Raw genomic sequence first — 71,823 nt, 5'->3', positions numbered from 1 at the left:
TAAAATATTTTTATGTTAATTTACTTTTGAGAGAGAATATGAGTGGGGGAGCGGCAGAGAGAGAGGGAGACAGAGGATCTGAAGTGGGCTTCTTGCTGACAGCAGAGAGCCTGATGCAGGGCTCGAACTCACAAACCATGAGATCATGACCTGAGCTGAGGTCAGACACTTCGCTGACTGAGACACTCAGGTGTGCCTTGCAATAAAGTATTTTGAAATTAAGTATGCAAATTTTGGGGGGCATAATTCTATTGCACAATTAATAGCTTACAGAATAATGTAAATATAACTCTTATATGCACTGGTGAAACAAAAAATTAATTTGACTCATTTTATTGCAATATTTGCTTTATTTTAGCTGTCTGAAGCTGAACACGAAATGTCTCCAAGATATGCTTGCATTTCCATACTTACCTTTGATCTGATCTATATGTTAGTGTGAACAGATTATTGAAGCCTCCAACTATTATTGTAGAGCTACTTTCTTCAATTTTGTCAGTTTTTACTTTATATATTTTGATGGGCTGTCATTAAGTACATAAATGTTTGATAACTGTTGAATCTTGTTGCTGTATTGAACCTCGTATTTATATATAACACTCTTCTTTGTCTCCTGTAAACTTTTGATTTACAGTCTATTTTGACTGAAATTAGTTTAGCCACTCGGGGCACCTGGGTGACTCAGTCGGTTAAGCCTCCTACTTCAGCTTAGATCATGATCTCACAGTTGGTGGGTTCGAGCCCCACGTTGGGCTCTGTGCTGACAGCTCAGAGCCTGGAGCCTCCTTCGGATTCTGTGTCTTCCTTCTCTCTCTGCCTCTCCCTTGCTTGTGCTCTGTCTCTCTTTCTCAAAAATGAGTAAACATTTAAAAAATAATAACAAATAAATTCCAGTTAGTTAAAATACAATGTAATATTATTTCAGGTGTACAGTATAATGTAACAATTCTATATATCATCTGTTGCTCATCAAAACAAGTACACTCCTTTATCCCCACCACCTATCTAAACTTTCTGGTAAACATCAGTTTCTTCTCTATAGTTAAGAGTCTCTTTCTTGGTTTGCCTCTCTCTCTGTTTTTTTCCTTTGTTTATTTTGTTTTTTTAAATTCCACAAATGAGCGAAATCATATGGTATTTGTCTTTCTCTGACTGGCTGGCTTATTTCCTCTGCGTAATACTTTCTACCTCCATCCATGTAATTTCAAATGGCAAAATTACATTCCTTTGTATGGCTCTGTAATATTCCATTGAATATATATATATATCACTACCTCTTTATCCATTTGTTAATCAATGGACACTTGTGCTGTTTCCATAATTTGGCTATTGTAAATAATGCTACTAGAAGCACAGGTGTATCCCTTTGAATCAGTATTTTTGTATAGTTTGGATAAATATCTAGTAGTGTGATTGCTGAATCATAGGATAGTTCTATTTTTAAGTTTTTGAGTAACTTCCTCTGTTTTCCAGAGTGGCTGCACCAGTTTGTATTCCCACCAACAGTGCATGAGGGTTCCCCTTTCTCTACATCCTCACTAACACCTGTTTTGATTTTAGCCATTCTGACAGGTGTGAAGTGGCATCTCATTGTGGTTTTGATTTGCATTTCCCTGCTGATGAGTGATGTTCAGCATCTTCTTGTGTGTTCATCTGGAGGTCTTCTTTGGAAAAATGTCTATTCACGTCTTCTGCCCATTTCTTAACTGGATTATTTATTTTTTGGGTGTGGAGTTTGGTAAGTTCTTAATGTATCTTGGATACTAACCATTTATTGAATGTGTCATTTGTAAATACCATCTCTCATTCCATAGGTGGGCTTTTAGTCTTATTGACTATTTCCTTTGATGTGCAGAAGCTTTTAATTTAATGTCGTTTCAATAGTTTATTTTTGCTTTTCTTTCCCTTACCTCAGGAGACATATCTCGAAAGAGATTGCTAAAGCCAATGTCAATGAGGTTACTGCCTGTGCTCTCCTCTAGGATTTTGATAGTTTCAGGTCTCAGATTTGGGTCTTTCATCCATTTTGAATATATTTTTGGGTATGATGTAAGAAAGTGGTCCAGTGCCATTCTCTTGAATGTTGCTATTGAGTTTCCCAACACATGTGTTGAAGAGACTATCTTTTTCCTATTGGATATTCTCTCCCCAGTTTTGTTGAAGATTAGTTGACCAGGTAGTTGTGGGCTCATTTCTGGGTTTTCTATTCTGTTCTATTGATCTATGTGTCCATTTTTCTGTCAGTACCGTACTGTTTTGATTACTACAGCTTCGTAATATAACTTGAAGCCCAGAATTGTGATGTCTCCAGCTTTGCTTTTCTTTTTCAAGATTGCTTTAGTTATTCGGGGTCTTTTGTGATCCCATACAAATTTTAGGATTGTTTGTTCTAGCTCTGTGAAAAATGCTGTTGGTATTTTGACAGGGATTGAATTAAATGTGTACATAGCTCTGGGTAGTATAGACATTTTAACAATGTTTGTTCTTCCCATCCTTGAGCATAGAATGTCTTTTCATAAATGTCTCTCCTTAAATTATTTAAAAAGCATTCGGAGTTACAGTAATACCAGCATTTGCACTAATGTTTATTTTCTTTTAAATGTATTAGTCTTCTAAATAATTTAGAAAACAAAACAGTGGTTTGTATACAATAATACTAGCTTTAAATTTGTCCATGTTTTTACCTTTTTTGAGGTCTTTATTTCTCCATACAGCTTTGAGTTACAGCCCTAGTATCTGCTTCTTTCACAGTAAAAGACTCCCTTGGGTATCTCTTGCAGGGCAGGTCTAGTGATCAAGAATGCTGAACTTTTGTTTATCTGGGATGTTTTTTATTTCTTTCTCACTGTTGAATCAATTTTTTCTCCGATATAGGATTCATACTTGACAGCTTATTGTATTTGCACTTTGACCATATCAGTCCACTATTTTCAGGCCTCCAAAGATCTCATGTATGTGATGATATGATTTCTTCTTCCTACTTTCAAGAGTCTTGTTTTGTGTTTAGCTTTTAAAAGCTTGTTGTGTCTCAGTTAAGGTCTCTTTGAGCTCATTTTACTTGAAGTTCATTGAGCTTCCTGTTTATATTCATGTCTTTCATCAAATTTGAGATGCTTTCAGCCATTATTCCTTCAAGTACTTTGCTGCCCCTTTCTTTCTCTCTTATCGTCTGGGATTCCTACAATCAATGTGTTGTTTTTGATGGTGTCCTATAGATCACTTAGGCTCTGTTTACTATTCTTTGACCTTTTTTCTTTTTCTCAGCTTCCATAATTCCATTCTTCTATCTTCAAGTTCACTGATTCTTTCTTTAGCATGCTCAAATCTGCCTTTGAATCCCTCTAGTAAAATTTTCATTTCTGTGATTGTACTTTTTAGCACTAGAATATGTTTGCTTCCTGTTTAGATAGGCTTTATTGATATTTACATTGTTGTTCACAATCATTTTGTTGACTTTCTCTACATCTTCCTTTAGTTCTTTGATCATCTTTTAAAAAAATTTTTTTAAGTGTTTATTTATTTTTGAGAAGGGGCGGAGTTGCAGAGAGAGACAGAGAGACAGAATCCAAGGTGGGCTCTAGGCTCTGAGCTGTCAGCACAGAGCTCCACATGAGACTCGAACTCATGAACTGTGAGATCATGACCTGACCCAAAGTCAGACTCTTAACTAACGAAGCCACCAAGGTGCATTAGTTCTTTGATCACCTTTAATATGATTGTTTTAAAGCTTTGTCTACTATAGCTGCCATTATGTCAACAGTTAATATTGAATAATTTTTTTTCCCTTTGAATCATCTGTACTTTCCTCTTTCTTTGTGTGCTTTGTGATGTTTGGTAATATGCTGGACATTTCAATCTACGTGATAACTCTGGAAATCAGATTCTCCCCGTTTGTCAGACTTTACTGGATTTTGTTGTTTTTTACTGTTTTTTAAAAATTTTTAATGTTTTTGTTTATTTTTGGGGGGAGATGAGGAGATGGGCAGAGAGAGGGAGGCAGTGGATCTGAAGTGGGCAACAGAGAACTGAAGCAGGGCTTGAACTCACAAACTGTGAGATCACGAACTGAGCTGAAGTTGGACACTTAACCAACTGAGCCACCCAGGTGCCCCTGTGTTTTTATAATTTTTGTAGTCTGTTTGTGTACCAAGAATCAACCTGAGGTCAGTTAAAACACTTAAGATCTTTTCACATTTTTTTCTGAGCCTTCCCTTGGGCATACATGGTCATTCTCTAATTTTTCTCATGTAAGCAATTGCTTTTAAATATCTCAGTCTTTAATGTCCAGCTTCCCAAAGGTTAAATGTGAAAAATGAAAGGGGTGGAGGAGAGTCTGCATGGATATAACATAATTTTAAGATCTGGTTCCCAATTTATTGATATTTGGTTATTTCCTTTTTTTTGGTTTGCTATTAGAAATAAAGCCACAATCTTGTGCATAAGTGTTTTAGTGTTTTGTTAGTATATGTCTGAGATAGAATCTTAGAAGTTAATTTCTGTTTTTAAATGTAAAGTTTATGACACTCTTAAATCAACACCAAACGATTTTTTGAACACCTAGGAAACTGATCTCAGGATTAACCCACCAATCTTCATAACTTGAGACACAGAAATTGGCAGGTACTTGGTATGGAGAGGCAAACTGGTGAAGAGAAAAGCCACAGAGGGTAGGAAGCCATTTTTAAGAAGAGAGGACAGAAAGAGACAGAGAAAGAGAAAGGGGGAGTGTGAGTCACTTCGGGATGGTGCAAGAAAAACATTCCCCCTGAAAGTAGCTGGAGAGAAAGAAAGATAAAGAGTGAAAACATTTTCAAGGGACTGAACAAGAAATCTATTCCCCAAAACCATTGGCGAGGAGAAAGGAGAAAGTTTCAGTACCACCAGGATTCTATAAACAGCGGAGCACAGAGTCTGAAGGTCTGGTGCTCAGTGCCTAGAGGTGTTCTGGTAAGGAAGCAGGGTGAATCCCCAGGAGCAGGCAGCAGGATTTCATGTCACACATGAAAGGTCCATGTGTGACACAGGGAGAAGCTGTTCCCCTGCATGGAATGCATTTGGTAGAAGCCTTATGGCCTCCCCACCGGCAAAAGTCTCAGTGGATGCCAGAGAGCAGCCACGTTTGCTGGTATTGAAACAAAGATGCCAGAGTACGGTTAAACCTAATGCTGGCCAGGGGCGCCTGGGTGGCTTAGTCGGTTAAGCTTCTGACTTTCGCTTAGGTCATGATCTCGCGGTTCGTGGGTTCGAGCCCCGCATCGGGCTCTGTGCTGACTGCCAGCTCAGAGCCTGGAGCCTGTTTCAGAGTCTCTGACTCCCTCTCTCTCTGACCCTCCCCTGCTCACGCTGTCTCTCTCTCTCTCTCCTAGAAATAAATAAAACATTAAAAAAAAAAAACCTAATGCTGGCTGTGTATTGTAATTTGCTATGATTGCTGAACCTCTATCGTGAACTTCATGATCACATGAACATTTTCTGGGACAAGCTGGCATCTGGCCAGTTGGGGTCGCTCCCCACTGAGGGTCTCATTGAGATCCTTCCCCAAGAGTCAATGTGGGTCCAAGTCCCTGGGGTTTCTGAAGTGTGGGGTTTGAAACACAACCCCATCTGAGATAAAACTCCGGAGGGAAGTGGCACCTTATAGGCAGACAACTTGGACATGGACAGGGTAGAGGTGGGGTGTGGACAGAGGCGTGAAACAAAAAAGAGTGTGCTTGATCACAGATCAATGAGAGCATGAAGTTCCTGTGCTAGAAACGAGAGAGCTGGGTGAAGGCATTTCCACTGCTCCCACACAGGCCAGCAGGTGCATGCACACAGGCGCACTAATCCACCTCAGTAAGTTAAGCAGTGCCACCTAGTAGAGAGCAGAGCTGTTGCACTAAGCCCCAATCCAACATCACCGTCCAAAGCACATCCTCTAGGAGACCAGCACACTCACTATACTTGCTTAGTGTTCAGACTATAGAGTCCTTCATAGCTTCAGTTCTAGGGGAAACTGGATGTAACTTCATTGAGGTTTCATTCTGTTTGCTGGTTCATTTATTTTCTTGTTTTTTTTGCTTCTGTTTTTGTGTACATTGTTTTCTTCTTTTCTTTCTTTTCTTCCTCTTTTTTGGATGCAGAAAGAGAAATTTTTATTTGTTTTTAACTTTATTTTTTATTTCATAAAAGTTTTTTATTCTTTCATTTCTTTCTTTTGTTTCATTCTATTTTACTATAAATTTTTTAATTTTTAAATTTTTTCTTACCTTTCCCTTTTTTATCTATTCTATCAAGCTTTTTTCAACAAGCAGACTGAAACACACCTAGGATCTAGTTTCCTTTATTTGATTTTTTTTATTTGTTTTTAATTTTTAATTTTATTACTATTTCTCTTCCTCCAAAATGACAAAATGAAGGAATTCACAGCAAAAGAAATAACAGGAAGAAATGACAGCCAGGGCCTTAATCAACACAGATATAAATAAGATGTCTGAATTAGAATTTAGAACCACGATAATGGAAATACTAGCTGGGGTTGGGAAAAAAGCATAGGAGACACTAGAGAATGCCTTTCTGCAAAGATAAAAGAAATAAAATCCAAAATAAAATAAAATAAAATCCAGTCAGGCTGAAATTTAAAATGCTATAACCGAGATGCAATCTTGAATGGCTGCCATGATGGCAAAGGTGGATGAAGCAGAGCAGCGAATGAGTGATATAGAAGTAAAATTATGGAGAGTAATGAAGCAGAAAAAAAGAGGAAACAAAGCCAAAAGATCACAATACAAGACTTAGAGAACTCAGTGACTTATTAAAAAGGAATAACATCTGGGGCACCTAGATGGATCAGTTGGTTAAGCGTCCAACTTTAGCTCAGGTCATGTTCTCACAGGTAGTGGGTTTGAGCCCCATGTCAGGCTCTGTGCTGATGGCTTAGAGCCTGGAGCTTGCTTCAGACTCTGTATCTCCCTCTCTCTCTATGCCCCTCCCCTATTTGTGTCCTCTCTCTCCCTCGTCTCCCCTCTCTCAAAAATAAATAAATAAGCACTACCAAAAAGAAAAAAAAAAAAAAAAGAATAACATCCGCATCATAGAAGTCCCATGAGATGAAGAGAGACAAAAGGGGACAGAAGGTTTATGTGAGCAAATTATAGCAGAAAACGTTCCTAATCTGGGGAAGAACACAGACATCAAAGCCCAAGAAGCACAGAGAACTCATATTAAATTCAACAAAAATCAACCATCACCAAGGCATATCATCGTCAAATTCACAAAATACACAGACAAGGAAAGAATTATTAAAGAAGCAAAAGAAAAAAGATGTCCTTAACCTATAAGAGAAGACAGATCACGTTTACATTCACAGCAGACCTATCCACAGAAACGTGGCAGGCCAGAAAGTGTTGGTAGGATATATTCAACATGCTGAATTGGAAAAGTATGAAGTCAAGAATTCTTTATCCAGCAAGGCTGTTATTCAAAATAGAAGGAGAGGTAAAGAGTTTCCCAGACAAACAAAAACTAAAGCTGTGACCACTAAATCAGCCCTGCAAGAACTTTTAAGGGGGACTCTTTGAGTGGAGAAAAGACAAAACAAAACCAAAAAGACCAAAGGCAATGAAGAAAGGACCAGAGAACACCACGAGGAACTCCAAATCTACAATCAAAAGACATAGGGTAACAGAATGAATAAGAAGACCTATCTATATGCTGCTTACAAGAAGCTCATTTTAGATCTAAAGACACCTGCTGATTGAAAGTAAGGAGATAGAGAACCATCTATCATGCTAATTGTCACCAAAAGAAAGCTTATATCAGACAAACTAGATTTTAAAATGAAGACTGTAACAAGAGATGAAGAATGGCATTATATCATAATTAAGGGGTCTATCCACCAAGAAGTTCTAACAGTTGCAAATATTTATGTCCTCAACATTGAGCTCACAAATATATAAGTCAATTAATCACAAACATAAGGAAACTCAATGATAATACCATAATAGTAGAAGACTTCAACACCCCACTGACAGGAATGGACAGATTATCTAAACAAAAAATCAACAAGGAAACAGTGGCTTTGAATGACACACTGGACTGGATGGACATAAGAGATGTATTCAAAACACTTCCTCATAAAGCAGCAGAATACACATTCTTCTTCAGTGCACATGGAACATTCTCCAGAATAGATCACAAACTGGGTCACAAATCAGCCCTCAATAAGTACAATAAGATCGACATCATACCTTGCATATTTTCAAATGACAACATTATGAAACTCAAAATCTACCATGAGAAAAACTTTGGAAATACCATGAAAACCTGGAGATTAAAGAACATCCTACTGAGGAATGAATGGCTTAACCAAGAAATCAAAGAGGAAATTAAAAAGTACATGAAAGCCAATGAAAATGAAAACATGAAAGACCAAAACCTCGGCAATGCAGCAAAGGCAGTCATAAGAGGGAAGTATATAGCAATTCAGGCCTTCCTAAAGATACACGAATACACAATTACACAATCTTACATCTAAAAGAGCTGGAAAAAGAACGGCAAATAAAGCCAAAAAAACAGCAGAAGGAGAAACAATAAAGATTAGAGCAGAAATCAATGATATTGAAATTAAAAAAACAACAACAACAGTAGAACCAAACAATGAAACCAGGAGTTAAATCTTTAAAAGAATTAACAAAATTGATAAATGCCTAGCCAGACTGATCAAAAAGAAAAAGGATGGGGCGCCTGGGTGGCTCAGTCTGTTGGGCATCTGACTTCGGCTCAGGTCATGATCTCATGGTTCGTGGGTTGAGCCCCGTGTCGGGCTCTGTGCTAACAGCTAGCTCAGAGCCTGGAGCCTGTCTTCGGATTCTGTGTCTCCCTCTCTCTGACCCTCCCCTGCTTGTGCTGTCTCTCTCTGATTCTCAAAAATAAATAAATTAAAAAAAAAAAGAAAAAGGAAAGGACCCAAATAAATAAAAATTATGAGTAAAAGAGGAGAGATAACAGCCAACACAGCAGAAATACAAATAATAATAAGAGAATAGTATGAGCAATTATATGCCGATAAATTGAGCGATCTGAAAGAAAAATGACAAATTCCTAAAAACATATAAACTACCAAACTTAAAAAGGAAGAAATACAAACTTTGATCAGACCCATAACCAGAGAAGATATTTTTTTAATGTAATTTATTGTGCAGTTGGCTTACATACAATACCCAGTGCTCATCCCAATGAGTGACCTCCTCAATGTTCATCACCCACTTCCTCCTCTCCCCCACCCCTCATCAACCCTCAGATTGTTCTCTGTATTTAAGAATCTTTTATGGTTTGCCTCCCTCCCTCTCTGTCTGCAACTATTTTTCCCCCTTTTCTTCCCCCATGGTCTTCTGTTAGATTTCTCATGAATCACGTATGAGTGAAAACATATGATATCTGATATCTGTCTTTCTCTGACTGACTTGTTTCACTCAGCCACATTGCTGCAAATGGGATGATTTTATTCTTTCTCATTGCCTGTATTAGTTCATTGTGTATATATAATCCACATCTTCTTTATCCATTCATCAGCTGATGGACATTTAGGCTGTTTCCATAATTTGACTATTATTGAAAGTGCTGCTATAAACATAGGGGTACATGTGCCCCTATGCATCAGCACTCCTGTATCCCTTGGGTAAATTCCTAGCAGTGCTATTGCTAGGTCATGGGGTTGCTCTGTTTTTAATTTTTTTGAGGAACCCCCACACTGTTTTCCATTTTGCATTCCCATCAACAGTAAGAGCATTTCTCAACATCCTCTCCAGCATCTATAGTCTCCTGATTCGTTCATTTTACCAGCAAAGATATTGAATCAGTAATCAAAAATCTCCCAAAAAAGAAGTGTCCAGGGTGGATGGCTTTCCAGGGGAATTGTACCAAACATTTAAAGAAGAGTTAAGACCTATTCTTTTGAAGCTGTTTCAAAACATAGGAATGGAAGAACATTTCTAAACCCATTCTATGAGGCCAGCATTACATTTATTCCAAAACCAGACAAGGGTCCCACTAAAAAGGAGAACCACAGACCAACTTCCCTGACAAACATGGATGCAAATATTCCCAACAAGATACTAACAAACCAGATCCAACAATACATTAAAAGAATTACTCACTCACCGTGATAAAGTGAGATTTATACCTGGGATGCAAAGCTAGTTCAATATCTGCAAGTCAATCAATGTGATACATCACATTAATAAAAGAAAGGATAAGAACCACATAATCCTTTCAATAGATGCAGAAAAAGCATTTGACAAAGTTCAGCATCCTTTCTTGGTAAAACCTTCAAGAAAGCAGGAATAGAAGGAGCATACCTCAAGATGATAAAAGCTATACATGAAAGACCCACAGCTAATATCATCCTCAATGGGGAAAAACTGAGAGCTTTCTCCCCTAATTTAGGAACATGACAGGGATGTCCACTCTCACCACTGTTATTCAATATTGTGAATTGAATATATTATATATATATATATATACAGCCTCAGCAATCAGAAAACAACAAAAAATAAAAGGCATCCAGATTGGCAAGGGGGAAGGCAAACTTTCACTCTTTGCAGATGACATGATATTCTATGTGGAAAACCCAAAAAGTTCCACCAAAATACTGCTAGAACTGATGCATGAATTCAGCAAAGTTGCAGGATATAAAATCAACACACAGAAATTGATTGCATTTCTATACACCAATAATGAAGCAGCAGAAAGAAATATCAAGGAAACAATCCCATTTACATTTGCACCAAACCATAAAATACCTAGGAATAAACCAAACCAAAAGTTGAAAAATATAGTTTTCTATACACTGAAAACTATAGAAAGCTTATGAAAGAAATTGAAGAATACATACAAAAAAGGAAAAAATTCCATTCTCAAGGATTAGAACAACAAACCTTATTAAAATGTCAGTACTACCCAAAGCAATCTACATATTCAATGCAATCTCTATCAAAATAATACCCACATTCTTCACAATGTGGTGAACAAACAATCCTAAAATTTGTATAGAACCAGAAAAGACCCAAAATAACCAAAGTTATCCTGAAAAAGAAAACAAAAGATGAAACATCACAATTCCAGACTTCAAGCTGTATTACAAAGTTATAATCATTGAGACAGTATTGTACTTACACAAAAACAGACACTAGATCAATGAAACAGATTAGAAAATCTAGAAATGGACCCACAAACCTATGGCCAACTAATCTTTAACAAAGTAGGAAAGAAAATCCAATGGAAAAAAGACAGTCTCTTTAGCAAATGGTGATGGGAGAACTGTACAGCAACATGAAGAAAAATAAACCTGGACCTTTTTCTTACACCACATACAAAAATAAACTCAAAATGGATGAAAGGCCTAAACTTAAAACAGAAAGCCATAAAAATCCTAGAGGAGAAAACAGGCAATTAATCTTTGACACTGGCCGCAGTAACTACTTACTTGACACATCTCTGGAGGCCAGAGAAACAAAAGCAAAGATGAGCTATTGGGACCTCATCAAGATAACAAGCTTCTGCACAACAAAGGAAACAATCAGTAAAATTAAAAGACAACTGACAGAATGGGAAAAGATATTTGAAAATGTCATATCGGACAAGGGTTAGTATCTAAAATGTATAAAGAACTTATCAAACTCAACACCCAAAAAAAATAATCCAGTGAAGAAATGGGCAAAAGACATGAATAGACATTTTTCCAAAGAAGACCTCCAAATGGCTAACAAATGCATGAAAAGATGCTCAACATCACTCATCATCAGGGAAATATAAATCAAAACCAAATGAGATACCACCTCACACATATCAGAATGACTAAAATTAACCCAGGCAACAGCAGATGTTGGCAAGGATGCAGAGAAAGAGGAACTCTTCTGCATTAGTGGTGGGAATGCAAACTTGTGGACCCACTCTGAAAAACAGTATGGAGGTTCCTCAAACAATTAAGAACAGAACTACCCTATGACCCAGCAATTGTATTACTAGATATTTGCCCAAAGGAGACAAAAATGCTAATTCAAAGGGGCACATGCATGCCAGTGTTTATAACAGCACTGTTGTCAATAGCTGAAGTATGGAAAGAAACCAAATGTTCATCAACTGATGAATGGATAAGAAGATGTGGTATGTGGGGCATATGTGTGTGTGTGATGAAAACGAATGAAATCTTGCTATTTGCAACAATGTGCATAGAACTAGAATGTATTACACTAGGTGAAATAAGTCAGAGAAAGACAAATAGCATATGATTTCACTCATATGTGAAGTTTTAGAAACAAAAGAGGTGAACATAGGGGAAGGGAAGCAAAAGTAAGATAGAAACAAAGAGGGAGACAAACCCTAACAGACCTTGAAATACAGAGTACACACTGAGGGCTGCTGGCAGGTTGTTGGCTGGGGGGGGATGGGCTAAATGATCTAAGGGCTTTAAGGAGGGCACTTGTTGGAATGAGCACTGGGTGTTATATGTAAGTGATGAATCACTAAATTCTATTCCTGAAACCTTTACTACCCCTATATGTTTACCAACTTGGATTTAAATTTAAAAAATAATTAAAAGAAAAAATAAATTAAATATAAATTTTATGTGATTTTGCCTGTATTGCCAATTCTTCTCTGACGTTCTGTTTGCCCTGCCAGTAGAAATATACATAAAATATGTTTTTCCCTATAGTGATTACATTAACATGTTTCTAACTTCTTTCTTATTCCTTACTAATAGTGTCCTGAAAGTCCAAATTAATACTAAGAGTATTCAGCGAAACATTTAAATCAGTAAGTTGAAAAGATCAACAGAGATATTGGAAATAAATAAAAAGGGAGGTATTAATAACAATAGTTTATAAATTACCAAACTGAAAAAAACGATAAACATGAAACAAGATTTTGGCACCTGAAAGGGGGATGATGCTGTTATAAATTCCTAAAAATACGCAAATGGCTTTGGAATTTGAGTGTGTGAAGGCTGGAAGATTTTGAAGAGGAAAAATTTCCTGATAAATCATTTTAAGTTACAATTTACCTTTATTTTTCCTTTGGGTTTTTCTCATGTTTTTTAAGATTTTGTATTCTTACTACCATTTCATTCTTAAGTATTTCTTCATTTTCTTGGTAAATTCCTTTTACCCCAACAAGTATTTAATAATCATTTTTTAGTATTCAAGCATCTAGGGCTTATTAGTTTTGTTATTAATCCTAAATATTATTAGATTATGGTTGGAGAACATGGTATATATGGTATTTTTAGAATTCATTAGGGGGTACTCTAGGGCCAAATCTGATCTACTGTTGTAAATATTTTTAATGTTGAAAAATATCTATTTTCTCTTTGCTAATTCTCCATATATACATTAACTGAGTTATTTGTTCAGATCTTTTTTTATCTCATCTTTTTTTTTTTAAATATTTTTATTCATTTCTAGGAGAGAGAGAGAGAGAGAGACAGCGTGAGCAGGGGAGGGTCAGAGAGAGAGGGAGATACAGACACTGAAATAGGCTCCAGGCTCTGAGCTGGCAGTCAGCACAGAGCCTGACGTGGGGCTCTAACCCACGAACCGCGAGATCATGACCTAAGCGAAAGTCGGATGCTTGACCGACTAAGCCACCCAGGCGCCCCTCTCATCTTATTTTTTAATCTCCTTGATGTATCAGTTTTTGAGAGTGGGTGTGTTAAAACCTTCAAATAAAAACTGTCCATGATTTACCTAATTCTTACTTCATTTCCTTGTTTTGCTTTATAGCTATATTGTAGCTCTATATTAATTTCATTTTTTTAAAATTTTTTAATGTTTTATTTATTTCTGAGAGACAGAGAGAGACAGCATGAGCAGGAGGGTCAGAGAGAGAGGGAGACACATTATCTGAAGCAGGCTCCAGGCTCTGAGTGAGCTGTTAGCACAGAGCCCGATGTGGGGCTCGAACCCACAAACCCGTGAGATCATGACCTGAGCCGCAGAAGTCGGATGCTCAACTGACCAAGCCACCCAGGTGCCCCTAGTTTCTAAGAGTTACCATAACAAACTGCCACAAACTTAGTGGCTTAAAACAACATAATTTTATTCTGTCACAGTTCTAGAAGCTAGAATTCTGAAATCAAGCTGTCAGCAGGGCCACACTCCCTCCAATACTCTAGAGAATTATTTCTTGCCTCTTCCAGCTTCTGGTTTCTCAGGCATTCCTTAGATTGTGGCAGCAAAGCTCCAATCTTTGCTTCTGTCTTCACATACACTTTTCCTTTGTGTGTTCTCTTTTTAAGATCCTTAAGTATATGTACAAAGACCTTTTTTTCCAAATAAGATTACTTTTACAGGTTCTCAATGAACATATCTTCTGGGGGTGCAGCCTTCAAACAACTGTAAGTAGTATATTGTAGGTACCTGTGTGTATATGATAATTGTCCTTCTTACTTGGCTGGTTATAATATGCCCATTATTTTACATATATGTATATGCATTACTATATAAAATATATTCATACATACATATAAACAAATGTATATAATTATATATGTCCTATGTCATGCCATGGGAGGGGTAGGCAGCAGTGGGAATTTTTTGTTACAATTTTTTTTTAAGTTTGTTTATTATTTTGAGAGAAAGAGAGCACAAGAAGGGGAAGGGCAGAGAGAGAGAGAGAGAGAGAGAGAGAGAGAGAGAGAGAGAATCCCAAGCAGTCTCCACAGTCAGCACGGAGCCTGAGTCCTGGCTCAAACTCCTGAACTATGAGATCATGGCCTGAGCCGAAAGAGTCAGACACTCAGCTGACTGAGCCTCCCAGGCACCCAGCAGTGGGAGTTTTTAATTGGGAGTTGCAGCAGCTGTAGGGAATTTAAAGACAACGACAAAACATAAGAATTAGTCTGCATTTTATTCTCACTATGTTCAGGCAATTTTAAATAGTGTCACTGGTAAAATACCTCTTAAAATGATCTCTTTTGTTGGCCTAGGTACAAAATAATTACTGCAGGTACGGTTGAGTGTTAATAATAAACATGTAGGGGCGCCTGGGTGGCTTAGTCGGTTAAGTGTCCGACTTTCGCTTAGGTCATGATCTCACAGTTCGTGGGTTCGAGCCCCGCGTCGGGCTCTGTGCTGACTGCCAGCTCAAAGCCTGGAGCCTGTTTCAGTCTGTGTCTCCCTCTCTCTCTGACCCTCCCCTGCTCACGCTGTCTCTCTCTCTCTCCTAGAAATAAATAAAAATATTAAAAAAAAAAGAGGCATGGACATAAAACCCTTCAATACTGCTTAGTAAGGTATTCATTAAAAAAAATAAATAAAATAAACTTGTAAACTCCAAATTCACATGTTTTATTGCTTATCATTTAACAAACATTGTATTTTACATACAGGCTAATTCAGAAAACTCCCGATATACTATCACCCCACAATACACATCAACTTATTTATACATCATTTATACATCTTTGTTTTAAGAGTAAGTTTATAATAATTCTAAATCATTAAAGCTTGCTTCATGTGCAGTTCAGGATTGCAATCCCGAGGGGACTACATATTGCTTCATTTAAACAACAGTTTATAAATAAATGATGATGATGTTTGTAAAAAAACAAATAGAATTTGCATAATCTTAATTCTATTATCATGTGTGACCACTTGGGTTTTTTTGTCTCTGTTTTAATAACTGTTTAATAAGAACAACAAAGCAATGTTATTAAATATTGATCTTTTGATTTGACATACTGCTCGTGGAGGGCAAACATTGTCACTAAGAATACATTCTCTAGAGCCAGATTGCCTGTTCGGTTTTAACTTTGTCACCAGCTAGCTGTTTGATCCCAGGCAGGTTAAACTCTCTCAGTCTCCGTTTCATCATCTTTTAAATGTGTGTAATATTAAAATATGGATTAATAAAAACACTTTAGAGCTAATAAAAATACTTCAGAGCATTTCTTTATGATTTAATGAATTATCACACATATTGCAGTTCGAATTCTACCTATAACACAGTAAGAACTTGATAAATTTTAGCTTTTATTGTTATTAACTCCCTAGTGGCTCAGTGGTACATCAAGAAAAAAATTCTTTGGGGCGCCTAGGTGGCTCATTTGATTAAGCGACTAACTCTTGATTTCAGCTCAGGTCATAATCTCACGGTTGGTGAGATGGAGCCCCACTTCGGGCTCTGTGCAGGGATTTCCTCTCTCTGCCCCTCCCGCACTTCTGCTCGATCAGTGGCACTCCTCAAAATAAACAAACATTAGAAAAAAGAAAAAATTTCTTCATAACGATACTTTGATGAAACAAAAATATCTTTAATGTAAAATTAACGCATATTACTGTAATACAAAAAGAAAAGATTGTCGGTGCCTGGGTGGCTTAGTTGGTTAAGCTTCTGCCTTTGGCTCAGGTCATGATCTCATTGTTCATGAGTTCAAACCCCTCATTGGGCTGTCTGCTGTCAACATAGAGCCCACTTTGGGCTCTTCTGTTTCCCTCTCTCTTTGTCACTCCCCATCCCTTGTCCCCACTAGCTCTCTCTCTCTAAAATTGATAAACATTTAAAAAGAAGAAGAAAAGAATTATTGCTTGGAATCAGTACATAAAATGAAGCAGCTTGGAGAAAATATACTTGAAAACAAAATTTACTCCTGGAAAGTGGCTTACTATATAGTTCTAAAATCATGATTAAAAAAAATAATCATGATCCAAGTATTTCACAGAATATTGGATTAAAACACTTGCGGGGTGAGAAACAGATGAGAAAAGAGACTGAGAGAATTCATGCTTATCCTGATAAACCACAAACAACAAAACAAAAATGTATTTTAGGCAATAAAATAAGGAAAACTCGGAAAGAAGGAACAGAGATTGAAAAGCTTAAGAATGCCGATTTGGTTTTCAGTCTTTTCCCCCCACTCTCTCAATATTTAAGATGGATGCAGTGATTTTACTCTTAATCCCATTGTCTCTCTGCCTTTCCATGAGCAGCAAGTCTTTAATTATCAAAAGATTCACAAAAAACAGCATTGCATTATATTTATCAGTGTCACAATTTTTTTATTTCGGCCTTACGAAATCCTGCATTATTTCATTACTAAATAGCAAGGGAGGTGGAAGTGAGGATAGTCATGGATTTGTAATTAGTAGCAGATCAAATAAGAATTTGAATGCAAGTCTTCCACCTTTGGAAGCTCAATGTAATTTATCAGTAAGCCTCTTTGGTTTGCTTTTGCAGCCTGTGGGAGAACCACTGTCTGTCTTTAATAAAGTCAACTTACTTAGAAAATACTTTAAATTTATTGAAGTATATATTGACATCAATGAAGACTTCTGTTGTTCTAATTCAACATTCCCTGAAATCATGGCAGCATACGGAGAAAAGAATCTTCATTGGAAAATGGACCTAGGACTCTTATCATTATAGACACATACATTATCATTTTTTTATATTTGAACATTATCAGTGCCAGAGAATTGTGAGCAAGATAATGCTTTCAGAAATACGTGATGTGACTGCTAAATCTAGTATCCAACGTCTCTGACACAGACCTTACTTTAAATTTTCTATACTTTACCCTGTTAATTCAACGTACCTTCTGGCTTGGTTTTAACACGTGCTTAAACAGGAAAGGGATGCTTATCATTTACAACAGCTATTAAAATGTAGGTACTACACTTTGTTGCTTCATTTATTTCCAAACAATAACTGAGGATTTCACATAAAAAATCTTGGTGATATTTGTAATGCCCATGCAGTAGAGCACTACCTATAAAGATTACACAGACTCTCGTCAAACTATGATCATGCTTTTGTCTTACATGAGCTGTGCCTGTCACTCAATAGACCTGTGTCTTTACCATATCCCAGAAGAAGTAATCGGGGTTCAACCTGTTTTTTAAAAATGTGTCTTCTGTAACGGTAGTTTACCAACTTGTAAACCCCGTCCGTTGTAATCCCACTAACAACCGCTAGGGTGAGACGAGAGAGGCCTCGCTTTCATCTTTCCACGGAATCTGGGCTGTTGCACGGCACCCTGACGTGCGCCGAAGACGTAGGTGTAGACGATGAACAAAAGAGAAGCCCCCGCGCGGACGGGGCCCCTCCGGGCACGGCCGCCCCGGGGCTCCCCGCGGCCAGGCCGGCCCCGCGGGGGCGAAGCGGGGAGCGGGCGGTGGCGTGGGGACCCCCTCGAGCGTTGAGGAGCAGGAGGCGGGGGAAGGCCGGGGAAGGCCGGGGAGAGGCCGCGGGAGCGCAGCCGAGAGAGGCCGCGCAGGGGGACGACGGCAGCGCCGAGGGCCGCACCGAGGGGAGGCTCCGGCCCTTCCCACAGGCGGGAGCCCAGCTCCGGGGGAGCCCGCGGCTTCCTCCATCTTGGTTGGTGGAGGCGGGGAGCGGCGTCCGGGCCCCTCCACCGTGGCGCCCGTCCCCCAGGGCCCCTCGGACGCAGACGCCGGAATCGGGGGCTGTCCCCCCGGCCGAATGGCGGAGCCCAGTCGGGGCCTCGCGGGCACACGTCTGCCCGCCCCACGGGGCCTGGCTCTGAATCGGCCCCAAGTTCCCACAGCAGTCCCGACAAAATGGAGGACGTCGTCTCCTCCTGCAGCCATGACGGGAGGTGGGGGGACTATTCCCCACGGGGGTGAGGCGAGGGTGGAAGCGCCCCCACTCCCCGCAGCACGTTGGGGAGCCCGCTTGACCCGCCGCCCCGACCTCCCAGCCCCGGCGCGCTCCAGCCCGCGCGCGGGCTCGCCCCTCTCGGGGGGCTTGAGGAACGGGACAGGGAGGGCGCTGGGGACATCGAGGCCGCGTCTCTCCTCGGGCAGGGTCGCTGGGAGCGGCCGCAGCGGCCGGGGCGCCCAGGCCCGAGCTAGGGCGGGCGGCCACGGCCTGGGGCTGTCGGGCTGTCCCGGGCCCTGGAGCGCCCCCCGGGCCCCCCGGGCCGGCGCCCGGGGCCGGTGCAGCGGGCGGCGAGCCTCGGGCTGCCTGACCCTGACGGACCCCGGGGTGGGGGCGGGGTGGGAGGCGGGGGCAAGGCGGGGAGGGGACGCGGCCGAGGGCCGAGCGCGGGCGGAGGCGGGGAGGGGAACGGCGACGCCGGGGGGTGTGGCCCGCGCCTGACGGACGGCCCTTCGGACCACCCCCTCGAGGGAGGGGGTCCTGACGGAAGGCAGACGGAGCCAATGGACGAGCCCGAGGCGGCCCGGCCCGCCCTCCCCGGCAGCCAACGAGGGCGCGGAGGGCGGGGCCTGCCCGGGCTCGGCCGCAGCGCCGCCGCCTCCGTCGCCTCCGCCTCCTCCTCCTCACCAGCGCTAAAGCCGGGACTGGACCGAGCGGAGTTGCGCGTGTTGCCGAAGGGGGGTGGGCCGGGGGAGGGGAGGTTCGTTCCGCGGAGCCGCAGCCAGAACCGGGTGAGGCTTATCCCCGCTGTCTTCGCAGCCCAGGTCCGCCGGTAGTGGGGGTGGCTGGGAGCTGCGCAGCCTCGGGAGGAGGAGGCGGAGGCGGAGGCGACTGGGGAGGCGGAGATGGGTGAGGGCAGCCTCCGGAGCCTCCCACCGACCCGGGATTAATACCCCGCGGCGCGGCCGCCGTCGCCGCTGCCGCGCCGGGGCCTCGGGGTCCGCTCCGGGCTCCGCTCATGTCACAGGCGTCTGCGCGTGCGGCCCGAGGGGCTGCGAGGGTGAGGGCGAGGCCGGGAGGGCTGGCCGAGGAGGACGCCGGCGGCGGGGGTCGCTCGGGGGGCGGGGGCTGCCCGGGCCGGGGCGGTGGGAGGTCGCGGGGTATTTTTCCCTTTCTTTCTGGCGGGGGGGTGGGGGGTCGGGAGGAGGTGGGGGGGTGGGGGGAGGGGCGCCTCAGTTCGTTCTCCCGCTCTCCGGGCTGCGCTGCCGCTGTCTCCGCGGTAGCCCGAGGTCCCCAAGTTTTTCGGGGCGAGGGTGCTGCCTCTTCCCCCACCGGGTCCCCTCCGTCGCTCTTCTCTTCCCTGGCGTTTCGCGTCTTGTCCAGTTTGGGGCAGTTCTGATGGCGGCAGGGAGCCTCGAAGTCTCCGCGTCGGAGCAACTGTTTGGGGCACATGTGGGAGACTTGAGCCGGGCGTGGACGTGAGCCGCCGTCGCCTCCGAACTGGTGCCCCGAGTGCCGGGGCTGACGCCGGGTGGGCAAATGTAGGAGGGAGGTCAGTTCCCCTGCCGGCGTCGAGGCAACGTGCGGCCGGCCTTCCGCTAACCCCGTCCTCCCTTCCCTCAGAGCAGGCTTGTTCTCCGTCTGCCGTCTGCAGTTTTGAAGAACATTTAGCTACGTCTGGTCGTTTAGATCCCTGTAGTTTTGTTTTGTTTTGTTTAAAGCTCGTTTCTCCACGGTTCTGGGGTGGGGGAGGGTAGAAGAGCACAGAAACTCCTTGACTTCTTACCCTTTGCTTCCTCCCTCTGGTGTTGGGAGTTGGTGCTGCGTCCACATTGGTTGGAACCAAATTTCTCAGCTCTCTTTCTCCTGTCATTTCCAGGATCCGGAATCACCTTCAGGCCAGTCCGGTGGGGCTTTGGCAGAAATTAAGGAAGAAGACATACCACTTGTGAGTCATTGTACCCTGCTTTTTAATTTAAATACACTTAGTGCAATATTTAGTCGATTTTTCTTTCTCTTATCTTGATGGCAGGGATCTAATTGCTTAGATGGCTGTCCCCAGAGCCAAGTCAGGGTAGTCCCTGGGAAAGCACTGGGAATGTATGCTGGTATTTACACCACTGGCTCGGACCTAAAGTTAGTTTCATTTTAAATGCTTTGAGTGTAACTTTTTTTTTTTTTTTTTTTACCTTCTCAATGTATACAAATGCTGTTAGATTAAGAAAAAATGTAGGCGTGGCAGGGTGGCTCAGTCAGGTGAGCCTCCAGTGTTGGTTCACGTCATGGTCTCTCAGTTCCCGAGGTCGAGCCCCCACATCGGGTTTGCTGCTGTCAGCTTGTCAGTGCACAGCCTGTCCTCCTCACTCTTTCTGCCCCTCCCCTACTGGTGACCACCCAAGTCTCTCAAAAATAAACATTAAAAACAAAAAATGTTCTGAATTTTCTGTTATTTTAATGTTGATGAAGAGAGTAGTTTTGGTACGTTTGTCTCACATCTGAGAAAGATTTATATTGAAGTACCCTTAGAGTCCTTCCACTGGCGTCACATCAGGAGGTACAGAATCTAGTTGTCACACGACTTGTGGTTCTGAGATTGACCACAAATTGGTAGTGACAGCTGGATCTCTCCAATTATGATGTTAATGTATATTTTTCTTGTACCAGAAAGTAATCTATATAATGTTTCATTTTGGTACATTAAATGCCCAATTCTCTGTCAGTTAATTGTTTTTTAACACCAGTTCTTGCTTGAATCAATCATTTTATTAGAAGTCTGAAGATGATGGTTTTTTAATGTTTGGTTTTAAGAAAGAGAGAGTGCACAGGCCAGGGAGGGGCAGAAAGAAGGAGACAGGATCCCAAGCAGGTTCTGCTGACAGCAGTGAGCTTGACATGAGGCTCGAACTGGCGAACCCCAAGATCATGACCTGAGCCACCCAATCGCCCCTGAAGATAATGACTGGAAGAAAGGAATCATGATTCTACATCTGTTATCTGGGATTCAGTACAGCCTTAGGTCCTGCCTGTTTTGTTCTTTAGAGCTGTCACAACAACTGACAGTTGGCGATTGAAAAGAAACTTGTGATTAGAGTAACTCACATGGTAGTACATCTGCCTTCCCTTTGGCCTTGTTGCTCCTTACCAACCTTGGCTTTGCACTCACCGCTCTTATTCTTCACGGGGCATCTTTTTAGTTCTTTCTAGGACACGGTGTCAGTGTAGACTGCTGTCTTAACTTTTAGGAGTGGATACTGCTTCAGTTTGGTAATTTTTGTACTATCCCTGAGTGGTGAGATTTCACATTCCACGGAGTTTTGTGAGATGATGGGATATACGCATGGTGCTAGAGCTATGCTGGGCATTTGTAGAAAAAAGGAAACCGGTGGAGACTGAGTTTGTCAGGGTAACAAGTCACTGACTCAGTTATTGAAAAGCCATTTTTCTCAGAGTATTCCTACGTATTTGCAGCATGATGGACCGTAAAGAACTAGGTTTTAGTGCCTGCCAGATTAGAGTTAAAATGCCTGCTATCTTGAAATAAGTCAGGCAGAGAAGGACAAATATCATATGTTTGCACGTATAGGAGGATTAGGAGGAACTTGACGGAGGAACAAGAGGGAGAAGAAGGGCGGAAATGGGGGGGGAAAGGGAGAGAGGCAAACCATGAGAGACTCTTGAATGCTGACAAAAACTGAGGACTGATGGATGTCGGGGGGAGGAGGGATGGGCATGGAGGAGGGCACTTGTGGGGATGAGCACTGGGTGTTATGTGGAAACTAATTTGACAATAAACTATTTGTAAAAAAAACAAAATGTCTGCTATCTTGGGGTGCCTGGCAGGCTTAGTTAGTGGGGAATTTGACTCTTGATCTCACGGTCATGAGTTCAAGCCCCATGTTGGGCATAGAGATTACTTAAAAAGTAAATAAAGAAAAATTTAAAAACATTAACCACAGATTTCTGCTATCTTATGTATTTTAGGAAGTGCAAACTAAATAAAGGTCAATAAATGAACATTTATTATGGGCATTTTATAAATGAGCAAATGATGTGTATCTTCCCAGGATTGCTATGAAGATTTAATTGACTATAAAAATAGGTAAAGTGCCTGGCCCATAAATTATGGGACACACACATACACACATACTGTTAATGGTAACTGTAATTCTTCTGGGTTTTTGTGTTTTTGATTTTTTTAATTTCCTGAGATTACCTCAGGTTTATCTTTCAACTTAAAACTAAGTTTTGCCTTGCTTTTATTTATTTTTTTGTAATATTTATTTATCTTTGAGAGAGAGAGAGAGAGAGCGCGCACATGCTAATGGTGAAGATCTCGATGTGGGGCTTAAACTTACAAACTGCAAGATCATGACCTGATCCGAAGTTGGATGTTTAACTAACTGAGCCACCCAAGCATCCTGTAAGTTCTTCCTTTCTACTAAGCTTTTAACTTCTGGAAGCTCTTTTTTATATTAGAAATGTTAATTTGGGGGGCATTTGTTGGCTTAGTTGGTAGAGTATGCAACTGTTGATCTAGAGGTTGTAAGTTCAAACCCCACATTGGATATAGAACCCACACAAAAAAAGTTAATTTTTTATGATCTTTTACTTATAACCTATTTAGAGTACTGATAACTTTGTAATATTTCATTTTACTTTTGTTTTTCCTGCATTATCTATCTCTTCTTTATTATTAGAAACTTTCCAGGGTGCCCGGGTAGCTCAGCGGTTAAGCCTCTGACTTCGGCTCAGGTCATGATCTCATGGTTCATGGGTTCGAGCCCTGCGTCGGGCTCTGTGCTGACAACTAACTCAGAGCCTGGGGCCTGTTTCAGATTCTGTGTCTCCCTCTCTCTCTGACCCTCCAGTGCTCATGCTGCCCCCCTCTCTCTCAGGAATAAATAAAAACATTTAAAAAAAGAAGAAGAAAGAAAGAAACAAACTTTACTCATATATTTCATAGTTCTTGACTGGCCTACTCGGTATTAAGAATTCAGAAGTAGATGGGGCCGCCTGGGTGGCTTAGTCGGTTAAGCGTCCGGCTTTCGCTTAGGTCATGATCTCGCGGTTCGTGGGTTCGAGCCCCGCGTTGGGCTCTGTGCTGACTGCCAGCTCAGAGCCTGGAGCCTGTTTCGGTCTGTGACTCCCTCTCTCTCTGACCCTCCCCTGCTCACGCTGTCTCTCTCTCTCCTAGAAATAAATAAAAAACATTAAAAAAAAAAAGAATTCAGAAGTAGAAAGCAAATCAGGAAAGTGTGGTTGAGCTTTCAGTTTGGGAGCCTCACTGTAGAATGGTTCTTTTGGCCAATTGGTGGGGAATCTCTAGAGTCATTATACTTACGGTCTTTTCCTTTTTTTGCTGGTTCCGAATTTTATAGAGAAGAGTGTTTCTGGGGTGTCTGGGTGGCTCAGTCGGTTTAGTGTCTGACTTTGGCTCAGGTCATGATCTCATGGCTAATGAGTTCGAGCCCTACATTGGGCTTTGCTGTCAGCACAGAGCCTGCTTCGGGTCTTCTGTCCCTCCTTTCCCTCTTCCCTTCTCCTGCTTGTGCTGTCTCTCTTTTTCTCTCAATAAATAAACTTTAAGGGAAAAAATACACAAAAGAGTGTCTGAGAAAGCAGTCTTCCAGGGAAGAGCCAGATCCTGAAAGATAAAGGTCTGGAAGCCAGCTCTATGGGAATCAAGTGGGAGAAAACCTTTCATAGGCTTGATATTGAACCATCCAGCCATGCTTGGCAAACCCCAGACAAAAATCTTATGCTCTCTCCAAAAACTAAAAGTCTAGAACTTGTGGCAGGATAGGGAAGAACCTGTCATCATCAACATGGAGGGAGAGAATAGTTCTAGGCTCTATTAACCTCATTTTAGCTCCCTGATCCCCTATTCCAGGGATATCTGCAGCTACCGGTTTCTGAGCCTTTTGAAGATTCTGCAGTATAATCAGGATGCTTCTCTGAGCTTTTTCTATCACTGTTTTAGAGTTTGACTGTCTCAGATCTGCTGTGGTAGTTAACAGTCCATTTGCTCTTTAGCTTATAAAATTTTGTTGCTTTGTTTCTCGTTCTTCTATCCTTGTGTGTAGGGACCTTACCATTGTTGTCTTGGAAGGGAGAGAAGTTGTGTGTGAACAGTCTACCAACTGAATCCCTAACAGGCTGTTGAATTTCTACGTAGTAATTTTGTACTTGAGCACTTCACTAATTCTCTTCTTTTTGTTGTTGAGTTGTTCATTTGAGGTTTCTTTATCCTATCTCGTAACATTTGTTATACCTCTGGAATCATGGTACACCTTTATTTTGTTTTTGATTTTTTTTTTAAGTTTATTTTTGAGAGGGAGAGACACACATGTGGAGTGTGAGCAGGGGAGAGGCAGAAAAAGAGGGAGATACAGAATCTGAAGCAGGCCTCAGGCTCTGAGCTGTGAGGACAGAGCCTGACGCCTGGCTCGAACCCACGAGCCGTGAGATCATGACCTGAGCTGAAGTCGGGCGCTTAAACGACTGAGCCACCCAGGTGCCTCTTGTTTCTGACTTGAAATGGGAATGCTTATAGCAGATAATCACTAAACATGAAGTTGGCTTTCGAGTTGAGGTTATTTTTATGTAAATATATAAATATTTTTATAGTAAGACAGACCTGTTTTATGACAATGTAAGTCCACAGAGATGCAATAGGACATGTTCTAGACCAATTAATGATTAACAACGGTTTGGTGGGGCGCCTGGGTGGCTCAAACTTAGGCTCAGGTTATGATCTTGCAGTTTACAAGTTCGAGCCCTGCTTCAGGCTATGTGCTGAGAGCACTGAGCCCAATTCATATCATCTGTCCTCCTCTCTCTCTACCCCTCCCCTGCTAGTGGTCTCTCTCAAAAATAAAATAAATAGGGGTGCTGGGTGTCTCAGTCAATTGAGCATCCAACTTCGGCTCAGGTTGTGATCTCACCGTTTGTGGGTTCAAACCCTACATTGGGCTCTGTGCTGACAGCTCAAAGCCTGGATCCTGCTTCAGATTCTGTGTCTCCTTCTCTCTCTACCAGTCCCCTGCTCATGTTCTCTCTCTCTCTCTCTCTCTCTCTCTCTCTCTCAAAAATAAATAAACATTAAAAGAAAATTCTTTTTATTTTTAATTTTTATTTTTTACGTTTACTTATTTTTGAGACAGAGAGAGACAGCATGAGCTGGGGAGGGGGGGAGAGAGAGGGAGATACAGAATCTGAAACAGGCTCCAGACTCTGAGCTAAGCTCTCAGCACAGAGCGCAAAGTGGGGCTCGAACCCATGGACTGCAAGATCATGACCTGAGCCGAAGTCAGCTGCTTAACTGACTGAGCCACCCAGGCGCCCCAGAAAATTCTCAACAATGGTTTTTATAACCTACATCCTAATTATCTTTTGTAGAGTCTACAGATATAAGTGGCCAAAAAATGAACCTTTGAAACAATAATTTTTTTATGGTGTGATTTTTTTTTTAAGACTTTATTTTTAATTTTTTTTTATTTTTTTTATTTACTTCTAGGAGAGAGAGAGAGAGAGAGACAGCGTGAGCAGGGGAGGGTCAGAGAGAGAGGGAGTCACAGACTGAAACAGCCTCCAGGCTCCGAGCTGGCAGTCAGCACAGAGCCTGACGCGGGGCTCGAACCCACGAACCGCGAGATCATGACCTAAGCGAAAGTCGGACGCTCAACCGACTAAGCCACCCGGGCGCCCCTTAAGACTTTATTTTTAAATAATCGCTATACCTAACATGGGGCTCAGACTCAACTTTGCCATCAAGAGTTGTATGCTCTAGTGGCCGAGCTAGCTAGGCACTCCAATAATTATTTTTAACTACTTTCCTGGTGATTTTAATTTTTAAAGATTCATAGAGCAAGTTAGCTTACTTTTCTCCTATGTGGCAATCTTGTCATATTAACATCTCAACATTTCTATTTTAGCTTTTTTAACTGCTAACAGATTTTTTTAATAATATAAATTCTATGTAATTGTATGTAAACATAATTGAATATTGAATGGCTATTAAATTCAACTGATAAGAATTTAGCAAAAACTTTTGCAAGTTCTAAAAAACATGTTTTAAAAACTCACAATGTACTGATGGGTGTGGAGGGGGAGGAGAAGGGGGGGTGATGGGCATGGAGGAGGGCACTTGTGGGGATGAGCACTGGGTGTTAATATGGAAACCAACTTGACAATAAACTATTAAAAAAATACAGAAAAAAAACAAAGCAAAACAAAAACTGACAATGTATGCTTAATGCTTAAAAGTGGCTAAAATGGCAAGTTTTATGTTATATTTTTTACAACAAATTTTTAATTACCTTCAGGAAATAAAAACAACTGAGATGTCACTAAAAGTAAATACAAAAGGGCAAAACACTCTTATTTATGTCTTTGGTTTTAATAAGTCTTATCTTTACTCCTAATTAACTACTGTTAATTTTGCAAGGTTGTTAGAGATAGTCTACTAGAGATAGTCTGCATTTAACAATCTTGTTTGGGCTACAACCTATCTCTTTTGTATGGTGGTAGTATAATTTTTTTATCAAATTTCTCTGTGCAGATTTTCCTTTCATTTTCCATTACTCGAGATTACATTAATTTTCATGGTATCAAAAATTTTATTTTATTTTCATAAGTAAGCATTGGTTATAATTTGTAGATGATACTGTTTAAGATTAAATTGAGATCCTAGGATATAAGCAAAGTATTTTCTTGAATACCTTCTCATAGGGATTTAACATTTTTCTTTCTTTAATATGATCTAAGCAGACACTAGGGACTTGCATTCTCAGTTATCTCAATAAAAACCTTCTAATCGTATGTTAACCCCATTAACAGAAAACTCAGTAAGGTGAAGTAATTTGCTCAGTGCTACCCAACGAATTTGCTAAACTGTTACTTTAAGTTTTTGGATAATATTATAGAAGTAGTCAGAACTTTTCTGTAGTATTCTGTTTCTGAAATTAAAGTATTTGGTTAAATTATATGCACAATGACTTTTAGTAGTGATTTAACTTTTTTTTTTTTTAAATTTTTAAATATTTTTATTTATTTCTAGGAGAGAGAGAGAGACAGCGTGAGCAGGGGAGGGTCAGAGAGAGAGGGAGTCACAGACTGAAACAGCCTCCAGGCTCTGAGCTGGCAGTCAGCACAGAGCCCGATGCGGGGCTCGAACCCACGAACCGCGAGATCCTGACCTAAGCGAAAGTCGGATGCTTAACCGACTAAGCCACCCAGGCGCCCCGTGATTTAACTTTTTTATAATCTGTGACTTGAAAGTAGGTGAATACTTAATGTTTTTTCAGAGATGGAAGCCTGCAGTGAGCCAAGCATGAAGAATGCTCTTTCTTTTATTTTCTTTGAGAAGATTAAGACATGTCCTAGCAGACACCAGAGGACATTCTGGAGTTAGCAATAGCCCTTTTCCAGAAATTTTTCTTTTCTGTTTTAAGTTTATTCAGATATAGAAAGGACTAAGATAATTCATGTGTAACAGCTCTTATATGTCATAATTCAGTTTAGGCTAAATTATTGCCTCTTTCCTTTGAAAATCAACCACATAAGTTTCCTGGATGAATGTTAACCATGATCCCAACTTGGGTGTTTCTTATAACCCTTTTGAAGTGTTCTCTTAGATTTGTTATCTTTTTCTTTGAAATGGATTCACTGAATGTTGATTTTATTTTAATAAATTCCTCTTAAAGAAAAGTAAATTCTAAAAGTTGTCTTATACATTAATTGCATATAATATAGTGGCTATGAAATCGATCGATTCTAGAGTCAGATTTCTTAGATTTGAGTCCTCACTTTATCTTTTGGACATTTGGTCAAGCTATGCTGATTATATATCTTCTGAGTCATTTCTTAATGGGTAAAATGGGAAAAAGAATAGTCTCTACTTCATTTTCATAAGCATTAACTGAGTTAATATTTAATGACATAACAGTTACTAAGAATTAACTTAGCCTATTGTATGACTTCATCATCAATTGAAATTAGTTGGGAAAATTTTTGAATAGAAATGTTATGTAGCATATTTCAATATGAGTTCAAAAATGGAATGATGACTGCCATATGAAATGAGTTTACTTAATAATACAACACCTATACAGTTCCCACCTTCTTTATTCTTGATTTTTTAAGACTATCGAGACTGTTATATATAAAGTTACCTCAGCTTTTCATCTATCGCTTTTGTGTACTTACAAACATTCCAAGTATGCTTAGCTTTTCCCTGCTTGTCTTTTAGATAGAGATGGTTTTTTACTCATCAATTTCATTACTACCTGTGCACATATCCTCATTCTCTGTTTACTTTTAAGACCCTTAGTTCATTGATTATTTATTTTTCCAGATTCTTCAACTATGTCTGCTGGATCCTTTTATCATACTCTAGTGTATAGTAGTATTTGTTGAATATAACTGAATGCTAAGAATTTGGGGCCTAGAGTTAGAACCTGGGGTTTAAGTCCTACTCAGTCTTACCTAAAACAATTTAGTTGGCTTCTCTTTCCTGATTTGTAAAGTAGGTTAAATTATAGCTACATTATGTGGCTGTTTTTAGAATTTTACATAAAAAATCCATAGTATAATGTCTGGCAGTTTCTGGACAAGAATAAGAAAGATTTCATGAAAGTTATGTCAGAAGTGTAGAATTTGAAAAACAGTGACAAGGGGGCACCTGGGTGGCACAGCCAGTTAAGTGTCCAACTTCGGCTCATGTCATGATTTCACAGTTCGTGGGTTCGAGCCCTGCGTCGGGCTCTGTGCTGACAGCTCAGAGCCTGGAGTCTGCTTCAGATTCTGTGTCTCCTTCTCTCTCTGACCCTCCCCTGCTCATGCTGTCTGTCTCTCTCTCTGTCTGTCTCTCAGAAATAAAAGCATTAAAAAAATAAAAAAAAAAGTTAAAAGAAAAACAGTGACAAAGACGCTAGAGAAATAAGGATTAGATGATAATCACTTATTTTAGTAGATGGAAGTATAGTATACTGATTGTATTTGGACCTGGGTGATTGGTATTTGATGGAATGATTTTGTTACTATTTCCTATTTTGAAAGAAGACTTAGATTTTTTTTTTCCATTGTAAAGAGTAAGTTAAATTGAGTACTATGAGTACATTTTTTTACAGACTACTATAAATTGTGTGATTAATTTCCATCAGACTCTGAGGTAAGCATTAAATGGTTCATGGGAGAGGAAAAACAAAACGAGTAACAATATTTTCCCTGAGAGATAAAAATCACTAAAAAGAATTTAAAATTTCATTTGTGCTATTTCATTGCAATAAAACACAATGCTCATAATATACTAGAACTTTTATTTTTCATTTTTCTCTGTTACAGGTTCTCTGGCATGGATAAATGTTCAGTGAGAGGATTAGACTTGGCTGAACAGACTCCTGTCTTATTAAAGAGTAAAGCCATGGCAGCTAGCCTCATAGAAGTTGGAAATTCTTTTGGTGACCCAACTAGTTCTTTAGTTAATAGACCTAGAAACTCATCAGTGGAAGATAATGATGATGTTGATGATGATGATGTTGTATTTATTGAATCTATACAACCTCCTTCAACTTCTGCTCCAGCAATAGCTGATGAAAGAAATTTTACATTTGCTTCTTCAAGAAGTGAAAGTCTACAAGGAAATTATTCCATAACTCTTCCTTCCTCAAGAGATTCAGTTTCTCATAAGGGAAATATAAGTGAGACAATTGTTATTGATGATGAAGAGGACATAGAAACAAATGGAGGAGAACAGAAACATTCTTCCAATTATATTGAATGGGGACTTCCTGGAACTAAAAATAGAACCAAAGATTTGGATTTCTCCACTTCCAGTCTTTCAAGAAGTAAGGTAAATGCAGGAATGGGTAATAATGTTATCACTACAGAATCGACTCTGAAATTCCTATTACTAATGTTACAACCTTAGAAACAGGTATAAGCTCTGAATGCTGGGCGAGATACGAACTTAATGATTACACATATAACATCACTATAGAATACCAACTTGGGAGATGTCGCTAAAGGACTTCAGTCAAGTAATTTTGGTGTTAATATACAAACATACACCCCATCTTTAACTTCACAGACCAAGACTGCAGTAGGACCTTTTAATCCTGGTAGAATGAATGTGGCAGGAGATGAATTTCAGAATAGAGGATTTGCAACTCATCATAGTCCTGGTAAGCAGTAAGTGATTTTATTGATAAATCTTTTTTTCTCTTGATTTTCATATAAAGATAGAATATTTTACTTGCAATCTACTTGGTCCCTGATTTTTCAGAAATTAAATATTTTGCCCTATGCGGTTTACATCTGAAGTATTTTAATTGAAAACCTCCATAAATACTACCACCACCCTTGTTAACTAGTTTTTTTTTATTTTTTTAACATTTATTCAGTTTTGAGAGAGATAGACACAACGTGGGTGGGAGAGGAGCAGAGAGAGAGAGAGAGGGAGACACAGAATCCAAAGCCGGCTCCAGGCTCTGAGCTATTAGCACGGAGCCCAACACGGGGCTTGAACCCATGAACTCCAAGATCACGACCTGAGCTGAAGTTGGCCACTTAACTGACTGAGCCACCCAGGCTCCCTAGGTTTCGTTTTTTTTAATCTAAAAATCACAGAATAAAAAAATGGATAGTGAATTGAAGAAATAAGGTAATATATAATAATTAAATTTTATTTAACTTGTAATTACATAACTTGAAATTTCAATTTTTGTGTTTCAAGTGTTTACTTTTGGACTGCTTGTCTTTCGTTTTTTTAAATCAGTGTATTATAGGGGCGCCTGGGTGGCTTAGTCAGTTAAGCGTCCGACTTTCGCTTAGGTCATGATCTCGCGGTTCGTGGGTTCGAGCCCCGCGTCGGGCTCTGTGCTGACTGCCAGCTCAGAGCCTGGAGCCTGTTTCAGAGTCTGTGTCTCTCTCTCTCTCTGATCCTCCCCTGCTCATGCTTTCTCTCTCTCTCTCCTAGAAATAAATAAAACATTAAAAAAAAATTTAAAAAAAAATCAGTGTATTATTAGTTGCTTTATTTTAAAAAGTATTTTAAAAGCCCTATTTTTAATATTTATTTTTTATTCTATTTTTTAAATGTTTTTTGGTTTTTTTGTTTGTTTGTTTTTATTTATTTCTGAGAGAGAGACAGTGTGTGTGAGCAGGGAAAGGTCAGAGAGAGAGGGAGACACAGAATCTGAAACAGGCTCCGGGCTCTGAGCTAGCTGTCAGCACAGAGCCTGATGCGGGGCTTGAACCCACGAATCGTGAGATCATGATCTGAGCCAAAGTTGGACACTTAACCGACTGAGCCACCCAGGTGCCCCTAATCTATTTATTTCTGAGAGAGAGAGAGCAGGTTAAGCATGGGGGAGAGGGGCAGAGGAGGAGGGGGGAGAGAGAAAGAGTCTTAAGTGGGCTCCACAGTCAGCCCAAAGCCCAACGCAGGGCCAGTCCCATGACCCTGAGATCATGACTGGTGTTGAAACCAGGAGTTGGATCCTCAACCCACAGAGCCACCGAGGCACCCACAGAGGCCTACATTTTTAAAATTTAATATGGGCAGTCATTTCTGATAAAATATGATGGAAGTTATTTAAAACTTAGCAAATCTTTTTGGCAGCTTTGTCATGATTTAGTGTGGGTATTTGAGAGTTAAAATTTTGTTTTGGTCTTGTTTTTTTGGTCATTTTAGCTTTTACCTATTGACCAACTTAGAATTTTGGGAAAGGACTGAAAAGGAACTAGTTTCAAGAACCTCATTTATTGCTTTAATGGAATACCAGAATTTTTTTCTTTTTTTAAATTAATCTTTTTCTCTGGTTATAAGAGTACTACATGATTATTACAGATCCTTTGTAAGAAGTTATGGTTTAGATAAAATATCTTTCACCTTATCCCACTAACTAGCAAGGAGTACTGCTAAAATTTTGTTTTCAGTTTTTCGCCTCTGTGGTTTTAAAAAATATAATTTAGAGCACATTACTTATAATTTTGTGTTTCTTTTGATTTACTTAATCTAAATTTTAACGTGTCATTTTAAAAATAGAAGTTTCCATGTTTATAAAATATTTTTTTGTCTGAGATAACCCATTCCTGTACCTTTTTTTTTTAGCATTTGTATGATATCCCGTTTTTTATCCCATTTATTCCTATTATTGAAATTCTACCCTAAATTTCTTTGTCTATGTTTATTATTTCTACAGGACAGTTCTCAAATATTTTAGGCCCAGTTTCACTCTTAAAAATAATTGAGGACCCTCCCCCAAAACTTTTTAATTTATATCTATTAAGTAGCTTATTAGAAATTAAAGCATAAGATTTTTTTAAGTATTTAACAGTAATTACGTATTATGTGACAAAATATAATTTTTAATGAAAACTAATTTCAAAATTGAGTGAACAGTGCCATTGTTTCACATTTCTGCAAAACTCTTTAAAGTCTGGCTTAACAGAAGATAGCAAGGTATATGGTATTTCCTCACATCTATTTCTACATTGAGTCTGTTGCCATGTCTTCTTTTGTTTGAAGTATAAGAACATCTGGCCTCACATATTCGGTTGTAGGAGGAAGCGATATTTTAGTGATCTTTTTAGATAATTATGGATAGTTATAGGTTTTTTGATCCTGTCCCAAAACTTACGAAGTTGGCAGTTTCTTAAAGGTTCCTAACAGTGTGGAATCTGAAATCATATAATGATGTTTTCATATTTATTACATTAAGATTCAGTGATCTGTGGGGCCGCCTGGGTGGCTTAGTCGGTTAAGCGTCCAACTGTCGCTTAGGTCATGATCTCGCGGTTCGTGGGTTCGAGCCCCGTGTCGGGTTCTGTGCTGACTGCCAGCTCACAGCCTGGAGCCTGTTTCAGTCTGTGACTCCCTCTCTCTCTGACCCTCCCCTGTTCTCTCTCTCTCTCTCTCTCTCTCCTAGAAATAAATAAAACATTTAAAAAAAAAAGATTTAATGATCTGTGGATGGATCTTTTACCTTTATATGATTCATAAAACATTTAAAAAAAAAAAAAAGATTCAGTGATCTGTGGATGGATCTTTTACCTTTATATGATTTGGTTATATTGTGCTTTAGTTAAATGAAAAAGATATGTATTTGGAAACTATCAATTCATTGAACTTCTAGGTATTTTATTTTTTATTTATTTATTTTAGATATTTTATTTTAAATGTTGACATTTTATTTATTTTTTTAATGTTGACATTTTAGAAAGCGGTGAAGCTGACGGTGGTGGATACAGTTTTCAAAGATGCTGATTTTCACTTGAAAGCTCAAATTTTTTCATTAGCAGGAAATACTGTCATTTTTCTTGATTTATTTTCAAGAAAATGTCAGTAATCAGATTGTCAGTTATTCTTTTAAGTAAAAATGGTAGTTCGTGAAAAAAGCCTAGTTTAATTTCCAGTGTAACTATTTTATGAGTGCTTTTCCACTTTTCCTTCAGACAACCATTGTGCTTTGGTATGAAACAGAAGTGTTTTATGCATGCTTTCCTGTTCATCACATAGAATATTAAGATGTAGTCAAAGGCTGAAATTTAGTAAAATTGATACCAATTTTTACTATTTCATCATGGACATCTGTTTAATAAATAATAGCACTGGCCTTTTCCTTAGTTCTTAGGAGAGAGACTAAGTCCTTGGAATTTTGCAAGTATTGGGATTGTCTTTTCTACTTATGAGCTCTTTGAGTCACATCTGAATTTATTTGGGCTAAGACTTGATCAGATGACTAAGGCTGAGGGAAGGTCATCAGAAAAGACCAATGATGTGATTAGAATGTTGGAGGTTTTAGCCAGTCCAGCCGCAAGGGAAGAGAGGAAGGCTAGAGATGGAGTACAGTCACATGCAGTGAATAAGTCTGTCAGTCATACCTGTGCAGTGAAACACCAATAAAAGCTCTAGACACTGAAACTCAATCCATCTTCCTGTTTGGTGAGCTCATCAGTGTGCCAGGTAACGCAACCTGATTCCATAGAGAGTAGGCACAGAAGCCTTGCATTTGGGACCTTCCAAACTTTATCCTTCTTGATCTCCTCATTTGGTTGGTCCTGATTTGTGTCTTCTATATTAAAACTGTGATTGTGGGGCGCCTGGGTGGCTTAATTGGTTAAGCCTCTGAGTCTTGATTTCAGCTCAGCTCATGTTCTCACTTTTTGTGGATTCGAGCCCTGCATTGGGCTCTGCGCTGACAGAGAATTCTCTCTCCCTCTCTCCCTGTCTCTCTCTCTCCCAAAAATAAATAAAACTTGGGGGAGAACTGTGATTTTAAGTGTAGAGCTCTTCTGAGTTCTAGGAGTCATTCTAGCAAATTATCAATCCTAAGAGGGTCTTAGGAACCACCCTGATTAAAAAAAATTTTTTTAAATGGTAAGAGTACAGAGACTTGCTTTGTTCTTGACCTGGGGTAGGGGTTGGGGGGCATTTGACATTTTATCTTTAGTAGTTCTTGTCAGATATAATTATCTTTTTTACGTTTATATAATCAAAGTTATTTCTAGTCTTTTCAATTGTAAACAGGTTTTTCATGAATATCTCTGTAAGTTCACATACTTCTCTCTTATTTTCTTTAGAAAAGTTTCTATAGGTGGAATTGCTAAGTCAAAGTGTCAGTGTATTTTTATTTTTTATTTAATAATTTTAGGTGGGTTTTTTTTTTTTTTTTTTTTTTTGAGCAAGAAAGAGCATATGTGTGGGGGAGGGCCAAGGGGTGAGGAGGAGAGTGAGTCTTAAGCAGGCTCCTTTCCCAGTGTGGAGCCCACATTGAGATTATCACCTGAGCTGATATCAAGTGGCAGACGATTAACCGACTGAGCCACCCAGGTGCCTCCTCAGTGTATTTTTAAAGCTTTTTTTTTTTTTTAATTTTTATTTATTTTTGAGAGAGAGAGAGCACGAAGAGGGGAGGGGCAGAGAGAGAGACACAGACTCTGAAGCAGGCTTCAGGCTCTGAGCGGTCAGCACAGAGCCCAATGAGGGCTTGAACCCACAGACCGCGAGATCATGAACCGAGCTGAAATCTGATGCCTAACCGACTGAGCCATCCAGGCACCCCAAAAGCTTTTGATGGTTAATGTAAAATTGCCTCCACCAAAAAATGGTATTACTTTTCTTACAGCAAAAATTTTTTTCTCCATATTATAAGCTCAGGGGTCGGAATGTTTTAATGTTTGCTTTAGATCATTAAAAGGTGGTGTCATCTTAATTTACACATCATTGAATTTTTAAAAATATATTTGCATATTTTTATGAATTTTTTGATGCTTGCATCCATTTTTTTGTTTATGGAATAAGAATTAAACCTGAGAAATCATATCATGAAAACTTGTGATCTCTATAATGAAGCAACTGAAGATGTTGAAGACTTGAAATAATGTCCATTAAAAATCATCCTTTTGGATCTGTTTCTTTTACTCTTTTATTTGTTATTCAATTTTAAATATCTATTTGTGTAAGCTTGAATTCCATCTTATGTACATATAAGCTCTTAAGTACACTTAAAACCAGAAACCTTGCCATGTATCTTGTATGTTTCAACCTTGACCATTTTTCACTTTCTGGAGTAAGTTTAAGTTGTGTATTTAGTGGTAAATATGGATAAATAAGATGCTTTTCAATTTAAAAGCATAGCATCAACTGATCATATAAAAAGCATATTGTAGTTAGATGCTATACTGTCATTCCACTGAAATTGTGGCTATAATTGAGACTTGCAAATGTTATTTGGAAGTAGTTTTGATTACTCTTGGCTTGTCATCCCTTTATCTCACTACTTCAAAGGTGTATTTTATATTTTTATATTTTTCATCATATAAAGTATCAGTGATTTTAAAATGTAACAAAAAAGCACTACATGGCTCACTTGACGCTCATTCATCTAAATGGAGATGTTCTTAACTAAGTACATTTAAACTGTTTATGATACATGACCACAAATTTCTATTATTTATGAAGTGTGGATGAATTTACAGTTCCTGAGCTCCAAAATTCTATTTTTGGGGACAAAAGTTACAGAACTATATCCTTTAAATAATAACATTTAGTGTAGAATTCTAAAAAGAATGTTTACCAAGTTGTCAGATGATGAGTGATGTTAAAGATATGTTGACCCTGGCACTCCTGGCTGGCTCTGTTTTTGGGGTGTGCAACTCTCAATCTCAAGGTTGTGAGTTCGAGCCTCACATTGGGTGTAGAAATTACTTTAAAAAAAATAATAAATTAAAAATTTTTTAATGAAATGTTTGAAGCTTTCATGAGCATTAGTCAACTGTCAAAAGGATAGTCTTTTTGTCATTGTTGCTATTTTTCTCTCTTTAACTTGAATATAGCGTAGTATTAGTTGTCTAATTTTACTATTAGCCCTAGGTTTTGTTTTTGCTTTTGCTTGCACTTGCTATTAGCATTAGTAAAACTAATTTCTACCAGACTTCTAGAAGAAGATGGCATCAATTACACTATTATTATAATTTTTGTCACTTAGAGTCAGAGCTTCCCCATAGTGTCTTAGTTTAGTTTATTTGTGCATTCTACTTTTAAAAATTGAAGGATTTCCAAAACAGGAAATAGAAAAATATAAGAGCAAGATGAAGATTTCTGGAGCTGAATTACACGAAAATCCAGGGCTTATAAGTTCAAATTTCTTCATACAAAATTATGGCTTTGCATAAAAACACATAAAACTTTTCATTTTATAAAAATAGGATTATGTCCATTGACTGGACCTTTGAGTCATTTAATTCTTTCATTAACTTTTAGTATTGACTCTTTCAGGGAAGGCTCTCTATTCATCACCTATCTTTATATAAACAGCAAAAAACTCATCACAGAGAATACCTATATGTAGAAATTGCTCTTGTATCTGTTTTATTTTTATTGTATTATAAACATTTCTGGCCATTATTCTGATTCTAGGGCATTCTGTTTCTGATAATATAAATATAGTGGGAAAATGAGGGCTCTAAGATCTAAGAGAAGGAGCCTCTGAGAAGTAATCTGTTACTTGAGGCTGCTTTTCTCTTACGGGTGTGTATTCATTCAGTCCTAGAAAAAACTGCAGAGAAAGGCTGAAAATCTAAGTAGAACTTTCAGCATATTCACAGAGGTCCATAAAGAAGGGTACTTGGTTAAAAATAAACAAACAAAAAACAAACAAACATGAGGTGCCTGGGTCGTGGTCGGTTAAGCATCCAACTCTTGGCAACTCTAGGTTTTGGCTCAGGTCATGATTTTAGTTTTGTAAGTTTGAGCCTTGTGTTGGGCTTGGTGCTGGCAGCACAGAGCCTGGCTGGGGTTCTATTTCTCTCCCTCTCTCTTCTCCCCAACTCGTGCTGTCTCTGTCTTTCTCAAAATAAACTTCAAAAAAATTATTTTAAAAGAAACAAACTCTTTCTAAACAAACACAGCCTCTCTGACCTTTAGTTAGGGATGCTGACCTAATCCAGAGCCTCAGGTTTTTTTCAGTATTTTGTTTATTTTTGAGAGAGTGCAAGTGGGTGAGGGACAGAGGATCTGAAGTGGGCTCTCACTGACAACAGTGAGCTTGATGTGGGGCTCAAACTTAGGAACCGCGAGATCATGACCTGAGCCAAAGTTGGATGCTCAACCAACTGAGCCACCCAGGTGCCCCTCCGTTTTTTCATATAAACACAATAAAAAAGCAATCAGCAGCATGAAGAACGAAGGCCATATGCCAGAAATCAAGAGGAAAACAGACAAGAGAAGTGAGGCTTTGGGATCCAGATAATAGGATTATCAGACATAGATTTTAAGGAACTAATCATTTTAACTGCAGTTCGGGCATAGCTGAAGAGTTATAAGTGAACTGAAAGAAATCTCAGAAAAAATCATTCAGATTATATCAGAGAAGTCACAAGGGTAGAAATCCAGAAAAGAATGTAAAAGATCTGTGACACTTGATGAAATGGACAAGTATTTAAGGTCCTGGAAAGAAACAAGATGGAAGAGGTACAACTGAGAATTTTCTAAAATGGAGAAAAAGCATTAACCTACAAATTTAAGAACATTTATAAATCCAAATTCCAAGCAGGATAAATACATTAAGAAACTGTTAGAAGACATATATAGAAATCATAGTCAAAATTGGAAATGATCCAAATGTCCATCAATAGGAGGATGTATAGAGGCGCCTGGCTGGCTCAGTTGGAAGAGCATGCAGCTCGGGATCTCAGGGTTGTGTGTTTGAGCTCCACATTGCGTGTAGAGATTACTTAAATACAACTTAAAAAAAAACCCAAAAGAACAGCAGTAGGGCAGATAAGTAGTACCAGCAATATAATGGAATACTTAACAGCAGTGCAAAAGAATGAAGTATACATTCAATATGAATGAAATTTACAGACAAGATGTTAAGGTAATCAACTACAAAAGAGTATATACTGTATTTTTTTATGTATGTGAATTCCAAAATAAGAGAAGTCTAATCTTTGAAGTCATAATAGGGACGGCTTGTGGGAAAGGCAGGAAATTATTGAGTGAGAAAAGACCAGGCTTCTGGGTGATGGTCATGCAAGTATATTCATTGTGAAAAGTTTAATTGAGCTCCCCACTTAAGATTTATAAACTCTATGCATACATGTTATTCTTTAACATCTAAATACAAACAAACCACACTGAGACACCAAAAGAACTTTTCACTAGCAGACCATCACTAAATAAATACTAAAATATTTTTTAGGCAGAAGAGTTTAGATGCAGAAAGAAATGAAGAACACCTAAAAGTCAATAGTGTATCTAATACTAGATTTTTGGATAAATCATGTAACTTCTAGGTCTTAATTTTCCTTGCATGTAATCAGGGGTTTTTACCAAATAATCTATTTTGTCCCTTCTCTTAAAACATACTTGGAAGGATATGGAAGAATTTGAGAGATTGAGTTTAACCTGGAGACACAAATGCCAAAAATAAAATTAAATAAAAATTTGATGAAATAAACTCTGAAATTTCGAGAAACTAAATAGTTGCGGTATTAGCAAAGTAAGCATTTGCTTGCTTTATGCACCAAAGCTAACATGAAAAGGAAATTGCAGAATCTAATTATTGTCCTGAGCATATATTGATGTCTCACACTCCATAGTTATATATAAATATGCTCCCTTTAAGTATGGATAACTCCCTAAAATTTTAAAGACCAATATTTTTTCTTTGGGGTTATTTCTCCCATATTAATGGTAATAACAAATCTTGTAATGGTTGCTATCCTTCATTTCTGTTATTTATTAAATCTGTTACCTATCTAGCTATGTGATATGCAGAAATGTTTGATCTACAGATGAATATGTAATTTTTGTTTTCTTTGGAATGGTTCAGAAGTAGGAAAATTAAGTAGTAATGAAAATTCTATTAGGTGATAAAAATTTATTGTAATATATTCTATATTTCCAGTATGTCATCCTGTGGACTTAAAGAGTTGCTTTTGTTACTTGTTCTGTTTTATTTTTGCTTGTAAAGTAAAGGTATCTTGAAATAGGACAAAGAAAATTGGAAGGAGTAGGTGGGGGGTAGTGTACTCTGAAAGGCTTTTGAGGACGTGATAGATGGAGGAGGGCCATAGACCTCTTGTTACTGACCAAAGCGATTTTTGAAGAGAGGTGACAGAATAATTCCGTACTCTTAGGCCTCACAGCTTCACCATCATGTAAGAGTAAGTTAGAAAGGCAGAACCTTGGGGCACGTGGGTGGCTCAGTTGGTTAAGCATCTGACTTCAACTCAGGTCATAATCTCATGGTATGTGAGTTCAACACAGAGCCTGCCTCACGTCCTCTGTCTCCCTCTCTCTCTGCTCCTCCCCTGCACTTGCACTCACTCGCTTGCTTGTTCTCAAAAATAAACATTAAAAAAAAAGAAACGCAGGACCTCAGGCCCTTCCCTAGACCTATTGATTTAGAATCTGTGTATGTATATGTGTATGTATTTATATATTTTTAAGTAATCTCCACACCTATCGTGGGGCTCTAACTCACAGCCTCAAGGTCAAGAGTTGTATGCTCTATGACTGAACCAGCCAGGCACCCCTAGACTCTCTGTTTAAGTAAGATTCTTAAGTGATCTCATGAATGTCAAGGTTTGAGAAATATTACTACTGGTACTTAATATTATTTTTACCATTTTGAAGCTAACAATACGATGGAGGAGTCCCTGTGTGAAGTTAGGAAAGCTAAGTCTTTGCAGAATAATCTATCACCTATATTAATGATTATAAAATAATATTTAGAAGGCTAAGAAGAAATTGTAAAAAGAGTTGCTTTCGGGGCGCCTGGGTGGCTTAGTCAGTTAAGCATCCGACTTTCGCTTAGGTCATGATCTCGTGGTTCGTGGGTTCGAGCCCCGCGTCGGGCTCTGTGCTGACTGCCAGCTCAGAGCCTAGAGCCTATTTCAGAGTCTGTGTCTCCCTCTCTCTCTGACCTTCCCCTGCTCACACTGTCTCTCTCTCTCTCCTAGAAATAAATAAAAATATATTTTAAAAAAAAATTGCTTTAAAAAGTGTTTTGGAGGGGTGCCTAGCTGGCCTAGTTGGTAGAACATGCAGCTCTTGATCTTGAGGTCATGAGTTCAAGCCCCACCCCTGGGTGTAGAGCTTAGTTAAAATTAATAAATAAATAAAATTTAAAATAAATAGGGGTGCCTAGGTGGCTCAGTCAGTTGAGCATCTGACTCTTAATTTTGGCCTAAAGCAATGATCTCATGGTCATGGGATCGAGCCCCAAGTCAGTCTCCTTGCTGAACATGATGCCTGCTTAAGATTCTCCCTATCTCTCTCTCTCTCTGTCTCTCTCTCTCATTCTTTTTCTTTCCTCTCCCCGCCCACGCCCTTCTCTTCTGCTCATGCTCTCGCTCTCTAAAATAAAATGAATAAAAAGTATTTTGGAGAGGAGTAGACTGATGTTCTACATTTACTTGAAATACACAAAACACATGGGTGTTTAGAGGGATGAATTGATGACAAAGCAAAAATAGTAAAATAGTAGAGAATAGACTTGGTGGGAATGAGTGGCCACTGAAGAAAATTTTTTCTTCTTCTCTATGCTTTATATTTTTCATAATGTTAGGGAGGAAGTGGTTATGAAAATGGACATATACCAGATTCTGTAGTTATCTTTGATTTGCATATTTGCTTTATTTCATAATGTATTAATACTTTTCGAGAAGAAAAGGTGGCTAATATTTTTTTTTTTTTTTTGCAAATGCCCTGTGTATCAAACATACTGCTTTACTGTATGCATTATCTCATTTAGTCTTCATAACACTCTGATGAGTTAGATGTCATTTCCAGTTTGTAGGTGAGAAACCAAGGCACAATTTAACGTACTTTCATCATCTAGTGAGCTCAGAAGATGCATTTTGAACCTTGGGTCCTTAACTTAAGAGTAGGTAACTACTGCATTGCACAGTTCAAGGGCCACCATTTACAGTTTTGGCACAATAGAGTATCATTCAAATACAGAGTGGATAGGGGTGCCTGGCTGGCTCAGTCGGTTAAGCTTCTGACTCCAGCTCAGGTCACGATCTCACAACTTGTGTGCTCGAGCCCTACATCAGGCTCTCGGCTGACAGTTCAGAGCCTGGAGCCTCCTTCGGATTCTGTGTTCCCCTCTCTTTCTGTCCCTCCCTCTCTCTCTCTCAAAAATAAATAAACATTTAAAATTATTACTTTAAAAAATGGTACAAAAACAGACACGTGATTAATGGAACAGAATAGAGAACCCAGAAATGGACCCACAGATATATGGCCAACTATTCTTTCACAAAGCAGGAAAGAATATCTGATGGAATAGACAGTCTCTTCAGCAAATACTGCTGGGAAAACTGGACAGCAAAATGCAGGAAAATGAACCTGGACCACTTTCTTTACACCGTACACAAAAATAAATGCAAAATGGATGAAAGACCTAAATGTAAGACAGGAAGCCATCAAAATCCTAGAGGAGAAAGGCAAAAAAAAAATCTCTTTGACCTTGGCTGCAGCATCTTCTTACTCAACACGTCTCTAGAGGCAAGGGAAACAAAAGCAAAGATGAATGATTGAGACCTCATCAAAATAAAAGCTTCTGTACTGCGAGTGAAACAATTAGCAAAACTAAAAGGCAACTGACAGAATGGGAGAAGATATTTGCAAATGACATATCAAATAAAGGGTTAGTATACAAAGAAGACATCCAGATGGCTAACAGACACATGAAAAGATGCTCAACATCACTCATTATTAGGGAAATACAAATGAAAACCACAGTGAGATACTACCTCATACCTGTCAGAATAGCTAAAATTAACAACTCAAGCAACAACAGATGTTGGCAAGGATGCGAAGAGGAACCCTTTTGCACGGCTGATGGGAATGCAAACTGGTGCAGCCACTCTGAAAAACAGTGTGCGGGTTCCTCAAAGAATTAAAAACAGAACTACTCTACCACCCAGCAATTGCACTACTAAGTATTTATCCAGGGGATACAGGTGTGCTGTTTCAAAGGGGCACATGCACCCCAATATTTAGCACAGTGCTATCGACAATAACCAAAGTATGGAAAGAGCCCAAAGAAGATGTGGGGGGGCGGGTGTGTGTGTGTGTGTGTGTGTGTGTGTTTGTATATAATGGAATATTACTTGGCAATCAAAAAGAATGAAATCTTGCCATTTGCAACTACGTGGAACTAGAGGGTATTATGCTAAGTGAAATGAGCTTAAAAGAGACTCTTAAATACAGACAAGAAACTGAGGGTTGCTGGAGGAGTTGTGGCTGTGGGGATGGCCTAAATGGGTAAGGGCCCTAAGGAAGATACTTGTTGGAATAAGCACTGGGTATTATACATGGTGGGGAGAATCATTGGCATCTACTCTTGAAATGATTATTGCACTATATGCTAACTAACTTGGATGTAAATTAAAAAATAAATGAAATGGAAAAAAAAAAAAAAAGAATACAAAGTGGGTAGTTCCCCTGGGATTGTACAACAGGGTTACCTGGCCTTGACCATTTGCTTATAGGGCCGCCTCACTATTCTCTTAAACTTGCAAAATGAAAATTTAAAATATTTTTCTGATGTGAATTTTGAATTGTTCCATGACTTTTTCTCGTGTGTTTTATTTTTAAGATTCTTGGATCTCCCAGTCAGCATCATTTCCCCGTAATCAGAAACAGCCAGGGGTGGATTCTTTATCATCAGTGGCCTCCCTTCCTAAACAGATTTTCCAGTCTTCAGTCCAACAGCAACTTACTAAAGCAGCTAAAATCACTTGTGCACACTGCAAAAAACCTTTACAGAAGGGACAGACAGCTTATCAACGAAAAGGATCAGCTCACCTCTTTTGTTCTACCACCTGCCTTTCTTCCTTCTCTCATAAGCGCACTCCAAAGAAACGCAATGTAATATGTAAAAAGTAAGCTGTACTTTTCAACATGGCTCCATATAGTTGGATACTGGCAGTATAGATGTGTGTTGAATGTAATTGGAGAGCTGTATAGATTCACGGATACAGTTGCTGCAAAGATATCTTCAAGTTTATTGAGCTTGACTTATCCTAGAGTATGTCAGAGCTATGAGTTCATTTGTACTGTCCTTACTCGAGGCAGGAAAGGGGAATGTAAAAATTGACCCTCTCTCTGCCACTGCCTTTGCCTTGCTCCTTCCCCATCTTTTCCCTTAATTCTACCAAGTTGCTACCACCTTTTTGGAGTGCTTCAAAAAGTCATAATAACCTGTGACAAGGTTCTTGTGCTACAAAATGTTTTTATCTCCAAGTCATCTCCTGCCATATTACTTAGGAACCCTTGACAGTGAAACCGAAAGTGGGTTTACCAAAACCTAGTAAGACCCAAAAATTCCAGTAGATTCTTAGGATTAAATTATGAGAAAATGAAAAATGTCATTTCTTGTTCATATATTTGACTTTTATTAAAATGTAATATTCTTAAGTTGCATCTGTCCCTTGTGTTTCAGAAATGCACCTACAAAAAATGCTACTACTGTTCAAGTTGAGTCAAAAGACTCCTCCCAAGAATTTTGTCGAACATCTTTGCCTCCCTGTGAAGACAACCAGAATCTTAGAAAGAGAGTTAATAAATCAAGATGTATAATCTGTAGTAAACTAACAGAGGTCTGGATTTTTATATCTTATTTAAGCTATTATGTAGGTTAACAGGGATAATTTTAATTTTTAAGTGTTATTATATGCTCTGCCATCTACATAATACAAATGTCCTGGATCTACACAATGAAATTAAAGGGAAGGATAAAGATATGTTAGAACTAACTCTTTTGTGAATGAATATCCCATTTGCATGCTATAGAAAGTATACAGCTATTTCCATGGAATTGAATATATTCATAAACTAAGCGTTAGTGTTCAGGTGAATTTTGTTCTTATTAGTCACTAAACGTGCAAGTTCAGGACATGTAGGAAGCAACCAGTCCTGGTACAAGAATATACAGAACAAGTGGAGTGTAAGTGTGTTGATCACATTTCTTAAGTGGTATTGCCATCTTTCCAGTTGCTGAAAGAAGAAACATGCATACAGGCAGTCCTTACATAACATACTCCTTGGCAACTGAAGTTGGTGTTCCCTGGAGCTGTGCAAATTGAGGACATGATTTTATCTCTGTTACCATAGAACTGAGCAAAGCAAAAACCATCTTATGTATATACAGACACCATCCTGAGTATAGTAATATGGACTTTTAGCACCTTCTATGAATTAGGGTAGTGAAGTTTATAATAACAAAAATTCCAAGTCCATTTCTTTTAATCAGGTCATATCAAAATCTTCACAATAGTCTGTTTCCTCTAGGTCTTAAGTGTCTCTAGGGAAGTTATTACTTATTTTATAGTTTTTATTCCATGAATCTTACCTTTTTTGTAAAATCAAAGATAAAAGTGAAAGTAATGGAATTTCCTTTTTAGTCTTTTCCCTGAATATTTCTTCCACTGAGAAATAATTAGAGATTGTTTCTTTTGAAGAAACTAGTTATCTCATTGCTTACTGTGCTACTCTGGCTCATTCTTTTAATAAATTCTGACTTTTCTTTTAGATTCGTCATGAAGTCAGCGTTAATAATGTAATACATAAACTATGCAGTAACCAGTGCTTTAATAAGTACAGGTTAGCCAATGGTCTGATAATGAATTGCTGTGAACAGTGTGGAGAGTACTTGCCTAGTAAAAGTGCTGGGAACAATGTCCTGATCATTGAAGGTCAGCAGGCAAGATTTTGCTGCCAAAGTTGTGTTAATGAATATAAACAGGTAATTATTTTCAATGCGTTTAAATGATCAAGTATACAATAGCTTTTCCTTGTTAACTTACATTAACCAGATTTATCTTAGAGTCTCATTTAGTTCCGTTTTTGTTAATCAGTCACTGAGCTGTCCCATCTCAAATGAGTTTTGAAATCAGTTGATTGTCCTAAGCTAGTTTTCCTTCCTCTTCCATTTTTTAGAATAGCTTGTGAAGAATAGGTATTAACTTTTCTTTTTTTAAAAATTTTTTTTATAGTTTATTTTTGAGACACAGACAGAGCGTGAGTGGGGGAGGGGCACAGAGAGAGGGAGACACAGAATCTGAAGCAGGGTCCAGGCTCAGAGCTGTGCGATGCGGGGTTCGAACCCACAAACGGAGAGATCATGACCTGAGCCAAAGTCGGACACTTAACCAATTGAGCCACCCAGGCGCCCCAATGTTAACTTTTCTTAAATTTTTGCTTGGTGGAATTCACCTGTGAAGTGAGTCCTAGAGTTTTGTTTGTTGAGAATTTTTTGATTGATTCAATTTCATTACTAGTAATTAGTCTGTTCAAATTTTTTATGTCTTCTTGATTCAGTTTTGGAAGATTATAGGTTTCTAGGAATTTACCCATGTCTTTTAGGTTGTCCATATGTCAGCATATAGCTTTATTATAGTATTTCCTTGTAATCTTTTGTATTACTGTAGTATTATTATTTCTTCCCCATTTCTGATTTTATTTGAGTATTCTTTTTTTCTTGATGAGTAGCTAATGGTTTATCAATTCCGTTTATCTTTTCAAAGAACAAGCTCCTGGTTTCATTGGCCTTTAAATAAATAAATAAATAAATAAACAAACAAACTCACCGGTTTTTAAAGCTCCCAGGCTTAAGTCCCACTGATATATGTTTTTTTTAGGCAGAGGCATTACTTCATTCAGGCAGGGATGCCAGACAGCACAGCTGGAATGCAGGGGTCAGGACATGGAAGCGCACCTTCACCCAGTTACCCCAGGAGGGTGCAGTGAGTGGAGACGGCTGGGGAGCCCTCTGGGGAGCCCTGTACTCCCTCTGGGAGGAGCCTTTCCCAGCTCACAGGAGGGAAAGAAAAGGAATGCAAGTAAAGGGGCCTAGTCCTGTAGTCATTCAGCTAAGCGCCACTGATTTCTAAAGCCTTTGGAGTTAAGCCCTGCTGGTTTTCAAAGGCACAGGTTACAGTGACTCAGATCCCCAGTGTCAAGGGTACCCAGTAGGGTCTGAGCCTCTCTCTTCTCTTGCTTGTGGTTAGTTTTACTAGGTATTTATTTGGTTCCCAGGCACATCTCTTGTCAGTGTGAACTTATCTCTGTGTTTAGCCATAGAAGGTCTTTTCTGCCAGTCTTTAGGCCATATTCTAGTTCGTTGTGTAGATGTAGTTGTTTTCTTGTGTCCGTGAAGCGAGATGAGGCCAGGACCCTCCTACTCTGCTGTCTTTCATCAGTTGGTACCAAATCATTTTTATGGGAAAAAGTAAGATTTTTTTTTTTTTTTTTTAATGCTTATTTTGAGAGAGGTCTTTGCGCTGTCAGCACAGAGCCCGACATAGGGCTTATTCTCCCCAACTGTGAGATCATGACCTGAGCTGAAATCAGTAGATGCTTAACCAACTGAGCCACTCAGGTACCCCTCTGATCTCATGGTTTTAATTAATATATCCTCATGATTTCCAAAATATATCTGTAGATGATAATTTCCCCTCTTTTTAAAAAATTTTTAAAATGTTTTTATTTATTTCTGAGAGAGAGACAGCGTGAGCAGGGGAGGGTCAGAGAGAGAGGGAGACACAGAGTCTGAAACAGGCTCCATGCTCTGAGCTAGCTGTCAGCTCAGAGACCCCAGTGCAGGGCTCGAACCCAGGAAACCAGAGATCATGACCTGAGCCGAAGTAAGCAAGTAAGCGACTGAGCCACCTAGGCACCCCTCCCCTCTTTTTTTGTTTTTTTGAAGTTTGTTTTATGTGTAGATATTTCTTTCAATTTCAGACAAATCTATCCATCTGTCATCTCCATTTGAATGTTCCACAGATATCTCAAATTCCATGTCTAAAGCTGAAACTCCAAACCTTTTTTTCATTCTGTTTCCCATATCAGTAAATGGTCCCATCATTCAGTCAGATGCCTAGGTAGAAATTTAGGGCCTCCTAAATTTCCTTAGCCTCCAGAGCCACTCAGTTACCAATAATCCAGATTCTACTTTCTAAATATCTCTCAGGTCTATCCTGTCTTAAATTTTTTTTTTTTTTAATGTTTTATTTATTTCTAGGAGAGAGAGAGAGAGAGGCAGCGTGAGCAGGGGAGGGTCAGAGAGAGAGGGAGTCACAGACTGAAACAGGCTCCAGGCTCCGAGCTGGCAGTCAGCACAGAGCCCGACGCGGGGCTCGAACCCACGAACCGCGAGATCCTGACCTAAGCGAAAGTCGGACGCTTAACCGACTAAGCCACCCAGGCGCCCCAGGTCTATCCTGTCTTTATTCCTATAATCCTAGACCAAGCCATCATCTCTCTTGTCAGAATGACTCCCACAGTTTCTTGGCTGTTTCTGCACCACTGGTCTTCCTTACAGTTAGAAATCATAATACAGTCAGAGCAGTCTAAATACAAACTTGGGTATGTTGTTCCTGCTTTTTTTACTTAACTGCCACCAATATGGCTTTCAGGGTTAAATCAAAACAAAGTTCTCTTAGTTTTGTAAACGTTGAATGCAGTGTTCAAGTTGTGCTGTGTACAAAAAGATTATAGCTAGTAGGATACCATTCGCATTATCTACATCTTTGTTTCAAATTTTTCTTAATTTTATTATTGACTCTAAAATCAGTTCTATGTCTTTTTATTAAATGGAACCATACAAAATGTGATACTTTATAGCTGGCTTTCACATATACTGTTTTCAGTGTTCATCCAGGTTGTAGCATATAACTTCACTTGTTTGGGGGGCGCCTAGGTGGCTCAGTTAGTTAAGCGTCCTACTTCGGCTCAGGTCATGATCTCATAGTTCGTGGGTTCGAGTCCACATCGGGCTCTGTGCTGACAGCTCAGAGCCTGGAGCCTCCTTCAGATTCTGTGTCTCCCTCTCTCTCTCTCTGCCCCTCCCCGGCTCGCTCTCTGTCTCTTAAAATAAAGACATAAAAAAAAAAACTTTTTTTAAATAACTTCACTTGTTTTTATCGCCAAATACGATTTCATTGTATGGATAATACCCACATTTTTTCCCCACGTTTTTTAATTTTTTTTTTTTAACCTTTATTTATTATTGAGACAGCATGAGCATGGGAAGGGCAGAGAGGGAGAAACACAGAATCCAAAGCAGGCTCCAGGCTCTGAGCTGTCAGCACAGAGACTGACTCAGGGCCCAAACCCACAAACCACGAGATCATGACCTGAGCTGAAGTTGGATGCTTAACTGACTGAGCCACCCAGGTGTCCTTCCCCGCATTTTTTGTTTATCCATCAGTAATGGACATTTTAATTATTTTTACTTTTTGGCTATTATGAATAATGTTGCTATGAACACTTAGTACAAATCTGTGTAGATCTGCATTTTCATTCTGGTGTTGGTGGGTCATATGTAACTCTTTAAACTTTTCAAGAATTGCCAGGCTGTTTTCCAAGGTACCTGTACCATTTTACATTTGCACTATCACCTTAGGAAGGTTTTAGCTTTTCCGTGTCTTTGCCAACACTCGCCATTATATCATATATCTTTTTTTATAGCCACCCTAGTGGATGTGAAGTGGTATGAGGTGTTTTTGATTGATATTTGATGACAAATGATGAGCAACTTTTCATGTGCTTATTGAGCATTTATATATACATTAATCTTAACAATTCTAACATAAAACTGTAATCTGTTTCAGATGATGGAAACAAAATCAAAAAATTTATCAGCATCAGAAAACAGAAAAAGGAATGCTGTTAGAGAAGAAAATGAAAGGAAGTTAAATGGACCATTGAATACTCTTTTAGAAAAAAAAGAGGGAATACCAGAAAAAAAGGAAAAGACTTCAGAGCTACAGGTTTTGGCAGAATGTAGGACAGATACATCACTGATCAGACAGGATGTGAATTTACCTTCTGTAACCATAGCTGATAAATTTCAAGCGCAACTGGAAGAGAAAAAATCAGAAGACTCCATTATATCAGTTGTACTTTCTGCAGACCCAGGTACATGGCCCCGTGTTTTAAATATTAAACAACGGGACATTCTTGTTGAAAATGATCCACCTCAAGTAAGAAATTTTAACTTTCCAAAAGACAATACAGGGAGGAAGTTTTCAGAAACTTATTATACACGAATTCTTCCAAATGGTGATAAAACCACTAGATCCTGGTTACTTTATTCAACCTTAAAAGATTCTGTGTTTTGTTTGTATTGCAAACTCTTTGGGGAAGGAAAAAATCAACTGAAGAATGAGAATGGGTGCAAAGATTGGCAGCATTTATCACATATTCTTAGCAAACACGAAGAAAGTGAAATGCATATCAATAATAGTGTTAAGTATTCAAAATTAAAATCTGATTTGAAAAAAAATAAAACTATGGAAGCTGCAGAACATGGATTACATAAGAATGAGAAAAATGATGGTGTGCTATTGTTGTACACAAAATATACCTGATGTGGTTTTGACATTGAGGTCATATATTTATTCAGAAAAGATCTATACCCTAACAGTACCATTTGTGTTGTGAAGTTGCTACAACTTTTCAACAGTTCATTAGCAATAAGTATAATAGCAAATAGTAAAGAATGTTTCTGTTTCAAGTTCTAAAGCTAATTGGACTCAATAGTAATTAATGCAGATTTCAGTAAAGGCAATTGTTATGTTTTCATTCTGTCAATTCATACCTTTTAAAACTGGCATTTGAGGGCTAACATTTGATAGGTTTGGTTAATTTTCTGTTCTGATTGCTTTGAAGAAAGGAGAGAAAGGCTTAAATTTATCAATACTAGTTTGAACAAGATACTTTGTGAACATTTTCATCATTATTATTAAAGTAAAAACATTCAGAAACTGAAAGTTTCAGTTTCTTGGAAACTAAAATTGCAGCTTTTTGCTATTAAACCAAATACCTGCGATTTCTTTCTTTTGGGCAAAACATTGTTTTATTATTTGGGCCAAACGGCATTATTTGTTACATTATATTAAGGTGATTACTTTGCATTTAATTGGTTTTAATTTAATTTATAAATGGTTTAGATTTTATTGTGTGAGAAGTATAAGAATAAATGTATACCTATTTTTATGTTAGTACAAATATAAGAAATATTAAAGATATATTAAGTTAACCTTTAGGTGTTGTGGCAATTTTTTTCCCCTCTGAAGACTATGTGCTTGAAATTCAAGAAACACATTAATGAAAATTAAGGCTCTCCACTTTTTCAAATGATCAGTGCTCCCATTACTATATATTTAGTAATTCTCCTTTTGTATCTGATTTCTAATTCCAACTTTATCATATATTAAATTCTTACATATACTTGGGCTTTGTCTCAAAACTCTGAAACAAAATTACAAATGAACAATGACTAGAGTAAAACTCGCTGTATTTTTGGTGGGATGACACTAGGAGTACGTGGAGACTCTGTCACTGATGCCAGTGCTTAAAACTATTATTAGAATACCCACAGAAATCATTATTAATTTATAACCATTTTGTTTTTTGATAACTCAACTATTTCAGTCTTTCAGAGTTGGATCTGAATCAGGCTTTGGGATGTTACCAAAAATTGAGTTTACTTTTAGAGGCCTAAGAAAGTATTCTAGAGAATATAACACAGGTTTTGAAGTTCCTTTCCAAATGTTTAATGTGCTCATTATTTCTTTAAAACTTGGGGCGCCTCGGTGGCTTAGTCGGTTAAGCGTCCGACTTTCGCTTAGGTCATGATCTCGCGGTTCGTGGGTTCGAGCCCCGCGTCGGGCTCTGTGCTGACTGCCAGCTCAGAGCCTGGAGCCTGTTTCAGTCTGTGACTCCCTCTCTCTCTGACCTCTCCCCTGCTCACGCTGTCTCTCTCTCTCTCCTAGAAATAAATAAAACATTAAAAAAAAAAATTAAAAAAAAAAATACACACAAAAAAAACTTAAAGCTAATTGAATGACATTTATTATATGATTATGTTAGATAGATACTTGGTATCTGAGCAAACTAATGAAATCAACCAGTGGCTACTTAAGATAATTTGCTAAAAACAAATTTACCTATTGAGAAAACAAAATTAAATCCTATCCTCTAAATTCTTATTAATTATTTATTCTTATTTCTTCAACATACTATAAGGCACCATAAGCTCTTGATGTAGTATTGAATTAAATGTGAAAAATTCCGGGGAGCCTGGGTGGAGAGTGACTCTTGGTTTTAGCTCAAGTCATAATCTCATGATTGTGAGATGGAGTCCTGCATCAGTTCTGGCAGCACAGAGCCTTCTTGGGATTCTGTCTCCCTCCCTGCCCTTCCCCTGCTAACATATGTGCACATGTGTTCATTCTTTCTCTCTCTCTCTCTCTCTCTCAAAAAATAAACATTCAAAAATTTCAAAAGATGTAAATGCCAGGGTACCAGGAAGGCTCAGTCAGTTAAAGTGTCCCAATTCTTGATTTCGGTTCAGGTCGTGATCTCATGGTTCATGAGTTTGAGCCATGCATCGGGCTCACACTGATGATGTGGAGTCAGTTTGGGATTCTCTCTCCCTCTCTCTCTGCCGCTTCAACTCTCTCTCTTTCAAAATAAACCTAAAAAAAATTAGATGCTGGGTTTTTCCATATTTACTGTAAATTTCATTCAACTTTTTGCTATGTGAAATTTTTCATAATCATAAAATATTGAGGGGAAAAAATAAAAAAAAAAATAAAATATCTCTAGGCAGGGGAATGATTTTTTCCTCCTTATCAATTTTTTGGTTTTTTAAGTTTATTTTGAGAGAGAAAGAGGGGGGTGGGGAGGGAGTAATAGAGAGAGAGGGAGAGTGAGAATCCCAAACAGGTTCCACACCATCAGTGCAGAGCTGGACACGGGGCTTGATCCCAAGAACTATGGTATCATGACCTGAGCTGAAGCCAGACAATTAACCAAATAGGCCATCCACGGGCCCCAACGGTTTTTGTTTGTTTTAAGTTATAAAATGAGTATGTTCTCACTATAAAAGGAAGAAAACAAGTCTTGTTCACCATCTCCTACTTCCCCTACAGAAGGACTTATCAACAGTGATCTGGACTATACCCAGGGTTTGTTTTCATCTTTTTAATTTCATCGAGAATAGCCATTAGGAAACATTATCTCCTGCCAGTAATGTAATATCAAAAATTAGGAAAGACAATTCAGAATAACAGTCTTTAAGAAATGGCAGGGGTGCCTGGGTAGCTCAGTTGGTTAAGCATCTGACCGGTTTCAGCTCAGGTTATGATCTCCGTTCATGAGTTTGCTTAAGATTTTCCCCTCCCGCTCTCTATCTGCCCCTTCCCCATTTGTGCTCTCTCTGTCTCTCTCAAAATAAGTAAACTTAAAAAAAAAAAAAAAGGCAATATCTTGGTTTTCTCATTTCACAGAGGACAAGGGAAAATATTTCCTTTTTTTTTTTTTTTCAGATTTTCTGTCTTTAAAATTCTAACAGTGGAACATTTTCTTCCTGTGATCCCCTAGACCGTCCCCCCATCTCAGTGCTGAAAGCCAGTAAGAGCTGCTAATAGCCACTTTATATGTACAAGGTAAAATTTGCTACATAGGATGGAAAAGTGAATAAGTGATTGAAGTAAAGAGCTCAATCAAGAATAATGTTTACAATAAACTATTTGTAAAAAAAAAAAAAAAAAAAAAAAAAAAAAGAATAATGTTTAATGGGGCACCTGGGTGGCTTAGTCGGTTAAGCGTCCGACTTTCGCTTAGGTCAGGATCTCGCGGTTCGTGGGTTCGAGCCCCGCATTGGGCTCTGTGCTGCTTGCCAGCTCTGAGCCTGGAGCCTGTTTCAGTCTGAGACTCCCTCTCACTCTGATCCTCCCTTGCTCACACTGTCTCTCTCTCTCTCTCTCCTAGAAATAAATAAAACTTTTTAAAAAAAATAATGCTTTATAATTTTAGGTCATGTCATTTTTCTGTTTCAAAGCTTTGAAGTTCCCCATTGCTTTTATTTTATTTTTTAATGTTTTTTATTTTATTTCTAGGAGAGAGAGAGAGACAGCATGAGCAGGGGAGGGTCAGAGAGAGAGAGGGAGACACAGAATCTGAAGCAGGCTCCAGGCTCTGAGCTGGCAGTCAGCACAGAGCCCGATGCGGGGCTCGAACCCACGAACCGTGAGATCATGACCTAAGCGAAAGTGGGATGCTTAACCAACTAAGCCACCCAGGCGCCCCCCCATTGCTTTTATTTTAAAACTGCAACTCCTTGGTACATCATATATAGGTAGCTGCAATCATGAGTGGCAGATAATAGGGAAAAGTTGTAGACAAAGACAACATGAAGTACAAAGTTGTAGAAATGGAATAGTGTTCTATAATTTTGAATTATAAAGGATGCCCATGTTAGGATGAGACTAACAATTTGAGAATATAACTGGGGCGCCTGGGTGGCTCAGTTGGTTAAGCCTCCAACTTCGGCTCAGGGTGATCTTGTGGTCTGTGAATTCAAGCCCTGCATCGGGCTCTGTGCTGACAGCTCTGAGCCGGGAGCCTGCTTCAGGTTCTGTGTCTCCCTCTCTCTCTGCCCCTCCCTAGCTCGCACACTCTCTCAAAAATAAACATTAAAAAAAAGTTTTTAAGAATTTGAGAATATAACTATGGCTGAAAGAAAAATCTAAGCCATGTACCCAAGCCTTTGTGTTTAGAAAGTTAGGTTAGGAAAATAGCGGTGTAATATTGAGGACAATAAAAGGTTTTCAAAATGTTGTAAATGATTTTTTTTTTTTTAAGCAGCAGTCATTTTAAATATAGAGTTCTGGAAATCATATCTAGAATGAAGAGCAGAGAATCCAGTTTGCTTCTACAGATAAAGCAAGGGAAACCTCAAACCTGGGAAATCAGACTCCCCTCACACATGTAGATATTAAAAGACTTTCATGGGACACCGCACTGGCTCAGTTGATAAAACATGTGACTCTTGATCTCAGGGTCATGAGTTCAAGCCCTACATTTTATGTATTTATTTTTTTTTATTTTTCTTAGTTTATTGTCAAGTTGGTTTCCATATAACACCCAGTGCTCATCCCCACAAGTGCCCCCCTCCATGCCCGTCACCCCCTTCCCCTCCCCCATTCCCATCAGCCCTCAGTTTGTTCTCAGTATTCATGAGTCTCTCATGGTTTGCCTCCCTCCCTCTCCCCAACTGTTTTACCCTTCTTCTCCCTCATGGTCCTCCATTAAGTTCCTCCTAATCCATCTATACGTGCAAACATATGGTATATGTCCTCTGCCTGCCTGACTTCACTCAGCATAACACCCTCAAGTTCCATCCATGTTGCTACAAATGAAGCCCCACATTTTATTTTTTTATTTATTTATTTTTTAAAAATATTTTTATTTATTTCTAGGAGAGAGAGAGAGAGACAGCGTGAGCAGGGGAGGGTCAGAGAGAGAGGGAGTCACAGACTGAAACATGCTCCAGGCTCTGAGCTGGCAGTCAGCACAGAGCCCGACGCGGGGCCCGAACCCACGAACCGCAAGATCATGACCTAAGCAAAAGCCGGACGCTTAACCGACTAAGCCACCCAGGCGCCCCGAAGCCCCACATTTTAAACTTACTTAAAAAAAATAAGACAATAATTCATGTGCCTACAAATTAATAAAAATAAGGGCACCAGGGCGGCTCAGTCAATTAAGCATCTGACTTAGTTTCAGATTATGTCATGATCTCATGGTTGGTGAGATCGAGACAAGCTCTGATCTCTGAGCTGACAGCATGAAGCATGCTTGGGATCCTCTCTCCATCTCTGCCCTTCCCCTGCTTGTGCTTGTGCAAACATTCTTGCTTTTTCAAAATAAATAATTTAAAAAAAATAAAAAGTAAAAAAGACAACCAATATCAAGAATCAGTGGAAGGGCACCTAGCTGGCTCAGTTCTGTGTCTTTTTTCTTTAAAAAAAAAAAAAAAAATCACTGGAGATCCTTTGGATGTTTAAAACATAAGGTTATGGGGTACCTGAGTGGCTCAGTTGCTTGAGCATCTGACTTCAGCTCAGGTCACAATCTCATGATTTGTGGGTTCAAGCCCTCTGTTGGGGTCTGTGATGACAGCTCAGAGCCTGGAGCCTACTTCAGATTCTGTGTCTCCCTCTCTGCTCCTCCCCCACTCATGTTCTGTCTCTCCCCCAAAAATAAACATTAAAAATTAAAAAAAAAAAAACAAGGTTATAAATGACTCAGGTCAAAGATTTTGACATAGTATACAAATTCTTTGAAAAACATAACTTCTCAAATCTGTTCCGGGAAAAAAAATAGAAAATCTCAATAACCAAAAAATGAAATCTGGCCATGCGTAGCAACATGGATGGACCTTGAAGGGTGTTATGCTGAGTGAAATAAGTCAGGCAGAGAAGGACAAATATCATATGTTTGCACATATAGGAGGAACTTAACAGAGGACCAAGGGGGAGAAGAAGGGGGGAAATGGTGGGGGAGAGGGAGAGAGGCAAACCATGAGAGACTCTTGAATGCTGACAAAAACTGAGAACTGATGGCTGTAGAGGGGAGGAGGGATGGGCATGGAGGAGGGCACTCGTGGGGATGAGCACTGGGTGTTATGTGGAAACTAATTTGACAATAAACTATCTGTAAAAAAAAGAAAATCTCAATAACCCTATTAAAGAAATTGACCCTAAAATTATGAGCCTTTCCACAAAGAAAATTGTAGATTCAGATTCCTTCTCTAGTGAAATATTCCTTAAGGAAGGTATAATTACCTATTTTAAACATGTTTCCAGAGAATAGAAGGTATCACCCAACTTGATTTAAAGACCAGAAATACCCTGATAACAAAATTTGACAAGAGTAATACAATGAAAAAAATAGACCATTCTCATACTAAAATCCTAACCAAAATATTAGAAATTGATTCTGATAGTAAAAGGAATGATAACATCATAGCTAAGTAGGGTTATTTGAGGAATAAAAGATTAGGTTAACATTTGAAGTCAATTGATATAATTTACCACACAAATAGCAAAAGAAAACCAATACAAGCATCTCAACACAAAAAAAGCATTTGAGGGGCGCCTGGGTGGCTCAGTCAGTTGAGCGTCTTCAGCTCAGGTCAAGGTCTCGCAGTTTGTGAGTTTGAGCCCCGCATCAAGCTCTGTCCCCGCTTCGGATTCTGTGTCTCCCACTCTATCTGACCTGACCCTCGCTCGCTCGCTCTCTAAAAAAAAATAAACATAAAAAAGCATTTGATAACTCAACAGCCATTCATAATAAAAACTCAGCAAACTTCAAGGAAAACAGGAGGAAAAAATCCTACAATTAACATCATAATGAAATAACACTTCGCTGAGCTGAGGGACAAGAAAAACATGTTCATTATTACCACTTCTACTCGTTACTTGAAATTATAGACAGTTTAATAAGGCTAAATAAATAAAGGTATAAGGATTGGAAAGGAAGACTGAAACTCACTTGAGGGCGCCTGTGTGGCTCAGTTGGTCAAGCTCAGGTTGTGATCTGATGGCTTGTGGCTTCAAGTCTTGCATCACGCTCTGTGCTGACAGCTCAGAGCGTGGAGCCTGCTTTGGATTCTGTGTCTCCCTCTCCCTCTGCCCTCCCCTGCTCATGCTCTGTCTCTGTCAAAAATAAATAAGCATTTTTTAAAAATTAAAAAAAATAAACTCATTTGCACTTAACATGTCTGTGAAGAAAGATTAAAAGAATCTGTGGCAAATTATTAGAATTAATAAGGGTATTTAACAAGGAAATTAGTTAAAATGGATATTTTTAAATTGTATTTCTGGGGCACGTGGTTGGCTCAGTCAGTGGAGCATGTGATTCTTGATCTTGGGATTGTGAGTTCAAGCCTCACGTTGGGAATAGAACTTACTTAAAAAATATTTTAATTGTATTTCTACATATTTACAACAAACAATTAATGAAGCTAAGTGCTGTGTTTACAGCATCAAAAAATCAAATACATAGAAATAATGTAGTTAAATAGATGCATAATCTCCACATAGTAGTGTATAAAACATTGAAGAAAAATGGAGTAATGGCTTTCCTAGACTGGAAGACTTGATATTAACATAAAATAAGTCAGTCCTGGGACGCCTGGGTGGCTCAGTTGGTTAAGTGTCCGACTTCGACCCAGGTCACGATCTCGTGTTTTGTGAGTTTGAGCCCTGCGGCAGGCTCTGTTCTGACAGCTCAGAGCCTGGAGCCTGCTTTGGATCTGTGTCTCCCTCTCTCTCTGCCCTTCCTCACTTGTGCTCTCTCCCTTTCAAAAATAAATAAACATTAAAAATAATAAGTCAGTTCTCCCAATACTGATCTAGATTCATCAAAATCCCAGTCAAGATCTCAGCCTTTTTTTTTTTTTTTAATGTGTATTTATTTTTGAGAGCGAGAGAGCGCATGAGCAGGGGAGGGTCAGAGAGAGAGGGAGACACAGAATCTGAAGCAGTTTCCAGGCTCTGAGCTAGCTGTCAGTACAGAACCCGACGCGGGGCTTGAACCCACGAATCGTGAGATCATGACCTGAGCCAAAGTTGGACGCTTAACTGACTAAGCCACCTAGGTGCCCCAAAATCTCAGCTTTTGTGTGTGTTTGGGAGAAATTGATTCACTGATTCTAATGTTTATAGGAAATCTAAAGTCTCAGAATAATAGCTATAATGGGGGCCACTAGTGGTCTCAGTCGGTAGAACATGCTACTCTTGATCTTGGGGTTTTAAGCTTGAGCCCCACGTTGGATGTGGAAATTGCTTAAAACTAAAAATTTTTTTAAAAAGGAATAATAGCCAAAACATTCTTGAAACAATAAATTTGTAGAGGATCTCCCCTCCCCTCCCCTATCAATATATATTATAATACTAGTTAACTCTGATGTTGTTGAAAGGATAGTAATTAGATTCATTAGGCAGAGTGGAATTCTCTATTCCTAGAAACCAAACTACACAAATTTAATCACCTGGTTTACAGTAAAGGTATTACCACAATTTAGTGAAAAAGGATGATTGATGATCTTGTCAATAAATGGTGCTAGATGCCATATGAAAAAGTAAACCTTGACTCTTCTCTTTACACCATACACTAAAATGTATTTGAGAATGATCACAGACTTAAATATGAAAAGTAAACCAATATTTGTTTTATACATTTGGGTGCATTTATGTTGGGTTTGTAGATATTTGCAATTGTTATATTCTCTTAGTGGCTTAACTGCTTTATCATTATGCGATGCTGTTGTGCCTGAATCGCGAGTCCCAGAGACCTCCAAGGAGCCGGCATCGATGCAAGTACAAAAGGGTTTTTATTACAAGCTTGAGCAGGGGCTCACCCGCCTACCGGCGCAGAGGCAGCAGGGTGAAGCCAAGAACAATAGCGAGTTAGGTTTTTAAGGAGTAAGGGATGGAGATGTTACAGTACATGTAGCATCATCACATAAGCACCAATCACAGTTGTCCTGCAGCACCCATGGTAACAGCTTTGACCATTCAGTATCCGTGAGGCGTCCGTTACTTTTGGCGGGACCCAATCATGACCTCTGAGGATCCTTTGAAAATGTCCATTTATGAGGTGAGTTCAAAGGGCCCACGTGGGGTTCAGGCAAGCGGTGAGTGATCGGCTAGTTTGTATCTGCAGTTCCCAGCCTTGACTCAGACCATAGGAATGTTTCTTTTTACTTTTTGATTAGCTGACCTGAGGGTGGTCCGAGGATGGCTTTAGCCTTGAGCAATCTGAGGAACTGGGGCTACGTGCGGCCCGAGGTTGCTCTTAATGGAGGACTTAATTTTTGGTTCTTCAATGCTCTTCTTTCTCTCTTGTTATGGTATTTTTTAAAAGTCTATTTTGTCTAGTGCTACCCCAGCTTTATTTTTTTCATTTCCGCTTGCCTGTAATATCTTTTTCTGTGTCTTTACTTTCAGCGTCTAGGTGTCTTAAGGTCTGAAGTAAGCCTCTTTTAGGCAGCATACAGATGGCTGGGTGTTTTTTTTGTTTTGTTTTGTTTTTAATGTAATCACCCTATGTGTTTTCATTGGAGGATGGAGTACATTTACATTGAAAGTTGTTTTGTTTTCTGGTTGTTTTCATAGTTCTTCTCTATTCTTTCTTTTCTTGCTGTCTTTCTTAGTGATGTGATGACTTTTTTATTGTTATACTTGGATTCCTTTTTCTTTATTTTTTGTGTCTCTATTTTAAGTTTTTGATTTGTGGTTACCATGATGTTTGTAAATAGCGCCCTTTAAGAAAATGTTTATTTGTTGGGGCGCCTGGGTGGCTTAGTCGGTTAAGTGTCCGACTTTCGCTTAGGTCATGATCTCGCGGTTCGTGGGTTCGAGCCCCGCGTCGGGCTCTGTGCTGACTGCCTGCTCTGAGCCTGGAGCCTGTTTCATTCTGTGACTCCCTCTCTCTCTGACCCTCCCCTGCTCATGCTGTCTCTCTCCTAGAAATAAATAAAACATTAAAAAAATTAAAAAAAAAAAAGAAAATGTTTATTTGTTTATTTTTGAGAGATAGAGTGAGAGTATGCAAGGAGGGGCAGAGGGCAGAGAGAGAGAGAGAGAGAGAGAGAATCTCAAGCAGGCTCTGGACTGACAGCACAGAGCCTGATGTGGAGCCTGAACCCAGAAACCATAAGGTCATGACTTGAGCCAAAACCAAGAATCAGACACTTAACTGACTGAACCACCCAAGCACCCCAAAATCCTTTGTTTATAGCAATCTGTTTTGTTAATGGTCACTTAAAGTCAAAAACATTCTAAAAGCACAATTTTACTTCCCCCACAACATATTTTATGTATGTGACATCATGTTTCACATCTTTTAATTTTGTGTATCCCTTAACTATTGTAGATATAATTGTTTTTACTCCTTTTGTCTCTTAGCCTTCATACTAGCTTTATAAAAGATTACTACATTTACTATGTGTTTGCTTTTACCAGTTAAATTTTTTCTTTCATAATTTTCTCTAATTATGGCCTTTTCTTTTCAACTTGAAATAATTCTTTAACATTTCTTGTAAGACCAGTTTAATGGTGATGAACTCCTTTAACTTTTGTTTGTCCAGGGAACACTTTATTTCTTCAATTCTGAATGATGATCTTGCTGGGTAAAATATTCTTGATTGTAGGATTTTTTCCATTCAGCATGTTGAATGTATCATGTCACTCCCTTCTGGCCTGCAAAGTTTCTGCTGAAAAATCAGTCTACAGTTTTATGGGTGATTCCTTACATGTAACTAGTTGCTTTTCTCTTGCTGCTCTTAAGATTCTCTCTTTAATTTTTGTGACTTTAATTATTATGTATCTTGGCATGGATCTTTCAGTGTTCATTTTGTTTGGAGTTCTTGATGGCTTCTGAATTTGGATACCTGTATCCTTCTCCAGGTTAGGGAAGTTTGCAGCTTTTATTTCTTCAAATATGTTTTCTGTCCCTTTCTCTATCTCTTCTCTTTCTTGGACCCCTGTAATGCAAATGTTAGTATCCTTGATATTGTCATAGAGGTCCCTTAACCTAACCTAATTTAAAAAATTCCTTTTTCAGGGCACCTGGGTGTTTCAGTCGGTTGAGCATCCGACTTCGGCTCAGGTCATGATCTCACGGTTCATGGGTTCGAGCCCCGTGTCGGGCTCTGTGCTGACAGCTCAAAGCCTGGAGCCTGCTTCAGATCTGTGTCTCCCTCTCTCTCTGACCCTCCCCTGCTCATGCTGTCTCTCTCTCTCTCATAAATTAATAAAAACATTTTAAAAATATTTTTTAAATAAATAAGAAATTCCTTTTTCTTTTTGCTGCTCAGCTTGAATGATTTCCACTACCCTGTCTTTAGATTACTGATTCATTCTTCTGCATCCTCTAATCTACTACTGACTCCTCTAGTGTACTTTTCATTTAATTTATTGTATTCTTCAGCTCTGATTAGTTTGTTTTATATTTTCCATCTCTTTGCTAAAGTTCTCACTGAATTCATCCATTCTTCTCCCAAGTTCAGTAAGCATCTTTATATTCATTACTTTGAACTCTTTATCAGGTAGATTACGCATCTCTATTTTTTTTTTTTAGTTCTTTTTCCAAAGTTTTGTCTTGTTCTTCTGTTTAGAACATATTTCTCTGTCTCCTCATTTTGTCTGACTCTCCTGTGTTTGTCTTTATGTATTAGGTAGGTCAGCTACGTCTCGTGGTCTTGAAGGTAGTGACTTATGTAGAAGGTACAATTTCACCCTGGTTACAAAAACCAGGCACTCCAGTGATGTATGTGCCCTACTGTTGGGATTGGGTCATGACCATTGCAGGTGCACTGGTGGGCTGTGAGACCTGGCCACGACTCGTGTGGGTGTGCTGGCAGGTGGGTTAGCCTACACCAAGAGTCTGTCTGCAACACATGGCTGCACCTGTTGTGGACATGCCGGTAGCTGGGTTTGGTCCCAATCCCCACCTCTGACTGTGGCTGGCTGAGGGACTCAGCCCTGACTGTTGAGGGTGTGCTGTTGGCCCGGGTTGGCTCTCTTGCCATGGGCAGGAGTTACTTGGAGGGGGTAGTGTTCCCTGCTGAGGCTGCCTGCTGGGTACTGCAGGGCAAAAACTCATTTTGGAGAGGTGAGTGAGTCATGCTGGCAACTTAAGATATAGGTTATTGGAACTGGTGCTTATCAGCATCAGGTCAACTTGGGCTGAAAGAGGGCAAAAAAAAATGACACCCATCAGTCCTTCCATGCCCAGAGAAAGTTTCTATAGATCCCTACCCCTTTGGCACATGCCCTAAATCAGTCAATAAATCTTCACTTTTGGCCCAGGCTCTTTTCATACTGCTGCCTCTGTGTTGGGTCTCGGAGTGAGTGAAATTGTGTGCAAACCTTTAAGAGTACAGTCTTGGTTTCTCTAGCGCTCTGGCTCTCCTGGAGTTAAGCCTCACTCATTTTCATAGACACACATTATGGGAGCTAATCTAACTGGTTCAGATTCCCCCAGGGCAGTGGTGGCCCAAAGTGAAGCTTGAACTCTTACTCCTCAGGGAGCATCTCTGTGCGAGTGACATACCTCTTGCCTATGGATTGCCATGCCAGGGGGTTGGCTCCTGATTAGACAGTGTCTTTGCCCATCCCACCCTCAGGCTCTTTGTTTATATCTTCAGCTCTGGAAAACTGTTTTGCTAGTCTTCAGGTCATTCTCAGAAAGAGTTTCTCTATGTGTACTCACAACCATGGTGGGTCCGTGGGAAGAGGTAACCTCAGGATCTTACTCTTCTGCCATCTTTCCCAGTTTTCCTTGGCATTCCACAATTATAAGAGGGTCAATTTTCAAAGAAGACATAACAATCTTTAAGTTTTAACGTGCCTAACAACTGAGTATCAAAATTCATGATGAATACAATTGCATGGGGAAATAGGTGAATCCACAATTACAGTGGGAAATTTCAACATCTTAATCAGAAATGGACAGACCCAGCAGGCAGAAAGTCAGTAAGGACACGGCTGAACTCAACAATACCATTTTTCAACTGGATATAATTGACATCGATAGACTACTTTACCAAACAATAGTGGAATGCACATTGTTCTCAAGAGCACATGGACCATTCACCAAGAATGATCACATTCTCAGTTATAAAATATACTGTAACACATTTAAAAGATAATATAGGGGCGCCTGGGTGGCTTAGTCGGTTAAGCGTCCGACTTTCGCTTAGGTCATGATCTCGCGGTTCGTGGGTTCGAGCCCCGCGTCGGGCTCTGTGCTGACTGCCAGCTCAGAGCCTGGAGCCTGTTTCAGTCTGTGACTCCCTCTCTCTCTGACCCTCCCCTGCTCACGCTGTCTCTCTCTCTCTCTCTCCTAGAAATAAATAAAAAACATAAAAAAAAAATTTAAAAAAAAATAAAAGATAATATAAAATATAAAATATAAAAATTATATATCTACTCTCAGATCACAGTGGAATTAACATAGAAATCAATAAGAGGAAGATAAATGGAAAATCCTACAATACATGGAGATTAAATAACAGGAGTGAAAGAAGAAATCTCAAGAGAAATTTAAAAATATTTTGAAAGGAAATATAACATCAAGGAAGTATAACATCAAAATTTCTAGGATGCAGCAAAAACAGTGCTTAGAGAAAAATGTATAGCCTAGAATGCATAAACTAAAAAATAAAGTCTAATATCTATCACCTAGGTTTCCATGTTGGAAAACTGGAAAGAAGGGCGCCTGGGTAGCTCAGTTGGTTGGGCAGTTGACTTCGGCTCAGGTTATGATCTGACGGTTCGTGGGTTCGAGTCCCGCATCCGGCTCTGTGCTATCAACTAGTTCAGAGCCTGGAGCCTGTTTCAGATTCTGTGTCTCCCTCTCTCTCTGACCTTCCCCTGCTCACGCTGTCCCTCTCTCTCAGAAATAAATAAAAGGTTAAAAAAAAAAACTGGAAAGAGAAAAGCAAATTAAATCCAAAGTAAGCAGAAGAGAGATGCGTGGGTGGCTCAGTTGGCTGAGCGTCTGACTTCGGCTCAGGTCATGGTCTCGCAGCTCATGAGTTTGAGTCCCGTGTCGGGTTCTGTGCTGACAGCTCTGAGCCTGGAGCCTGTTTCAGATTCTGTGTCTGTCTCTGTCTCTGCCCCTCCCCAACTCATTTCCCTCTCCTCTCTCTGTCTAAAATAAACATTAAAAGAATCAAAGTAAGCAGAAGAAAAGAAATAATAAGAATCAGAGTAGAAATCAAATTGAAAATAAGATATTTTTAAAAATATTTTTTAATGCTTATTTATTTTTGAGCGAGAGAGAGAGCACGAACAGAGGAGGGGCAGAGAGAGAGGGAGACACAGAATCCAAAGCAGGCTCCAGGGTCTGAGCTGTCAGCACAGAGCCCCATGTGAGCTCAAACCCACGGACTGCGAGATCCTGACCTGACATGAGCCAACCGACAAAGCCACCCAGGCCCCCTTAAATTGAAAAGAAGATATTAGAGGAAATCAGTAAAACAAAAATTAGTTCGTTGAAAGATCAGTGAAATCGGGGCGCCTGGGTGGCTTAGTCGGTTTAGCGTCCGACTTTCGCTTAGGTCATGATCTCGCGGTTCGTGGGTTCGAGCCCCGCGTCGGGCTCTGTGCTGACTGCCAGCTCTGAGCCTGGAGCCTGTTTCAGTCTGTGACTCCCTCTCTCTCTGACCCTCCCCTGCTCACGCTGTCTCTCTCTCTCTCTCCTAGAAATAAATAAAACATTAAAAAATAAAATAAAATTACTGTTTTAAAAAAAAAAAAAAAAGAAAGATCAGTGAAATCAATAAGCCTCTAGCCAGGCTAACTAGGAAAAAAGAGAAAGGACACAAATTACTAATATCAGAAATGAAAGAGGGGACATCATTACCGATCCCATGGATATTAAGATAATGAAGATGTACTATTTAAAGGTTTTTTTTTTTAAGAGATCTAGGTTTATTTTATTTTATTTTTATAGTTTATTTATTTTTGAGACAGAGACAGAGCATGAGTGGGGGAAGGGCAGAGAGAGAGACACACAGAATCTGAAACAGGCTCCAGTCTCTGAGCTGTCAGCACAGAACCCGATGTGGGGCCCGAACGTGAACTGCGAGATCATGATCTGAGCCGAAGTCGGATGCTTAACCGACTGAGCCACTCAGGCGCCCCTTATGTTTATTTAATTTTTGAGAGAGACAGAGACAGAGTGTGAGTGGGGGAGGGGCAAAGAGAGTGAGAGAAACAGAATCTGAAGCAGGCTCCAGGCTCTGAGCTGTCAGCACAGAGCCTGATGTGGGGGGATAATGAAGATATACTATTAACCATTCTATGCCCACATATTTGATAGCCTAGGTTTTTTTTTTTAATGCTTATTTATTTATTTATGTATTTATTTTGAGAGAGACAGAGACAGTGTAAGTAAGGCAGGGACAGAGAGAGAGAGACAGAAAATCCCAAGCAGGCTTTGCACTGTCAGCATGGAGCCCAACATGGTCTTTGAACTCACGAAACCATGAGATCATGACCTGAGCCAAGACCAAGAGTCAAAGAGTTGGATGCTTAACTGACTGAGCCACACAGGCACCCCTAGATGTTTTTTTTTTTTTTTTAATGTTTATTTTTGTGTTAGAGAGAGCGTGAGCAGGGGAGGGGCAGAGATAGGGGTGCAGAAGATCAAGATCATGACCTGAGCTGAAGTCGGAGGCTCAACCAACTGAGCCACACAGGCACCCCAATAGCCTAGATGAAATGAATTAATTCCTGGAAAGGAACAGTCTGTCAAAAATCACACAAAAACTAATAGACAATCTGAATAGAACTGTATCTTTTTTTTTTTTTTTTAAGAGAGAGAGAGAGAGCATGAGTGAGGGAAGGGCAGAGGGAGAGGGAGCGAGAGAATCTTAAGCATGCTCCATACTAAACATGGAGCCCAATGTGGGGCTCAATCCCACAACCCTGGGATCACGACCTGAGCCAAAATCAAAAGTTGGAGACTCAATTTACTGACCCACCCAGGCTAGTATAACTAATAATCTTCTGAAACATAAAGCACTAGTCCCAATTGGGTTCACTGGTGAATTCTACTAAACAGTTAAAGAAATTATACCAATTCTCTATAATCTCTTTCAGAGAGAAGCAGAAGGAATTCTTCCCGACTCATTCTATGAGGCCCACATTACCTTAATACCAAAACTAGACATACTGAAAAAAAAAAAAAACACGCTACAAACCAATATTTCACAGGAACATAGAGAAAAACATCCTCAACAAAATATTATCAAATTGAATCCAACAATGTGTAAAGAGAATGGTATATCACAAGCAAGTGGGCTTATCTCAGGTATGCAATGCTGGTTCAACATTCAAAAATGAATTAAAGTAATTCATCACATCAACAGGCTAAAGAAAAAAATCACATGGTCTTATTAATAGATGGAGAGAAAGTATTTGACAAAGTCCAATATTCATTTATTTAAAAAATTCTCAGGAGGGGCGCCTGGGTGGCTTAGTCGGTTAAGCATCCGACTTTCGCTTAGGTCATGATCTTGCAGTTCGTGGGTTCGAGCCCCGCGTCGGGCTCTGTGCTGACTGCCAGCTCAGAGCCTGGAGCCTGTTCCAGTCTGTGACTCCCTCTCTCTGACATTCCCCTGCTCACGCTGTCTCTCTCTCTCTCTCTCTCTCCTAGAAATAAATAAAACATTAAAAAAAATAAAAATAAAAAATTCTCAGGAAACTAGTAACAGATGGTAACCTCCTCAACTTGATGAAGAATATCTACGAGGAACCTACAGCTAACATCATGCTTTATGGTAAGAAACCCAAAGCTTTCCTGCTCAGATGAGGAACAAGTTAAGGATATCCTCTCTCTCCACTGCCATTCAACATTGTGCTAGGAGTCCTAGATAATGCAGTAAGACAGAAAAAGGAGAAACAAGGCATAGATTTTGGGAAGGAAGAAATAAAACTGTCTTCGTCTGCAGATGGCATGATTGTGTATGTAGAAAATCTGAAAGAATCAAGAAAAACTAATAAGCAACTACAGCAAGCTTGTAGGATACAAAATTAATTTTATTTTTTTAAATTTTTTTTAAATGTTTATTTATTTCTAGGAGACAGAGAGAGGGACAGCGTGAGCAGGGGAGGGTCAGAGAGAGAGGGAGTCACAGACTGAAACAGGCTCCAGGCTCTGAGCTGGCAGTCAGCACAGAGCCCGACGCGGGGCTCGAACCCACGAACCGTGAGATCATGACCTAAGCGAAAGTCGGACGCTTAACCAACTAAGCCACCTAGGCACCCTAATTTTAAAAGTCAATTACTTTTTTTTAATAAAGCAGCAATGACCAAATGGAATATGAAATTAAAAGTACAATATAATTTACATTAGTGCCTGAAAACATGGAATACTTAGATACAACAAATTACAAGATCTATATGAAGAAAACCAGAAGTATCTGATAAATGAAATCAAAGAAACAATAAATGGAGAATTACTTCATGTTTATAGATAATAAGACTTAATATTGTCAAGATGTCAGCTCTTCCCAATTTGATCTACAGATTCAGTGCAATCCCAATCAAAATCCCAACAAATTTATTTTTGATATAGACAAATGGATTCTTAAGTATACACGGAGAGGCAAAAGACACAGAATAGGCAATACTATAGTGAAGGTAAAGAACAAAGTTGAAGAACTAATGTTACCCAATTTCAAGACTTACTATAAAGTTACACTAATCAAAACCATATTGTACTGGAGGAATGATAGACAACTGAAATCAACAAAACAGAATAGAGAGCCCAAAAATAGACCATCATAAATACAAATCAAATGGTCTTTGGCAAAGGCAATACTATGGAACAAAGATTGTTTTTTCCAAAAATGGTGCTGAAGAATTTGACATCCACATATTTTTTTTAAAAAGGAGAGAATCTACACACACAAAAGCCTTGCCCCCTTCACAGAAGTTAACTCAAAATGGATCACTGACTTAAATTAAAATACAAAACCATAAAAATCCTAGAAGAAAAATTGAAGAAAATTAAAAACTTTTTAATGTTTCTTTTTGAGAGAGAGAGCAGGGGAGGAGCAGAGATGAGAGGGAGACATGGGATTCGAAGCAGGCTCCAGGCTCTGAGCTGTCAGGATAGACAGCTCAACTGACGTGGGGATTGAACTCAGGAGCTGGGAGATCATGGCCTGAGCCAATGTCTGACAGCTTAATTGACTGAGCCACCCAGGCGCCCCTGAAGAAAATTTAAATAGCTTTTGGTTTGGTGCTGGCTTTTTAGATACAACACCAAAGGCATAATTTATGAAAGAATTGATGATGAACTTCATTAAAATTAAACATTTCTACTCTGCAAAAGACACAGTCATGAGAATAAAAAGACAAGACATAGGTTGCTAGAAAATATTTGCCAAAGACATATCTGATAAAGGACTGTATCCAAAGTATACAGAGAACTCTTAAAACTCAACAAAAGGAAACAACCTGATTAACAAATGGGACATTGGCCTTACTAGATGCCTCAGAAAAGATACATTGATGGCAAATGAGCAGAAGAAAAGATGCTCCATGGGCACTTAGGTGGCCCAGTCAGGCTTCTGACTCTTGATATTGGCTCATGATCTCACAGTTTGGGGGTGTAAGCCCCATGTCAGGCTCTGTGCTGACAGCGAGGAGCCTGCTTGGGATTGATTCTCTCGGCCTTTCTCTCTGGCCCTCCCCCACTCACACTCTTTCTCTTGACAATAAATAAATAAACTTAAAAACAAAAAGAAAAGATGCTCCTTATGTATATTATCAGGGAAATGGAAACTAAAACAAAAGTGAGTTACCACCCTTATCAGAATGGGTAGAATCTTGGGGCTCATGGGTGGCTCTGTCGGTCAAGTGTCCAACTTGGGCTGAGGTCATATCTCCAGGTTTGAACCCCGCATTGGGTTCTGTGCTGACAGCTCAGCGCCTGGAGCCTGTTTCAGATCCTGTGTCTCCTTCTCTCTCTGCCCCTCTCTTGCTTGCACTCTGTCTCTCTCTGTCTCAAAAGTAAATAAACATTTAAAAAAATGGGTAGAATCTAGAACACTAACAACACCAAATGCTAGTAAAGATGTGGAGCAACAGGAATCACTGTTGGTGGGAATGCAAAGTGGTAGAGTCCCTTTGGAAGAGTCACTTTTGGTAGAGTCACTTTGGCCACTGGGTGGCCCAGTCCGTTAAGCATCCGACTTTGGCTCAGGTCACGATCTCACAGTCCACGGGTTTGAGCCCCGCGTAGGGCTCTGTGCTGACAGCTCAGAGCCTGGAGCTGCTTCATATCCTATGTCTCCTTCTCTCTCTGCCCCTCACCAGCTTGCTCTCTGTCTCTCAAAATAAAATAAAGACATTAAAAAAAAAAAAAAAAGGAAGACAGTTTGGTAGTTTCTCAAACACTAAACATAGTGTTGATGTGATCCAGCTATCTCACTGCTAGGTATTTACCCAAAGATGCTGAAAACTTAAATCCATACAAAAATCTGCACACAGATATTTATAGCAGCTTCATTCATAATTGCCAAACTTGGAAACAACCAAGATGTCCTTTAGTAAGTGAATGGATAAATCAACTGTGGTACATTCAAATAATGGAATATTATGCAGTACTACAAAGAAATGAGCTTTTCAGCCATGAAAAGACATAGAGGAACCTTAAATGCATGTTACTAAGGGAAAGAAGGCAGTCTACAAAGGCTACCTACTGAATGACTTCAACTATTTGACTTCTGGAAAAGGCGAAACTATAGAGTCAATAACAAAATCAGTGGTTGCCAGAGATTGGATGGAGAGAGGGATGAATTGGTAGAGCACAGAGGAGTTTTACTTTTTTTTTTTTTTTTTAAGAGAGCAGGCAAGGGGCAGAGGGAGAGGGAGGGAGAGCATCTCAAGCAGGCTCCACACCCAGTGCAGAGCCCAATGACGGGGTTGGATCTCATGACCATGAGATCATAATCTGAGCTGAAATCAAGGCTCAGATGCTTAACTGACTGAGCCACCCAGGAGGCCCTCACAGAAGAGTGTTAGGGCATTGAAAATACCTCTGTATAATACTATAATGGTGGATACATGTCATCATAAATTTTTCCAGACCCACAGAATATACAACACGAAGTAAACCCTATTGGACTCTGTGTGATCGTGATGTGTAAATGGAGGTTCACCAACTGTAACAGAGGTAACATTCTTGTGGGTTATGTTGACAATGGAGAAGACTGCACGTGTAGGAGCATATGGGGAATCTCTGTACTTTCCTCTTCATTTTGGTGTGAATCTAAAACTTTTCTAAAAAATAAAGTCTAAAAAAATGACAATAATATCTACCTCCAAAGATTGTTATGAAAATTAATGAGTTAAGTGCAAAGCAATGAGAATAATGCCTGGCAGATTTTGCCTGGCATCCAGTTGGTAGAAGCCAGTGATGCTGCTACACATCAAATAATTATTTGGTCTGAAAAGTAAATAGTGTTGAGGTTTAAAAAAACCTCCTTTAATGCTTCTGAGGTACCTTGATGGGATGGTCCGACCTAGGGAATGAGGGTAGCTAAAGAAGAGAGAAGGATTTAGACCTATGGTTCTCCAACATATTGAAGTAAAGATTCCTAAGAAAGATATAATGACTAAAAAGAGTGGCCAGTGAGGTATAAGAATACCAGAATATGATTGTATATAAGACAGAACAGCATTTCAAGAAGGTAGGAGAAAAGTGCCCAAGAATAATAACATTTATGGGGTCAGAATATTTTCCAAAGATTCTACCCTAATTCATTTACTATGCACAATAAATGTTAAGTGGTATTATTCCTATATTATACATGGTGTAACTTGGGCATGGATCTACAATGTCAAATGCTGCTGGAAAGTCTGAGATTTAACTGTTGCCCATTGTGTCAACAGAGGTTTCAGAGGAATGGAATGTGGGGATAGACATCCAGTTAATGTGGTTTAAGGAAAAATAAAATGATGAGCAAATGGAGACAGAAAATATGGACAATTTTTCTGTTTCCTTCCTTCCTTCCTTCCTTCCTTCCTTCCTTCCTTCCTTCCTTCCTCTCTAGTAAAGAAATAGCTAAAGAACAACATGGGTCTAGGAAGGATTTATTTATTTATTATTATTTTAAAACATATTTTATTTATTTTTTAAAAAGTTTATTTATTTTGAGAGAGAGAGAATGAGGGATGGCATGAGCTGCGAGAGGGGCAGAAAGACAGAATCCCAAGCAGGCTCCATGCTGTCAGCATAGAGCCTTACACAGGGCTGGATCCCAGGAACTGTGAGATCATGACCGGAGGCTAAATCAAGAGTCAGACGCTTGACTGACTGAG

General features: G+C 39.3%; 2 protein-coding genes across 12 annotated transcripts; one reads left to right on the top strand and one right to left on the bottom strand.

Moving 5' to 3' along the window:
* Window positions 1–17,725: 17,725 nt before the first annotated feature.
* Window positions 17,726–51,104, top strand: ZMYM5 (zinc finger MYM-type containing 5). Of its 11 annotated transcripts, none has more exons than XM_039256957.1 (8): window positions 17,726–18,031; window positions 20,477–20,545; window positions 29,941–30,448; window positions 30,686–30,779; window positions 43,716–44,001; window positions 44,562–44,718; window positions 45,651–45,863; window positions 49,732–51,104. In XM_039256957.1, exons 3-8 carry the CDS (start codon window positions 29,951–29,953, stop codon window positions 50,488–50,490), a joined length of 2,007 nt encoding a protein of 668 aa, XP_039112888.1. In that variant the 5' UTR covers window positions 17,726–18,031; window positions 20,477–20,545; window positions 29,941–29,950; the 3' UTR covers window positions 50,491–51,104. The 11 variants fall into 11 exon arrangements, with proteins under 11 accessions (XP_039112888.1, XP_039112884.1, XP_039112887.1 ...); XM_039256953.1 differs by lacking the exon at window positions 17,726–18,031 and adding an exon at window positions 19,269–19,388; XM_039256956.1 differs by lacking the exon at window positions 17,726–18,031 and adding an exon at window positions 19,269–19,421.
* Window positions 17,977–20,470, bottom strand: LOC120248571 (basic proline-rich protein-like). Its single transcript, XM_039256939.1, has 3 exons — window positions 19,864–20,470; window positions 19,428–19,775; window positions 17,977–19,301 (listed from the first exon to the last, which is right to left on the bottom strand). The coding sequence occupies exons 1-3, from the start codon at window positions 20,468–20,470 to the stop codon at window positions 17,977–17,979; spliced, it is 2,280 nt and encodes a 759-aa protein (XP_039112870.1).
* Window positions 51,105–71,823: the final 20,719 nt, after the last annotated feature.

Source organism: Hyaena hyaena, unplaced genomic scaffold (genome assembly GCF_003009895.1).
Source record: "Hyaena hyaena isolate Hyena2069 unplaced genomic scaffold, ASM300989v1 scaffold_602, whole genome shotgun sequence".
NCBI classification, from domain to species: Eukaryota; Metazoa; Chordata; class Mammalia; order Carnivora; family Hyaenidae; genus Hyaena; species Hyaena hyaena.
The sequence above is the reverse complement of the archived record's forward strand: the minus strand, read 5'-3'. Positions and strand labels throughout refer to the sequence as shown.

What these genes read in the sequence shown, in the direction of transcription:
- ZMYM5 (XM_039256957.1), top strand. Translation starts at nt 29,951, where the DNA reads ATGGATAAATGTTCAGTGAGAGGATTAGACTTGGCTGAACAGACTCCT. An exon ending in CCAGTCTTTCAAGAAGTAAG is followed by an intron (nt 30,449 to 30,685) that starts GTAAATGCAGGA and finishes TTAACTTCACAG; the next exon opens with ACCAAGACTGCAGTAGGACC. An exon ending in GTGTTAATGAATATAAACAG is followed by an intron (nt 45,864 to 49,731) that starts GTAATTATTTTC and finishes AATCTGTTTCAG; the next exon opens with ATGATGGAAACAAAATCAAA.
- LOC120248571 (XM_039256939.1), bottom strand. Translation starts at nt 20,470, where the DNA reads ATGACAGGAGAAAGAGAGCTGAGAAATTTGGTTCCAACCAATGTGGAC. An exon ending in GGGCTACCGCGGAGACAGCG is followed by an intron (nt 19,776 to 19,863) that starts GCAGCGCAGCCC and finishes CCCCCCCGCCAG; the next exon opens with AAAGAAAGGGAAAAATACCC. An exon ending in CCCAGCCACCCCCACTACCG is followed by an intron (nt 19,302 to 19,427) that starts GCGGACCTGGGC and finishes CGCTCGGTCCAG; the next exon opens with TCCCGGCTTTAGCGCTGGTG.